Source organism: Spermophilus citellus (assembly GCF_964194105.1).
Source record: "Spermophilus citellus genome assembly, chromosome: 6".
NCBI lineage: Eukaryota > Metazoa > Chordata > Mammalia > Rodentia > Sciuridae > Spermophilus > Spermophilus citellus.
The window spans coordinates 18,013,697-18,085,785 of record NC_138187.1 but is presented as its reverse complement, the minus strand read 5'-3'; the positions used below and the strand labels follow the sequence as shown (position 1 = coordinate 18,085,785).

The 72,089-nt window shown below is 44.4% G+C and overlaps 2 protein-coding genes across 2 annotated transcripts; one reads left to right on the top strand and one right to left on the bottom strand.

The window, feature by feature from the left end:
- The first annotated feature begins 42,869 nt into the window (after nt 1-42,869).
- Nucleotides 42,870-56,879, top strand: ZKSCAN2 (zinc finger with KRAB and SCAN domains 2). Its single transcript, XM_081300336.1, has 7 exons — nt 42,870-43,961; nt 45,005-45,191; nt 47,262-47,353; nt 47,713-47,839; nt 51,953-52,636; nt 54,024-54,515; nt 55,824-56,879. The coding sequence occupies exons 1-7, from the start codon at nt 43,557-43,559 to the stop codon at nt 56,744-56,746; spliced, it is 2,910 nt and encodes a 969-aa protein (XP_081156462.1). The 5' UTR covers nt 42,870-43,556; the 3' UTR covers nt 56,747-56,879.
- Nucleotides 56,880-63,743: 6,864 nt separating this feature from the next.
- AQP8 (aquaporin 8) lies at nt 63,744-71,748 on the bottom strand. The gene is made up of 6 exons (XM_081297104.1): nt 71,647-71,748; nt 71,269-71,516; nt 68,542-68,668; nt 67,128-67,342; nt 65,630-65,764; nt 63,744-64,337 (listed from the first exon to the last, which is right to left on the bottom strand). Exons 1-6 carry the CDS (start codon nt 71,656-71,658, stop codon nt 64,289-64,291), a joined length of 786 nt encoding a protein of 261 aa, XP_081153230.1. The 5' UTR covers nt 71,659-71,748; the 3' UTR covers nt 63,744-64,288.
- Between the last annotated feature and the right edge of the window lie 341 nt (nt 71,749-72,089).

Genomic DNA, 72,089 nt, shown 5'->3' with positions numbered 1-72,089 from the left:
CTCAGGTTCAATCTCTAATTCCAAAAACATTCATAAATATATAATATTTATATTTATATTCATAAATTATATGTAAATTTATATTTATTTATTTATTTATTTATTTATTTATATAAATCCCCAGCACCTAATAGGTGCTGGGGATTGACATGTGACCAGGTTCTGTGTATGTGTATATATATATGTATATATATATATATATATATATATATATATATATATATATATGTATATGTATATATATGTATGTATATGTATGTATATGTATGTATGTATGTATATATATATATATATATATATATATATATATATATATATATCTCCATTATCAGAGCAGCTAGATAATAAAACAACTGTTGACAGAACCTGATCACATGGCCATCCCCAGCACCTAATATGTGTTCAATAAATACATGCTTGTTTGATGAATGCTGTGGAATTTATTAGAAGAAAAACAGAGAGCTAATGGGAATATGCCACTTGCCATTTCCCAGCTTGATCAGAAAGAAAACTTTATCCGTGAGAAGCTCTCCTTCTCAAAAGAAACAAAAGGGTCAGAGGAAGTGAGGGTAGGCATCACAGGCAGAGACAACAACATGGCTTAAGGCCCGTTTGCAAAAAGAATTATAACAAACACACCCTAGGGATAAGGTGGTTCATTTAAAGCACACAGAGAGAGCACTTCACTCATGTTCAGAATAATCCAGTCATCTTCCATCTCTCCGAGGGCAAAGGCCAAAGTCATTCCAATGGTCCACAAGATCCTGTGTGGTCTGCCCTGAGCAACTCCCTTTCCTCTCCCCACTCGGCTCCAGCCACACTAAGCCTTATTACTGAGCCTTGAAATAAACCTCAGGGACCTTGCACATTCTGTTCCCTTCTCTAGCTATTCATACGACTTGCCCCGCCACCCCACCCCACCCCCCCACCGCTCCACCTCCTTCGAGTCTGGATTGAAATCTCACCTGCTCAGTGAAGTATGGCCCTCTTTTAAATTGCAACCCCCCTCTTCTACTCCCTCCTCCTTCCTGAACCTCTTTGTTCCCATTGCACTTATGCCTTCTGAGATAGGCCGTCTCGCCAGCTAGAACGAAGCTCCGTGAGGTCAGGAATTTTGCTTCTGTCTACTAGTGCATTCCCAGTGCCAAGAAAGGACAGTCCTGGCCACCTGATAAATGTTTTACTGAGTGAATGAACGAATATAATCCCTCATGAAACAGTGGAAGCAAAAGAGGAACTGTCAAGAGACCAATTGCCAGGAGCCCTGAGTGTCAGCACCAGGAGATGGAACCTAACCTAGGCCCCTTCGGGAGCCACAGGTCTCGGCAGGCTCACGCTCTAGGAGGACCCTCTGGCTGAAGTGTGGAATTGAGACGGGCCACGCTACCTGGAAAGGGACAGCAAGACAGCTTCAGGGATGAAGGCCACGCTCCAGAGGAGAAGATAGGAAGGGCCTCAGTGAAGGTCATGACCTTGAGCTGGAGCAAAGGGGAGCAAAGGAACAGAGTGCTCAGTGTCTGGAGTGAGAACCGACAGGACACTTGTTGACAATAACGGAGGACTAGGAGAGGATGTGGATGCCCTGAGTGACGCCCTGGTTTCTGTCCAGGACAACTGGGTCAATAGACGATCAAATTAGAGAGGATACAAGGTGTCAGTTCGGGGAGGGGTGAGTTCAGTGTGACAATGAAGATGTCTGGACGTAGCTGGACGTAGAGATGTGATGTTCAGTGAAGATGTGGGCGGTGCCACCACATCTATGATAGTAGCCAGAGACAGTGCCAAATTGCATGAATTTGCAAAATTGCAGGGTTGCAAAATCCTGGAATTTTAATGGCGGCCTTGCTGCAGCATCCTGCAGTTGTGGATGATAAGAAGATATGGAGACGATAGGAAGTATTACCATTGATACGAGCATAGGTGAGAGACAGATCTCTCTATCTCCCCTTCCGCCCCCAGGGAGAACTTGGTATGAGTTACCCCCGTAAATTCCCATGGAGTGACTGATCCCATAGAATGATGAGGAGAGCACTAGTATTCACTAATGTTATGGCTGAATTTGGTCTTGTGGGCTAGCCTGGGAACCTAATCACCACCTACAGAACATCGTTTCCTTAGCAAGATGCATATTTCATTCATAAACTTTAGGTCTGCTGATCATGTCAGAAATCTCCCTACCATCCTACCTTGTGCAAAATTCCAGTTGTAGGTTTTAGACCCTTTTTTTAACTGTGTACTAAAATTTTTATGCACATGAAGAACAACTGTTTGAAGCATGTGAGTCGTCTTCTTCCAGTTCCCAACTACGTTGCTGATACTTAAGAGCACAGGTCACATACCTGCTAACTTTGTTGAAACTCTGGAAGGGATCCCTGAGGGGAAGAGTATAAAGAAAAGAGAACGAAGATCCCAAGACATAAGTGAACTTTTTATTTATTATTGTCCTGCACAATCTCCGCAGCTATTCAGCAAAATGATTGAGAAGGTAAAAAAGGAAAATCAAGTTCATCTTTCCCTGAGACTGAGGCATGCAGTGATTTGAATGATCATCTTCCCTCCAAAATTCACATCAAAACTTAACTCCCAGGGCAATCATATTAAAAGGTGGGGCCATTCGGAGTTGAGTAAGATATGGGAGCCCCACACTCATGGTTGAGATTAATACTTTCTAAAAGGGCTGGAAAGAACTCCGAAGCCATGTTTCCCTTCCACCTGGCTTTTGTGAAGACGCAGCACACATGGCCTCTGGAGGAAGCAGTGCTCAAGGCGCCATCTTGGAAGTGGAGACTGGGCCCTCACCAGACACTGAAACTGCTCATGTCTTGACCTTGGACTTCCCAGCCTCATAACTATGAGAAAATGAATTTCTTTTCTTTATAAATTACTCAGTCTAAGGCATTTTGTTATAGCAGCATGAAGTAAAGCAAGGTATAGTTTCATGATGGGAGTGGTAAACCCTTAAGTCATATTGTAAGAGAAAAAGAAATCGTGAGACTGCACACGGGAGACCTGGTAGGTCCCCTCCTGTGGCAGGGAAGGAGGGGATGAGTTGGGGCAACACAGAACTAGGATTAGACCCAACTCAAGACCCAACCAGTGATGGCAGCTCATTTAATACAGCAAGAACTAGAAGAGCAGTTACCGCTCAAACCACACAGGTCCCAGGAAGAATCTAGGATGACTGGTAATGTCCTAACTAAACCAAAATCTTTACTAGATACCAAGAGAAGGGTCAAAAAAAAAAAAAAACAGTAGTGCTAAATTCCCTGCATGAAGCAACATGGGATCCTGGGTCCAAATCTGGTTGTTTTAATACATCGTAGTGCTAAACCTTGGGGAGGAAGGGGTAAAACTCAGACTGCAGAGCCAACTCAAGCTCAAACACAAGAGGAATTAATAAGGAGAGAATGGACAATGACAGCCGCGTAGGTGAACAACTGGTCCAGATGATGCCCTTAGCTAACACAAGGGACTTCAGAGGCAAGAGCACCGTGCTTGGGCATTGCTTCATAAATCTGAAAAATGTAGCCTTCCAAGTTCCACTTCCAATATCAACCAATAATAAGTTCAAAACCCTTCCTAAGTCCTACTGCTCTGGGGCCAACTTTGTGACCAAAATGGTGTTTCTCAATGAACTCTTTTTTGGGGGAGAGAGGGATACCAGGGATTGAACTCAGGGGCACTCAACCACTGAGCCACATCACAGCCCTGTTTTGTATTTTATTTAGAGACAGGGTCTCACTGAGTTGCTTAATGCCTCGCCATTGCTGAGGCTGGCTTTGAACTCACGATCCTCCTGCCTCAGCCTCCCAAGCTGCTGGGATGACAGGCATGCGCCATCGCGCCGGGCTTCAATGAACTCTTGATTCAATTTGCTTCTTGACTTATGACCTGTCAACAAAAGTGAGCTACTATCTCCTAAAATATGAAACTGGGTTTTCTAAGGCCCCCCACCTTGATGGGGTACTGCTTCAGGTAAGGTGTCTCTTTTTGATGGAGATTATTTTTTTTCTGCTGAAATAGACCCTCTATTCTTCCCATCTGTGTCCTTGTCATACCTGAAGCATTTATGCGAATAGGACACATTTATTTATTTTATTGTATTTTTTCGCTACTGTCCTGACAACTGTGTAACAGAAAACAATATACGACTGGACGTCCCCAGGGGGAAACAGTGGATCTGATTGGAATAACTGATATGATGAAGCCCTTAGGGGGGAAAAAAAAGGTGTCTATATGAGGGGGAAAAAGCAGTACAAATAAAAAGGAAGAAAGAAGACAATAGTAAGCCAATTAGAAATTCTACGGAGTGGAGCACAGGCAATTTTTCAAGAAAACAAACAAAAATCACAATACACCTTTTGGGTCTATTTCTATCACAGTATTTGCTAGTGAGGTAAATCGTCAAAAAAACTTCATTATTTTGAAGGATGGGAGACGGGAAGCAAAAGAAAGTTAAATCCTCAACAGGATGCAAATAGATCATATCTAAAGTTGATCTATCGATGAATAGGTAAAGGAGATTTTTTATATGTTTAAAGAAAAATGCTCAAAGAGTTAAAAATGATGGTCTCCAGAAAGCAGAAATGATTGGAGCTTTTCATTACAAGCTCTTTGCTCTTGTTTACTTTTTTTTTTTTTAATTAGCATGGGACTTAGGGTTGGACAACGTCTTACTGAGCATCTGCACCATGCTATGTATTTTCTTTTCTTTTTTAATATTTATTTTTTAGTTTTAGGTGGACACAATATCTTTATTTTACATTTATGTGGTGCTGAGGTTCGAATCCAGGGCCTCATGCATGCTAGGCGAGCACTCTACCACTGAGCCACAATACCAGCCCTGCTATGTATTTTCTACATACTGTTTTGCTCAGATGTTGCAATGACAACAAAATCACTTCTCTAGTTCTCACTCTGTGCCCGTTACTACTCTAAGCACTTAACGTTTATTAACTCATTCAATCTCTGAAACAAGTTCATGAAGTAGTTGGTCTTATTCTGCCCACTTAGCAGATGAGAAAATCGAGGTACAAAGAGTAAATAACTTGCTCAAGATTGTGCACTCAAGAGTGGTGGTACGGGAACCTTGACCCAGGCAAACTGACGCCCAAGTCTGTGCTCCTAACCTCTGCTCTGCTCAATAACTTAAGCCAAGGTATAAATACAATTATCTAAACCTTGAAGTTGAGCAAATATGTTGGGAGATCTTTTCCAAGATCACAAAGACAGTATGTTATGGGATCTGGTTTGACCCAGGGTTAGATTTATTTTGACACACATTGTCAATTTTCCTATTGCATCATGTAAATTTGTGTTTAAAAACATGAGCTGACGAGAATCAAGAGGAGAATGTCCCCATCCACACATCGGCTACTCAACTTAATGTTGAACATTCTAGCCAGTGCAATAAGGTAAGAAAAGGAAATAAAAGGTGCACCAACCAGAAAGGAAGAAACAGAACAGTCCATACTTACATGTGATATGATGACGTGAAAATCCTAAGGTATCTACAAAAATAAAAAATAAACTAGAACTAATAAATGAGCTCAGCAAGATCAAAATAAACATACAAAAAATCAATTGCATTATTATGTTTCTTTAAGCACCTATACATAATTATAACACATAATTCTTCCATGAGCACATGGAAACTGCAATTTAAAAGCTAGGAATGGAACCACCATTAGACCCAGTTACCCCACTCCTCAGCATATATCCAAAGGATTTAAAATCAGCATACTACAGTGACACAGCCACAGCAATGTTTATAGTAGTACAATTCACAATAGCTAAGCTGTGGAAACAACTTAGGTGCCCCTCAAGAGATGAATGAATAAAGAAATTGTAGCATATGTACACCATGGAATATTACTCAACCATAAAAAAGAATGACTTGGTGACATTTGCTAGTAAATGGATGTATGAGAATATCACACTAAGTGAAATAAGCCAATCCCAAAAAAATCAAAGGTTAAATGTTTCCACTGATGTGTGGAAGCTGACCCACAACAAATAGGGGAAGGGAAAGAAGAGAAGCGTAGTAGATTGGACAAAGGTGGACAAAAGGAAAGGGGAGAGGATAAGAAAAACAGTAGAATAAATCTACCAAAATTTTCCTGTATACACATACAAAAATACCTAAGTGCATCCCACTATTGTGCCCACCCACAAAAATAGGATCCTAAAAAAAAAATAGGATCCTAATCAGAATAAGATATATCCCATGCTTGTATAATTTTTTCAAAATGAATTCTACTGTCATGTATAACTAAGAAGAACCAATAAAATATAAGATAAACTAGTTGCAAAAGCTATATTAGAGGGGCTGGGGTTGTGGCTCAGTGGTAGAGCGCTTGCCCAGCACATGCAAGGCCCTGGGTTCAATCCTCAGCACCACATAAAAATAAATGAATAAAGATATAGTGTTCAACTAAAAAATAAATATTTTTTTAAAAAAGCTATGTTAGAAGCAGTTAATAGAGAAATGTCTTCCAAATATATATATATAAAACCTTATAATTGCTCGGTAAAATGAAACATTGAAGTGTAAATATGACTCAATATGTACAGCAATTATATGTTGAAGACAATGAAGTGAAAGAGTTAAATAACCAGACCGATGGTGTTTGTGAGTAGAACGCTTAGCATAGTAAAGATCTTGAGTCTCCCCCAAATTTATATATAGACTTTTAACATGATTTCTATCCAAAGCCCAGCAGGTCTTTTTGTAGATAAAAACAACATTATTCTAAAATGCATATGGAAAGGCAAAGGAGCCATTGAGAAGACACTGGTAAACCAAGAGGAACGTGTGTGTGTGTGTGTGTGTGTGTGTGTGTGTGTGTGTAAAATACCAAATCTACGTGGTAATGACTAAAGGAGAGACAAGAGATTGACAGCATACAATATAAAACCCAGAAGTGGTGGCTCACAAAACAACCAACTAATTTTTGACAAAGATCCAAAAGCAATTTAATGGAGGAAATGTAATCTCATCAAATGCTACAGAAGCACACACACAAAAAAAAAAAAAAAAATTAAAGTATCTTGACCAAAATCTCATATCCAATATTAAAACTAACTCAAAACGGATCATAGATTTCAATGTAAAATATAAAACTACAAATAGTTTAGAAGAAAATCTTTGGGATGTACAGTTTGGTGAAGAACTCTTAAATATGACACCAAAGCCATAAATCATAAAAGAATAGATCAATAAATTGGACTTGGGAATGGAAAACTTTTATTCTAAAAAAATACCTCATTAAGAGGATGAAAAGATGAGCTAGAAGAGAGTCACCACAAACCATAGAGCCAACAAAGGCATCATAGCCAGAATAAAGAAATCTTAAAACCCAACCGTGGAAAACAACTCACAAGTCAATGAAAAAAAAAAAAATATATATATATATATATATATATATATATATATATATGTATGTATGTTAGTGATGTCTAACCACTAGAAAGATGTAAATCAAGACCACAATGAGATATTACTATTAAACCAACTAAAATAGAAAATAGTGATAATAACAAATGCTGGTGAGGATGATGGATAAACTAGATTCTTTTATGCTTTTTGAATGTAAAAGTAGATTGAAACTTTCTTTAAAAATGAAATATATAATCTGTGACCCAGCAATTGTACTCCTGGGCATTTATTCCCAAAGAAATGTAAACTCGTGTGCACATAAAAACTGTATATGACTATTCCTGGCAACTTTATGTATAACAACCCAAAACCAGAAACTATGCAAAGGTTCCTCAATAAGGGACGTGGTTAAACAGTGGTACACTCAGACCATGGGATGCTCCACAGTAAAAATCAATGAACTGTTGATACACACAACTTTAATAGATCTCAGGGGCATTATGTTGAATGGGGGAGAAGCTATTTTCAAAAGATCATATACTTTATGATTCTCAAAAATAAAAAAATGATAAATGAAGTAGATTAGTGATTGCTCGGGATTAGGGATAGTGGAGAGAAGAGGGGTGAGTGACTGTAAAGATGGTCAGGAAAAGATGTCAAAGGCTCTGTTTCTAGCTCTGAGGCTTACTCTGAATTCATTTATTCAGCACATTAATATTTCTTAATCATCTACTATCTGCCTGACCAGGCACTTTAAAGGACGATCAGTTAAATTTGTAGTTCAGGGGTAGTATAAACAAATTATGTGTAAGTACATCCCATGCAATATTTGGGACATACTTATACTCAACATTCTTTTGTTGTTTATCTTAACTTCAAATTTAACTGGATGCCCTGGACTTTTGTTTATTTAGTTTCTGGTGATCTTTGGGTTTATGTTGTTTATTTCGTTAAATCTGGTAGCACAGCCAGAGTTCCTGCCCTGGTGGAGTTCATAATCTACTCAATTGAACAGGGAAAACGTTTTCAAGCAACAACTAAATTAACAAATAAAGGACATACCAAATTCTGTAATAAAGATAATGGAGGATGGTGTTAGCCAAGGGAAGTCAGGGAATGCATCTCTAGTAAGATGATATTTGACTTGCTGAGACCTAAAGGGTCAACAGTCTATGGAGACTGGAGTAAGAACGATCAAATGAAAGGGAACTTATGTAGGAAAGGGAGGAAGACAAGGAGGAGGGAGAGGAGGAGGAGGAGGAGGAGGAGGGGGAGGAGAAGGGGGAGGAGAAGAAGGAGGGAGAGGAGGGGGAGGAGGGGAAAGGGGGAGGAGGGGTGGGGGAGGAAGGGAGGGGGGTGGGGAGGGGGAGGAGGGGGAGGAGGGAGGGGTAGGGGAGGAGGGAAGGGGAAGGAGGGGAAGAGGGAGGGGGAGGAGGGGAGGGGGAGGAGGGAAGGGAGGAGGGGAGGGGGAGGAGGGAGGGGAGGAGGGAGGGGAGGAGGGGAGGGGGAGGAGGGAGGGGAGGAGGGGTGGGAGGAGGGGGAGGGGGAAGAGGGGGAGGGGGAAGAGGGGGCGAGGAGGAAGGGGGAGGAGGGGAGAAGGGAGAGGAGGAAGGGGGAGGAGGGAAGGGGGAGGAGGGGAAGAGGGAGGGGAGGAGGGGGAGGAGGGAGGGGAGGGGGAGGAGGGAAGGGGGAGGAGGGGAAGAGGGAGGGGGAGGGGGGAGGAGGGAAGGGGGAGAAGGGGAAGAGGGAGGGGGAGGAGGGGAGGAGGGAGGGGGAGGGGAGGAGGGAAGGGGGAGGAGGGGAGGGGCGAGGGGAGGAGGGGAGGGGGAGGAGGGAGGGGAGGAGGGGAGAAGGGAGAGGAGGAAGGGGGAGGAGGGGAGGAGGGGGAGGAGGAGGGAGGGGGAGGAGGGGTGGGGGAGGAGGGGGAGGAGGGGTGGGGGAGGAGGGAGGGGAAGAGGGGGAGGAGGGGTGGGGGAAGAAGGAGGGGAGGAGGGTGGGGGAGGAGGGAGGGGAGGAGGGGGAAGAGGGGGAGGGGGAGGGGAAGGAGGAGGAGGAGGGGGAGGAGGAAGCCAAGGGAGTTGGAGCCATTGAGCAAGACAGAAGAGCCCAGAGAGAAGCAGGGACCAAATCCCACAAGCCACCAACGAGGCACAAGAAGGTAATTCATGCTTGAGAAACAGCCCAGGTGGATGAGATTATCTCTGTTGCCATTTAGGAAGCTCAGGCCATTCGTAGAGAACACCTTGGAGAGCAGGGAGGATAAAGGCAAGAAAACCGGGTGAGACAGTCTGGGTGGGACACGGTTATAATCAATGATACAGGTGGTGATTTTGGCTGAAGCAGCGGCAAGAGGATGGAAAGGCACAGAGGAATTTTGGAAGGAGGGTCAGCTGGACCTGCAGATGGACCAAAAGAAGGGGACAAGGATAAGGGAAGGGTCAAAGGCGACTCCTGGGTCTTGGACTTGAGCAGCTGGAAGAATCACCATGCTGTGGGCTAGGATGATGAGGATGATGGAGGAGATGGGTGTTGTCGGCAGCTTGTTTGTGGCGGTGACCAAGGAAACCAACAAGACGACAGAGGAGGGAGAGTTTATTCTGGTGGCTTCAGAGGTTCGGTCCATTGTCCTTAGCCCAAGGGGAGGCAGAATATCATGGTGGAAGGGTGTGACAGAGTAAAGCAGCTCAAGACACAGCAACCAGGAAGCAGAGAGAGAGAGAGCTGTGCTCACCAGGGACAAAATCTACACCCCAAGACACTCTCCCACTGATTCCTCCAGCCACACCCTACCTGCCGACAGTTACCACTCAGATGGTCCACATCAGTGAATTAACCCATTGATGGCATGCAACTCTCAGAGTCTGATCATCTCACCTCTGAACATTCTTGCACCGTCTCACTCGTGGACTTTGGGATGATGGCACCACATGTCCAAACCATGGGTTAATAGAGGACAAGAGTTGGGATGTCAAGCTCTCCATGTTGGACATACTGAGATGGAAATTCCCAAGAGACAGCCAAACAAAATATCAAGTAATCTCTCTGAAGCTCAACAGAGGGGACTTGGACAGAGGTCAAAATTGGGGAGTTACAAAAAACTTAGCACCAAAAACAAAAATAACCTAATCAATAAATGGGCTAAGGAACTGAAAAGACACTTCTCAATAGAAGAAATGCAATCAATCAACAAACATATGAAAAAAATATTCATCCTCTCTAGCAATTAGAGAAATGCAAATCAAAACTACCCTAAGATTTCATCTCACTCCAGTCAGAATGGCAGCTATTAAGAATACAAACAACAGTAAATGTTGGCGAGGATGGGAAAGTGGGGGAGGCGCACTCATACTTTGCTGGTGGGACTGCAACCCAATCTGAAAAGCAGTATGAAGATTCCTCAGAAAACTTGGAATGGAACCACCATTTAACCCAGTTATCCCTCTCCTCGGTTTATACTCAAAGAACTTAAAATCAGCATACTACAGGGACACAGCTACATCAATATTCATAGCAGCTCAATTCAGAAAAGCTAAACTATGGAACCAACCTAGGTGCCCTACAACAGATGAATGGATAAAGAAACTGTGGTATATATCCACAATGGGATATTATTCAGCATTAAAAGAGAATAAAATGATGGCATTTGCAGGTAAATAGATGGAGCTGGAGAATATCATGCTAAGTGAAGTCAGACAATCCCCAAAAAAAATCAAAGGCCAAATGTTCTCTCTGATAAGTGGATGCTGATCCATGGTGGGGAGGGTGCGTTACATGGGAAGAATGGAGGAACTTTGATTGGGCAAAGGGGAGGGGAGGGAGGAGAGTGGGCATGGGGACAGGAAAGATGGTGGAATGAGATGGACGTCCTTACCCTAGGTACATGTATGACTGCACATATGGTACAAAGCTACATTGTATACAACCAGAGAAATGAGAAGTTGTGCTCCATTTGTGTACAATGAATCAAAACACATTCTGCTGTCATGTAAAACTAATTAGAAAAAAAATTCTTAAATGTGTTTCACCATTTTAAAAAACATGGGACATTACTAGCACATAGATAACTGGTTCTTGACTCTGGCTGCTCAGTGAATTACCTAAAGAGCTTTTTAAAAGAGGTGCTGCCGAGGTCCGACCTCCAAACCAACTGAATCAGACTCTCTCAGGGAGCCACTTAGGCATCAGACCTTCTAAGGAACTTACACTTGGAGACTGGGGGAAGGAGGAGGATCCATCAAAAGATGATCCAAGTGGCCAGGGAGGCAGGAAGGAGGCCAGGAGACGTGGCTCCTAGCAGCTGAAAGGTGTTGCCTTGAAGAGGAGAAAAGATACTACTGTGCAGATGGCGTGAGAACCCAGAGAATGAACACAGGTGCAGACACTTTCTAGGCTGTTGGTGAACAAAGACCCAATGAACTCCTACCACCCTCCAAAGAGAAAAGTCACTCCCCTCCTCGTACAGCCCTGGTAAGCTGTGCCCACGGGGAAGGAGCTTCGAGAGATGTTGGAGGGAAGTCTCGCCCCAGAACCTCCTGCACTTGGGAGAGTCAAGCAAAAATCCTTGGTTTCAAGGGTCAAACCCATGCATGGCCACTCTGCTTAGCCCAGGGCCTACCGTTTCCCCCTCCTCGCCTTCACCACGATCATGGGTGTGGACACCACCCCTAGAGCCTCCGGGGTGCCAGCCAGAGTTCTCAGGGCTTTATGTCTATGTATCCATTAGCATTTGTTATGGTTTAGGTATGAAGAGTCCCCGAAAGCTCATGTGTGAGACAATGCAAGAATCTCCAGAGCTGAAATGGTTGTGAGATTTGTAACCTGATCATTAGATTAATCCACTGAGAGACTAATTAGGTGGTCACTACAGGCAGGTAGGGTGTGGCTGGAGGAGATGGGTCACTGGGGGTGTGACTTTGGGGTTCATATTTTGTCCCTGATGAGCAGACAGAACTCTCTCTCTCTCTCTCTCTCTCTCTCTCTCTCTCTCTCACACACACACACACACACACACACACACACACACACACACCTTTCTGACCACAAGTCCTGAGCTGCTTTCCTCTACCATCCTATTCCACCATGATGTTCTGTGTCACCTGGGGCCCAGAGCTATGGAGTTGGCCCTCTAGGGAGTGAGACCTCTGAAACCATGAGCCAAAATCAACTTCTCTTCTTCTGTTGTTCTTGTTGGGTCCTTTGGTCACAGCAATGCCCAAGGGAACTAAAACAGCCTTCAAGACAAGTTAACTACGGTTGTTTATTTTGTTATTAATTCCAAATGGTTTGACTTCCCTCATGGGCATCTGAGGAAGGTGTAGGGGCCATTTTTTTTTGGTCACTCCAGAGCCACTGTTCTGACAGGAGATTCACAATGTCCCATAGATCTTCTCCGGAAGAAGCAAAGGAGGGGTGTAAGGGGAGCCCCAGAGCACTCATGGGCCTCCAGACCCACGTGCCAGCACTAAGGCCACTGGGCAGACACATGACTGTCGTAGACACAGATTGGGACCCATGTTGATATCTGAATCCTTCATAGAGACTGTGCCACAGGCTGCTTCTGAGCTATTCAGAAGGCGTCTGGACAGAGAGAGCCTCCCTGGGTCCTTCAGTTCCACAAACTCTTATTTACTGAGCGCTCACAGCGACCTGAACATGGAAGCCTCTCCCTGACCTTGGGAAATAGAGAGTGTTCTCCCATTCCTCGGGTGGGGAAGCTGAGGCTTAGGGAGGTTAAACAACTCGCCCAAATCCACACAGACAGTCACCACCAGGGTCGGGACTTGAACTTTAAGTCCCTAACTCCAGGTTCAGATTCTTTCTTCTAAAACACTTGTTGCCTTTTTATAAAAAATTTTTTTTAATTTTTTTTAAAAGGTAGGGCTATGGTTAATAAAAGAATCCAAAAACAAGATCTAGGAAGACTTTGCCCTCCCTACATTAGGGGCTGGGGAAATGGGCAAAGAATATGAATAGGGGATTGGCAGAAGAGGCCCACGAATGCGAAAAGTGAAAATAAAACACACTTTTAAAAATACACATACATTATTTTTACATCCACTGGATTTTTTTTTTTTTAATGTAAAAGTCAGGGCCTGGGGATGCAGCTCAGTAGTGAAGCCCTTGCCAAGCATGCATAAGGCCCTGGGTTCAGTCCCCAGAACCACATAAAAAAATGAAGAAAACAAAAAAAAATAAGATTTTTTTTAAATGTCAAAGTCAGAAAATAATCAGCACTAGAAAGCCTGTGGGAATGGGAGCTGGGGGTGGCTGCAGTGGCTCCACAGTGCGGGTGATGGCATCTAGGGATGCTTAAAATCCTCCTGCCCTCAGTGGAGCTCGAGATCATCACACTGAGCAAAATAAGCTGAACTGAGAAAAACAGGGGGCAACATAAAGTAAAAGGGGAATTTTAGGGACAGGAACTAGAGTGGGGAGGAGAAAGTAAGAGCAGTGAGCAGGTGCATACCTCCAGCATATTGCCAACGTCACCAGGAAACCCATTGATCTGTATAATCAACAGGCACCAAGGACTAAATATTTTTTTGAAATAAAAAGAAAAGAAACAAATTGATATGTGGGGGAGTAAATATACTTCTGCCCAACAGCCTAGCAATTTCTCTTTGAAGTTCAGTCCACAGAGAAACTTCTCTCACTTGCATATGAAGAAACACATATGAGAATATTTTCCATCCCTAACAAGGGAAACAAGGAAATCACTGAAATGTCCATTATCATGGATTGGGTGCACAAAATGTGGTAAATTCATCCTACTAACGACTACCCAGGGGCTGGGGTTGTGGCTCAGTGGCAGAGCACTTGCCCTGTACATGTGAGGCACTGGGTTCGATCCTCAGCACCATATAAAAATGAATAAACAAAATAGATATTTTTTTTAAAAAAGACTGTTCAGAAGTTAAAGCGAGTGATTCGATGACTATTTAGCGTCATGAAGAGGCCTCAAAGAGAGGCAAGTTTGAAGAGTGATGCACAAAGTAGGGTTCCATTGTTGGAGAGAGGTAAGTTTCAGGATAGGGTTAGGTTCTGGAACTTGGGCAAAGAGGGGACATGTTTGGGATCAGAGGAATCTTGGTTCAAACTCCACAACATGCCTGTTTCTAAACTTTGTGACTCGCTCCTGACCACTGTCTTCCCCTCTTCCTACTCTGTAAGTCCATTTTCTGGTACTAGAACAAAATACCTAAAGCTGAGTCCTAATAAAGAAAAGAGGTTTATTCTGCTTGCAATTTTGGAGGTGGAGAGCCCAAGAGCAGGTGGGGTCACCTTGTGGCAGATGGTATCACAATGTCAGGAGCATGTGCAAGAGGGAGAGATTACATGGGAGACCAGGCTGGGATTCAGAGGCCAGGCTTGCTGTGTGACAATTCGCTGGTACCAAAACCAACTAGTTCCTCGAGAGTGGCATTAATCCCTTCCAAGAGTGATGCCCCCAGTGACCTATAGCCACCATCCACTAGAGCTTCCTCGTAAGGGTTCGTGACCTCAGAATACCACCCAAGTGACCACCAGGTGTCTATCACATGAGCTCCTGGGGGACACTCTGTAATCACAGCCCTTCTGCCTTCCCACCTCTCGAGCTCCCTCCCTCCCTCCCTCCCTCCCTCCCTTAGGATCAATCTAGGTTCCTGAACCGGTTTCAGAGAAACTCCGAATTCCCTGACATTGTAAGTATCATTTTATATTTATGAGTGTTTTGCTGGGTCTGTGTCTTTCATGAGGTTCTCAGAGAAGTCGACGTCCCAGAAGAAGATCTCAATTCAAGGGGAAAAAAATATATATTTTTTTCAGAGAATACATGTAGCTTTGATACAGTTTGCTTGGTCTATCATGCCTTGGGAGTAGGAGTTATTTCTTACCAGAAGAAAACACACACACACACACACACACACACACACACACACACACAAAAGAGAGAGTAAATGTAAAGTGATTTGTTCTGACCCTGTTTCCACGAGCCCCGTGCCCTGGGAGGAAATGCCCTGCTTTAGGAAACAAACATCTTCATCCTGCCCAGCCGCCAGGCCTCCCATCCATCATGTGAGGCAGGCTCCGGGCAGCCACCGCCTCCTCTGTCATTCCTGACCCTCTCCATCACCTGTCAGGGTCTGGCCGGGGCCAGCTTGTTGGCGATTATGAAGATTTTCCTATCCAGCCAAGGTGTCCAGCTGGGGAAAATACACGGGATCACGTTCTGCAGAGGTCACCCGCGCAGAGGGCCACACGCAGGTCTAGGCACAGCTGCAGGGGACCCTGGGATCGAATTAAGCTCCTCTGCCATCCAGGGTTGTGGGACCCCATGGATCTGCTGGGGAGACCAGTGAGATGGGCACACTCCTCACACCTGGGGTTGGCGAGGGTCAGCCAGGCAGCTCTGCTGATTCTGGGCAATCTGCCCTTTTTTTTTATTTTTTTTTCTGGGCATCAGCTGGCCTCTCCACTCCCGTGGACTGGCCTCTGCTGGGTGACTGGGGTGTGGAGACTGTGCTCCAAGCACACTAAGCAGGATGTGTTCTCACGCTGACAGCAGAAGTACCCAAGAGAGCAAGCACCAGACTGCAAGTCTGTTTGAAGCCTCCCGCTGCACCTCTCCTGCTATGCACCACTAGTTAAAGCCCCAGATCCAGGACGGGGGTCAACACCCTGCCCACAGCGAGAAGAGATAGGGAGCCAAGTGAGAGCCTGCATTCTGAGGTCAGGATCTGCCTTTTAGCAGTTACCCAACTTTGGGGAAGGGGCGTCTTTTAAACTCTCCACTTCTCACCTAGCGCTCTGAGAGTGAAGCCTTGTTGTTTTTAATGTAGAAAAACAGCTCATAGCATGGTGAAGGCCTAGGCACCTGCTAGGACTTGGATATGGTCTGGGTGTCCCCTGAGGGTCCACGTGTGGGTGGCTTGGACTCAGGAGGGAAGTTGGGAGTTGCTATGGAGTCTTTAAGAGGTAAGGCAGAGTGGGAGGTCCTTGGAGGACTGGCCCTCCAGAGGGATTGAGGTATGTCTCCTGCAACCCCTGAGTTCTCAGGAGAGGGTTGTTTTAAAAGGAGCAAGCCTGTCACAGCCCCACACTTCTTGTCATATGTCACAGCGGCCCAATCTTGAGCTTTGAACTGACAAGCCTGCGAGCTCCATAAACCTTTTTTCTTCATAAGTTAGTTCTCCCAGACATTGTGTTATAGGAACACAACAAAAATTCAGCACCTTAATATGCTCTCGGTGGAATTTTATTATCTTCTCTTTTAATGTTTCGATGAGTGCATGATAGCTACACATAATAGTGGGGTTCATTTTGATATATTCATACGTGCATGGAATAGAATTTGCTTCATTTCCATCCCTAGTACTTCTGCTCTCCCTCTCCTTCTTCCGCTCCCTACTCCAGTGGGACCCAGGCAGCTTTGATGCACTTGGACTTTGGGAATCATCCCTCTCGCTGTGCGTGGAAGCCGGAGACCACTATGTGAAGGAGTCTAAGCCAGACTCCTAGAGGATGAGAGGCCCGTGAAGGGGAACTAAGGATCCTCGGTCAACCTAGCAGCTGACCACAGTGAAGATGCCACCCTGGTTCCACCAGGTGACCGTCGGGGCTTAATGATTGTTGAATGAAGTCACAGCACCACTTATGAAAGGCACTGACCTTAGGACGCAGTGGGTGGGCACCTGCTATTGCCTATGGTCTTGGGAGTTGACCATCCGGGCAGGGCTCTGCTGGGTTTTCTGGCCACTACAAGGGGTCTCTTATAGATTCTTGTACAGTTCTATTTTTGTGTGTGTGTGTGGTGCTGGGGATTGAACCCAGGGCCTGGTGCCTGCGAGGTAAGCACTCTACCAACTGAGCCATAGCCCCAGCCCCCAGTTCTAATTTTTTAACCACATGCACGCACACATGCACACGCACGCACGTGTGTTCTTTCAAAACAACCATTTAAAGTAAAATATATAGATTAAAAACAAACAGCGCTCCTGAGCTGCACGCCTGGAGCCCCATGTTAATGAGCAGCACATGCACCACATGCATTTTTTGGTGATTGCTGGCAGCTGTCCCCAGAAGCTTGCTGGAGACGGCAGGAGGGTGCTGCCATTTCTGGGCACAGGCTGCCCTCTGCTGTCAGTTTTTGGATTAGCACCCACCGGACTCCACTGAAGAAGCCGGTCCCCATCAGATGGTCAATTAAGAGAACATCTTCCTTGCCTGTAAGCCTCACTCTCTCAGGAAGCCCTAGAAGCCCAAGATAAAAGGAAAAAACATGTCCCCCACCTTCACACCCCCATTTCCATTTGTCTATTACCCTTTGACATTTTGTAAAAGACTTTGTGTTTTAGAGCAGTTTTAGGTTCATGGTAAATGGAGAGCATGCACAACTTCCCCATGACCCGCATCCCAAGCCAGAGTGATAGCGACCAGGAAGCAGACAGAGCTCTGTGCAACAGGGACAAAATACAAACCCCAAAGGCACACACCCCCGTGGCCTACTTCCTCCAACCACACCCGACGTGCCCATGGTTATGGCCCAGTTAATCCGTATCAGGGAATTAATCCATCGATATGGTACAACTCTCACAATCTAATCATTCTGTCTGGATAGTTTTGCATTGTCTCACACATGAGCCTCTGGGGACACCGCATATCTAAACCATAGCAGTGTTGCACAGTCTATGGGTTTGGACAAATATACAACGTCATATATCCACCCTTCGAGTATCACAGGGTAGTTCCACTGGCATAAAAATCCTCTATGTTCCACCTGTCTGTCCTTACATATACCTACCCACACCCCCAATCCCTGGCAAACACTCTTTGTTTTTTTTTAACTGTCCATTGTTTGACCCGGAAATCTGAAAAGGAATCTTTGTATGATTCCAACTCGGTGACATTCAGGAAAAGGCACAACCATATTGCACTGTTGAAAAGTCTCAAATATTCATCCCCTTGCTCATTTGGCTCTCCATGGGGTGTATGGGCATTGTTAGCCCATCTTGCTGGTCTGAGAATTGAGACTTTGTAAAACTTGCCTTGGTCTCATTGTCAAGCATCACGGTAAAACTTGGAGAGGAGTAAGGATTTTCCAGACTCGACTCACGGATGACTCAAGTGCAAAGAAGAGAGATGACTCATTCAAAGTCGCACTGATTTTTAAGTGGAAAATCCAGGAATTTAAAAAAAAAATCCATGAATTGTCATCTGCCTTATCAAGATTCTTCCTCAGAGTCCTGTCACCAGAGGAATCCAAGGAGTTCCCAGGGAGGAGGACCCTCAACCCAGGACTATTGGGTTCGTGACAAATGTCTCAGAAATGAATTTGAGAATGTGTCAGTTAGAGGCCCAGAGATTTCTTTAGGAAGTGAAGACATCTCGAGAGTGAGCAACATTTTGAAGTTCTCAGGCTCTTCTTTTAAAGATTTGGTGAGGCAGGCATTGGAATGTCTGTGGCCATGACAGCAGTCCGGGGACCACGGAAGGTTGATGGTGGCCTAAAAGTTCTCAGGATCCTTAGGCTGCCACTGTCTCCATCATCTGATCAGTCGATAGCATCGGAAAGTACCTTAAGTTATAGGTTTCTAAAAGACCCTCGCTCTCTTTTCTTCATCTGTTTATTATGTCCCCATTTATTATCACTCCCCATCACAGCCCATATGTGACCCTCTGGTATGAGATCTGAAGGGAGCGTGGCCTTTTGTGGAGAGGTGGAGAGATGGGGAGAGGCCAGGAGGACCCCAGACAGCAGGTGCATGTGGCACTCAACGGGTCGGGTAATATATATTTTTTTTCATTTTAATTCATCCTTCTCTCCTCAGTGCCCCCTGCTCCCCCTCCACTTCCCCATTTTGGAAGTAGCAAGCACTCCCTAGCCCCCACCGCCCTCTGTGAAAGCAGAAATGCGAGGAGGAAGAAGAGCTTCCATGCTTTTGAAACTTGCAGAGAGAATCACGTGAGAGAAAAGGTGTCTGGAATCTCCAAATACCTCCGAGCTGGATACTAACAGCCCAGATCCTGGAAACCCAGGGCCTCTGGTGTAGGCCACGGACCCCAGGGTTAGAGGGTGAGGCATCATGAGGAGGGCAGAGATTCCAAGAGAAATCCAGGGTTAGTGGCTATTCTTGTCCGTCACCTGTCACCTGCCCTTCCTGTTCCACCAGCCCCAGGCTGTTTTAAGGGAAAGGGAGACGGAAGACAGAGCTACCGGCTCAACTTGGGAAACCAAAGGTAGGTGGGACCTGCGTCTGAGCTTTGTGGGTGAAGTTTTGGAAGTTGAGCCTCACAGTGACCCCGCTCCCAAGTCTGTCACCACCCACCACCAATAACCTCAGACAGCAACAGTGGAATAGAAATGGCCGGTGGTCACCGACACCAAGAAGGCCAGGGCCTCTCAACCCCCAGTGTGTTCAGGGGACCATGTGACATTCTCCTTCTCTTCCCCTTTGTCCAAGAAGGAACCCAGGTGAGCCCAGGAAAGGCTCGTGGATCCAAGGGGACCCTGCAGCAGCCTGGGATGGCATGAAGTCAGCTTGGAACCATAAACACAGCCATCTTGGTGGATGACGGAAGGGACAGGGATCCCCAACACAGGGGAGCCGAGAGAAGGGGAGAGAGCCCAGGTGGAATCGATGGAGATGAATCTGAACAGACCAAGAAAACCTGGAGGGAGTTCGGCTCAGGTTGACCAGGAGTCCCTCCTCACCCTCAGCCCAGTGGGATCCAAAACAGAGGCAGGTGGAGTGGTAAAAACATAAGGAGGCAACAAGAGAACATGGGGGTTTTGTAGCCTGAAAAATGTAGTCCCACTGAGAAGAAGAGAAACAGAACTTGAACTTGAAGACCTGGGTTCAAACGGTGCCGTCCCACAGACTTGGAGGTGGTTTGAGACAAATCCCTTAACCTAGTTGGTTTGGGTTTGGTTTTTTGTTTGTTTGTTGAGATTAATACCTCCTTGAACCAGGGCATGTGACTTCTCTTGTAAACAGTGTAGACACTGACACGTCACCAGAGGGATGGATGTGACCCTCACTCAAGAAAAGTCATGGTAATCCCCACCCCACTCTAAAGGAGGTGATAATAACAGGACTGGGTATAAAAGCCAGGAGATGGGACAAGAGGAAATTGTCAGAGAAGATAGGGGACGGGAGGTACTGCAACCCACCACACCAGAAGCTTTAGTCAAGGAGACGCCTTGCAGAAATATCTGCAAATCAAAAGACAGAGCATGAACTGCATGATTACTGTGAGGTCAGGTTAAGCTAAGAGAAGGTGAAAAACTAAGCACAGAGGAGAGGGTTCTGATTGTGATGACAGGTCCAGCCTGCATGAGGGTCGACACACCACAAGTGTGCCCAGACCAAAGCCAGGTCCTCAGATTGCCACAGGGAGAACAAAGAGGGGGGAGGGAAGGGAGAAGGGGCTGGGGGAGGGAAGGGAAGAGAGAGAAGAGAAAATAGAAACCACACGGAGAACTAGACAAAAACACAGCAGCAGTCATTGTTCATCTAATTTCTCAGCCCATCAGCTGCAAATGGATGGAGCTGGAGACCATCATGCTAAGTGAAATAAGCCAAGCCCAAAACACCAAAGGCCGAATGTTCTGATATTCAGAGGCTGACACACCATGGCGGTGGTGGGGGCGGAATAGAAGTTCATTGGATTAGACAAAAATGGAATGAGGGGAAGGGAGAGGGATGGGAATAGCAAAGACAGTCGAATGAACGGGACATCACTTTCCTATGTTCGTATATGAACACATCATCAGTGTAACGCCACATCATGTACAACCACAAGAACGGGCAGCTATACTCCATGTACGTATAATATGTCGAAATACAGTCTACTGTCATGTATAGCCAAAAAGAACAAATGAATTCTCTTGGTCTCAGCCCTTGACATATCAAGTGTACAAAGGATCTAAATAACATAGTAAATGAAGTTGATATTATGAGTATGCATATTCAGTCCAAAAAGCATTTGCTGAGCACCTACTACGTGCCTAACGTTGTTCTAAGATGCTGAAGCAATAGGCATGAAATAAACTGAAATAATGAATGTGAGCTTGTGGGGCTCGCCTTGTGGCACAGAAAGGAAGACGTGATTGCCAGGCTCAGACGAGGCCTGCTGGGTCTCTTCACGGTAAAGTTGCTATATTTGCTCTTGTAAATAATAAATTTCCTCTTGGGAGATGCTCTGAGATTATGTCAACATTCTGTTTCTTATCATCTATTTACTTACAGGCGTTAGCATTCATTGAAGCCTCTTGCCTGAAACAATTGTTGCTATGGTGACTGCCATGTGGTGGTTTCCTAATTCCTTCACAGCGCCTGCATGTACTAATTGGAATTCTACCACAAGCACGATGCATCCCTTTCTCCCCATTTATTTAGCCATATATTTACTTAAGTCTGAAGGGACTCGTGGGTTTTTATTTTACTCTAATTTATCACCCAATACTATCATTATTTATTTTTAGGCCCGAATGGCCTCAGATCTGGCTGTCGGGTAGGCCTTAAAAACTGATCCTTCTGGATCATTCTGACATGTCCCATGGTTTGAGCACTGCCTTTCTTTCAAGTACAAGATATTCTAGACTCAAAATGTGCTCCCCTACCCTTGCTCTGGGGTTAACCATCTCTCCTACAATCCCTGGTTCTCCTTTTTGGAGGATGGTATTTAGACACCAAGATACAGGTACTAGGTGTGTCCATTGTTACTGGGATGTCATTGCTTATAGGTCCTTTCAGAGAACAGAAAGAGAGAAGAGCAAGAAACAGATCTAGATATTTAGACACATATACATATATTTATTTTTACATATCCCTACTTAAGTTTAAAACCAAAAGCTCATGCTGATAGCTACAGTGTCAATTCGACATCACTGAGTTTATGCTACCCTCTCCGCATATATATATATATATATATATATATATATATATATACACATATATATATATATCTTCCTCCTTTCTAGGAATGAGAAACGTGTCTCTCCTTATCACGATATATTTCCCTATTAGGATGCATACAAAGTAGTTTCAGATTATTTTTTAAAACCAGATATTTTGAGGAGTTAAGTCTCTAAAATGTAAAAAGGCTTTGCCCAAAGAGGACAGAACAGTGCAGACCAAAATAGGCATTGAAGAAGGCTCTCACAGGTATCAAAGCAGATCTTTCCAACAAACCAGCAAGAAACCTCAAGTTCAAGAACAGAATATAAAAAAAAAAAAAGAAGAAGAAAAGAAAAAAAAAACTAGATGAGAACCTGTCATTTGGATGTTAGTTGAGCCAAACATAAAATCCTAAGCTCAAAGTTGTTTTGCGTCACAAATTTGAAAATACTGATTAAATTGTCTTTCGGGGCTTCTAGACTTCATGTTTATTAACTTTTCCCTCACGATTCCTTTTCTCTCCATTGTGTGACCTTTTTATACTTCATGCTGGGCCAAACCAGCACGGGTTTTATTTTCAATGCCTTAATCATCTTGAGTTTTTAATACCAGTGTGTGTGTTTTAAGACCTTTAACGATTCTCTTTCATACCAGCCTGTAAAAATGTCTTGTGAATGCGACTTCTCGTCTAAGAACTATTAAAACATGATTTATGCCTATTTAAAAGTCTTTCTTTTCATATTTCCTCTTTTCCTTGTGTTTTGGTTTTTGAGGGTACTCCAACTATTACCTGCCCTTTAATAATGTTATTTCCCAAATTATTTGTTCATTTCTAACGGTGTATTTATCTTTCCACTGACAAAAAAAGAAAACCCAGAAGAGCTAAGAAATAAACAGTGTAAAATCAGTCATCCGTAGGGGGGGAAAAATAACTACATCATCAGATTTCTTAACAACACTGAATTTCAGAAGACAGATAGAAGCAATGTCTACAGAGATCTCAGGGGAAATTATGTGAGATCTAGAGTTCTAGCTCTAGTCCGACCTTTGAAGAATACCAGTGCCATCAAAGGTAAGCACCAAAGCTCGGGAAGGAGAAAATCAATCCCTAAAAAAAATAAATAAAAATAAATACAATTAATTGAGCAGAAGAAAATGTCACAATTGTGCAATTCCACATTTTGGGGTATTCCATAGGAAATCATGTGCATAAAAATAAGGTTAATAAAAATAATTACTTGGAATTTTTAAAAACATGTTCACTATGATTTAATAGACATCTCATTACATGGATAGTATAGTATAATTGAAGCCTGGGTTTATTATCTGAAAGATTACGCTGAAGAGATTCCCAGAATGAATCATAAAAGGACAAAAAGATGAAAAGTCTCAGGCAAAGTTCAGAGAAATAGAGAATAAATACAAAGTTCCACCCTGTGCCTATTAGTACTTCCAGAAGGATGAAACAGAAATGATGGAGGAGATAAAAGAGAAGAAATAATGGAGGAAAATTTCCCCCAAGATAAACACATATAAATCTATAAACAGCCTAACTCTGTGTAAAATGTAATATTTCTTTTCAGGGATTCATCAAATTGACCTCACATACTCCTGATCTTGAAAAAAGTCTTGAAAAGAGGAAAACACAGGTTGTAAGATACAATGGAGGTAACCTCAGGAATATAAGGAAGGGAGACCCCAGGACCCTTGCACAGCAGGTCCCAGAAGTAACTAGCTTATATCTAAGCACAAATCAGAGAGCTCTGGGTCAGATGTCTTTAAACATAAAGAAGACATTCAGCAGAGAATAAAGCAAAATTTGGGGCACTCCCGTGTTTACTGCAGAACTATTCACGATAAGTAAGATGTGGGATCAACCTACACAACCATCAATGGATGAATGGATAAAGAGAACGTGATTAGATAGATAGATAGAGAGGGATACACACACTGCAATATTATTCATCCATAAAGAAGAATGAAATCTTGTCATTTGCAGCAAAATGCATAGAACTGGAAGGTATTTTGTTAAGAGAAGTCAGCCAGACACAAAAAGACAAACCCTGAATGCTCTCATTCATACTTAGAAGCTAAAGAACACAGATCTGACCTAACTTTCCTATGTACATCTATGAATATACCACGGAGAGTTTCAACATCATGTACATCCACAAGACAGGGATCCTAATTAGAATAAGATGTAGTCCATGTTTGTTTAAACATGTCAAATAAACTTTATTACCATGTATAACTAAAAAGAACAAATGAAATGTTTTTTTGAAAACATAGATTTGAATGAATAATCATAATGATTAGAGGTTGGGAGGTGGAGGAGAGTCTATAAAGGAAGATTGGATCATGGGTACCAAGACCAGTTCCAAATTAGTCCTGGTGTTCCGCAGCACAAGATAACTCTAGTTCACAAGAATTTATCAAATATTTTATTGAAGAGAGGAACCCGTAAGCTCCCAACATAAGAAAACTCATGAGGAGAAGAAAATGCTAATTACTAGCGAATGTTGTATGTGTGTGTTGAAATATCACCCAGAGCCCCATTAATATGCACAACTAGTGCATGTTCATCAGAAGATAAATAAAGGAAAAGAGAAATATGACTAATTTTAGGTAAGTCATGAAGACAGGTTTCTTGAGATAAGGGCAAAAAAAAAGAAGTAGAAGAAAGAAAAGGTAATGTGACATTGACCAGCTGAAAAGAAAATTCTATAAGAAACTCAGGCTCCAAATAGGAAGTTAACTAAAAAAAGTGTTTTTGAGCAATTGAAAGACTGAGAAAAAAATCCACTTTACTTTGATGCCCTGAAATACTTTCCTTACAGCACAAAGATTTAGCAGCACAGGTCAGATTTTATTCTTGATATATCCCACGACTCCACAATGAAAGATGTGACTACGATCATGATATTGCCTGTGGTAATGGTTCTCTGTTTTAAACCTGTTAACAAAATGTCAGCCGGGTGTGGTGGCGCACATCTGTGATACCAGCAACTCCAGACGCTGAGGCAGGAGGATCACAAGTTTGAGGCCAGCCTGGGCAACTTAGAGAGATCCAGTCTGGGGATGTCCCTCAGTGAGAAAGAACTCCAGGGTTCAAACCTCAGTACTAGAAAAAATATATCTATATTGTAAACCTTGCAATGTATAGAAGCTGAGACTGGAAGACGCAGGAAACATGAAGAAAATCATAGGAGTCCTAATTTCCCCTTGTTTGAAAGTATCAAGAGAGGCTGGGGCTGGGGCTCAGTGGTAGCATGCTCCCCTAGCACACATGAGGCACTGGGTTCAATCCTCAGCACCACATAAAAATGAAATAAAGGTTGTGTGTCCACCTACAACTAAAAAATAAATATTAATAAAAAAGAAGGTATGAAGAGATGGTGTCTAAAGCTAATGGCACAAGAAATAAAAGCTTAAAGATCAGAGTTAATGTGTAGGAGTCATTACTGGGAAAAACTACCAATAATCAAATAGCTGGCTAAATTTGGAAGAAGGATTTTAAGACCATTCCTAACTTTCAGAATAGAGCTTCAGCAAAAAAAAAAAACAGTCTACAGGGTGATAGGTTAAAAAGGAAAATTGGTCTGAGGTTGTGGCTCAGTGGTAGAGCACTTGACTAGCTCTAGTGTGTGAGGCACTGGGTTTGATTCTCAGCACCACATATAAATATAAATAAATAAATAAATATCCATCAACAACTAAAAAATACTTTTTAAAAAAAAAAAAGTAAAAGTTGCTGGGCGCAGTGGCTCACGCCTGTCATCGCAGAGACTCGGGAGGCTGAGGCACGAGGATCTTGATTTCAAAGCCAGCCTCAGCAAAAGTGAGGCGCTAAACAACTCAGTGAGACCCTGTCTCTAAATAAAATACAAAATAGGGCTGGTCGAGTGCCCCTGAGTTCAATACCTAGTACCCTCACACACAAAAAAAAAAAAATATTAAGTTAAATAGTTTATATACAATGATATGTAAAACTTTCAAAATGTTGTTTAAGTTGTGGACGTCACAACCAGAATCACTGAGAAGAGAAATGGTTCAAAAGTGGATTATTCTGAGGAGTGGAATGAGGAGAGGGAACACTTTGCTTTCCACGCTAGGTCTTTCTATGTTGCTTAGTTTTATTGTTTTATATATATATATATATTTGTGCTCTAATTTAGTAATGATTTTTTAATGTGTTAAAATATTAGAGCAACCACTGAAGAATGGAATAGGATCTATAACTTCCAAAACCCAATATGGAAAAAAAAAATGAACCAAAGAAATTCAATCAATGGAACAACATACAGGAGAATGTGGGGGTGCAAAAAAAAATCAGGAAGAGCAGAAAACAAAATATCATGGCAAGAGGAAAACTCACAAAACTCTTTGATGGGAAGGTAAACTACTGCATTAAAGGAGGGAAATGTATTAAGGAATAGATTTACAAAGGACTTCGTAAAGGGTTTGGGTATCGTGTCTGTGTTATCAGCAGGAAAATGAAGTTGTGAATTCAGAAAGAAACTTAAAAGAGTCGGAAAGAAGAAGAAGAAAGAAGTGGGCTGTCTATTCTGGGACCAAAGCCAGAAGTGAGCCAAACCCAGAACTGGAGTCCAGCCAGGTACCCTGGGGAGTCCAGTTGGGACCTAATGGGGTCAGGGACATTTCTAGCCTCTCCATTACAAGGTATTGTAGGCTAAATTGTGTCCCCCATTCCAGATTCTAATCCTTAGTACCTCAGAACATTTCTGTACTTGGAGGTAAGGTCTTTAAAGAGGTAATTAAGTTCAAATGGGGTCATTAGGGTTGGCCCTTATCCAGTAACCCAGAGGCACTGTACCACTGAGCCCCATCCCCAGCCCTGTTGATTTTTTATTTTGAGACAAGATCTCACTAAGTTGCTGAGGCTAGCCTTGAACTTGTAATTCTCCTGCCTCAGCCTCCCGAGTCTCTGGGATTACAGGAATGTGCCACCACACACAGCTAGCTGGTTTCCGTCTAAGAACAAGAAATTTAGACAAAGATATGGGGGGGGGGGGCATGTGTGTTAATCAGCTTTCCGATGCTGTGACAAAACTCTTGAGATAATCAAAAGGAGGAAAAATTATTTCAGCTCAGTTTCAGAAATTTCAGTTCATGGTCACTTGACTGCATTATGTTGGGGCCCATGGCAAGGTAGAACATCATGGCAGAGGGTGGCTGGTGGATCAAAGCTGTTCACTTCTCAGTGGCCAGGAAGCAGAAAGAGAAAAAGGGGCCAGGGCCTGATATCCCCTTTGAGGCCACGCCCCCAATAACCTAACTTCCTTCCACTAGGCTCCACCTCCCAGCAGCACCGCAGGCTGGTGTCTGAGCCTTTAGCCTAGGAGCCCCTAGAGGACACTTAGTAATACCCAAGCCATAATACCATGTGGAGACCCAGAGCAGATGGCCCTCTACAATCAAGGAGAGACACCTCAGAGGAAATCAACCCTGCCAACACCTTGATCTTGGGCTTCCAGCTTCCAGAACCATAAGAAAATCTATCTCTGTGGTAAAGCTAGCTAGTCTGTAGTCGTTTGTTGTGGATTCCCTAGCAGACCAGTACAGAGGGTCTTGGTCATTAGAAAAGCCAACAAAGTGAGCAGATAAAACAGTAACATCAGGCAGAACGAGGTATGGCCGTACCAGCTCTTGGAGGTGTGGGGAGTAGTTCTGGAAGTTTCTGAACAGTCGACCAAGTCAGAGAGGGAGCAGCGGATCCGGGGTACAGATCCAAGGCCCTGGGATGCACTGGAGTTGAGGGAAACCCCGACTAGGGCAGCTCTATTTTGTCTTTCCCTGCATCTTAGGCAGAAAATGTTGACCAAGTCCACGTTCCCTCGCTCTGTGAGCATTGATGGGGGAAGGAAAAGCTGCACATGGGGCAGCAGGGCTTGTTCTTCTGGTGGCTTGTGAACTGGCTCTCTGGTTGTGTGGCCGCCTTGCTTGCTTGTCTTATCCCTGGCTGTCACTGAGCCCATTTAAAGGAATCAGGATGTATAGAGTCAACAGAGTCCGCCAATAAACTCCAGTTAAGTGACACAGACTCAAAGAGACCAATGAACAGAAGAGAGTACAAGATTCAATCCTACACACAAATCCAATCCTCCCATCTTCAACAAAGGTACCAAGTCAATGCAATGGAGAAAGAAAAGACCTTTTAAAAAAAATGATCCTGGAATTATTTGATATCCACAGAGGAAAGGAATCTCCATCTCTAGTAATTACAGAAATGCAAATCAAAACTACTCTAAATTTTATCTCACTCCAGTCAGAATGGCAGCTATCAAGAATATAAACAATAAGTGTTGGTGAGGATATGAGGGAAAAGTTACACTCATACATTGCTGGCCGGACTGTAAATTGGTGCAGCCAATCTGGAAAGCAGTATGGAGATTTCTTGGAAAACTTGGAAAGGAACCACCATTTGACCCAGCTATCCCTCTCCTTGGTTTATGCCCATAGGACTTAAAATCAGCATACTACAGGGACACAGCCACATCAATGTTGATAGTAGCACAATTCACAATAGCTAAACTGTGGGACCAACCTAAATGTCCTTTAGTAGATGAATGGATAGGCAAACTTTGGTATAGATATAGATATAGATATAGATAGATAGATAGATAGATACACACAAGGGAACATTACTCAGCATTAAAAGAGAATAAAATCATGACATTTGCAGGTAAATGAATGAAGTTGGAGAATAGAATGCTAAGTGAAGTAATCCCAAAAAACCAAAGGCTGAATATTTTCTTTGATATGAGGATGCTGATTCATAATGGTGATGGCGGGAGGGTGGGTAGAGCACGGGAGGAATGGAGGAACTTTAGATAGGGCAAAGGGGAGGGAGGGGAGGGGAAGGGCAAGGGGTTTGGGATGACGGTGGAAAGAGTTAGACATCATCACCCTAAGTCCATGTATGAAGACATAGATGGTGTGAAAATACTTTGTGTACAATCAGTGACTTGAAAAATCGTGCTCTATACGTGTAATATGAAATGAATTGCATTCTGCTATTATGTATAACAAATTAGAATAAATAATGTAATAAAAATTAAAAAATAAAATTAATCACCGAACATTAAAAAAAAATGATGCTGGAACTATTTGATATCCACAGAGGAAAAGAATCCCCACCTCTCATCCCATGCACAAAAAAATGAATCATAAGCCAAATACAAAAGGTATCAAGTTCCATTTTTTAAAGGAACAAAACACTTGGACAGAGACTTCATTTGCCAACAAGCACATGAAAAGGAGCTGAACACTGCTTGTTGTCAAGGAAATGCAAATGACAGAGATTCGCTGTTTGTCTATTTGCTTGTTTTTAATTCTGGGCTATAAAAGACATACCAAAAACAAAAAGACCCCCTCAGAGAGGTGGGAGGTAAAAGGAACAGAAAACAAGCACTCTCATTCATCGTTGTTAAAAACATAAATTGGCACAGATTTTTTTTTTTTTGGAGAGCAATTAGAATTTAGTGCCATTTTATATGCAATAACATTTGATGCTGAGATATCGATGTTAGGAGAAAATAAAGAAAAACTCACTGGTATGCACAAAGATGTAAGCACAAAAGTGTTCACTCAAATTTGGAAGAGCGAAAATTTGGAAACTCTCTACAACACCCACTAATATGGGGAGGAATTAAATAAATTATGATGCATCCATTATTCAGATAGCAAATGGAATTGTTAAAAGGAGAAGCTATGCTTGTATTTACTGACATGCAGAGATCTCCAAGATATGTAGACCTATTAGGAGGTAAAAAGAAAGAACGCACTACAGAATGCAAACGATCTTATTTAAATTATTAAAGATTTAAGTGAATCTTTACACTTACATAAATAAAGGTGAGGAAAATTTCCAGAAGGATTCACATGCATCTCTTTCACACTATTTTTTTTCCTCTATTTCTATATTATTTGAATTGTTGATCATTAGGATTAATTTACTTGACGCCTATGTAATTCAAAGAAAATAAAACTACTTTTACAAGGTCACATCACATACCCTGTGCTGAAAGCTTTTTGTCCATTATTTCATTAAATTCCATGAGATGGGCACAGATACTCATTACATGGAAAGCTGAAGCTTAGAAAACTTAGTTAGTGGGTCTCAATGGCATGCTAAAATAATTTAGGGAGATTTAAAAAAAAAGTCTAATGTGTGGCCCTCATCTCAAATCTACACAATCACAATCTCTGTGTTTTCCAGGAATACGTATTTTGTAAAAAGCTCCCAATGGTGTTTTTAATGTATAGCCAGGGCTGCAAATGAAGGGTTTACATGGGTTTTCCTTGCTAGGTCACATTGATAGCCCATGGTAGAGCAGGCTCTGGAATTCAGGGCCATAGTGCCACTTTATACACAGAAGATGATACCAATATATGTCTCCGGCCATAGTCTGTAGCTATAACAAAATACCTGAGATTGAGTAATTTATAAAGAATAGAGGTTTATTCCGCTCATTGGTCTGGAGACTTGGAAACCCAAGGGCATGGTGCTGATATCTGCTTGACATCTGCTCAGAGCCTTCTTGCTGCATTATAACATAGTAAAGGGTATCATGTGGTGAAACAGAGCAAGTGTTCTAGCTTGGGTCTCTCTATTCTTATAGAACCACCCTCATGACCTCATCTAATTTCAATAACTCCAAAGGCCCCTCCTCCAAATATCATTAGCATGTGAATTTGGGGATTAAATTTCCAACAGATAAAACACTTGGGAGATACATATAAACCATAGCAATATAGAGATAAACACAAATATGGATGATACAACTACATCTTCTATATATTGATTTGGTGGGGGGGGGGGGTACTGGGGATTGAACTCAGGGGCACTCCACCACTAAGCCCCATCCCCAGCCCTATTTTGTATTTTATTTAGAGACAGGGTCTCACTGAGTTGCTTAGTGTTTCACTTTTGCTGAGGCTGGCTTTGAACTCATGATCCTCCTGCCTCAGCCTCCCAAGCCACTGGAATGACAGGCATGTGCCACCATGCCCAGCCCCCTTTTTTAATTGTTAATGAAGAAGTCTCAAGTATAAAGTGACCAATAAACTGTTTCTTCCGGCTCCTTCCAGAATGCCCACCCTCATTTTCCAGCTTTCCACAATGGTCCCTGAAACTCCTGAGGGTCAACATTCCAAATGTTTAACAATCAGCACAGGCACTAGGCAATCAGAATGGACACTGGACTGAGCACTGGAGCAGGACTGAGATTTTAACATTTGGACCACTGGACCCTGAAGATCTCAAAGATTTCAAGGGAAGGTGGCCATGGAGCATCATTCAGAGGACTCAAGATGGCAGCTGTTTATGAACTACTATGGAAACAATTTGATATTTAAACAACCAGTATGATCGCATCAGTGTTGCCTGTGTCTGGACTAAGATCCGAGTTTTTCTTTTTTTTGGTTTTGATTTTGTTTGTTGGGGTGGGGGGGGGCGGAGGTGAGGCAGGTATCCAGGATTAAACCCAGGGGCCCTTAACCACAGAGCCACGTCCCCAGCCCTTTTATATTTTTTTAAGAAGCATCTTGCTAAGTTGCTTAGGGCCTCAATATGTTGCTGAGGCTGGCCTTGAACTTGTGATCCTCCTGCCTCAGTACCCCGCCCAGGTCGCTGGGATTATAGGTATATACCACCATGCCCAGTGAGATCTGAGTATTTTTTTAAAAAAGGTAGTTCTAAAATAGTACGTCAGGCAACTATTTCACGTCTCTACCCAGAGACTGCCTCTGGAGTATTGTTAGAGGCTGGAAAGTCGTCTGTATCCACACCAAGTGGCCTCCACCAGCTGCTGTGTGCCCGGCAGCCCCTACTCATTCCCAGCTCCACGGGGTTTGTCATTTTGCTGCTTCTTGCCATATTTCCACCCTGAAGTGGCAGCTCCAGTTGCGTTTCCCAGATAATTCCCAAGGAGCTAATTGCCACCTGCTGATTTCCTGCAAACACTCTACTTCACACATGTGATTAATCAGAGAGCTCTGGACTGTTGCGAAGAGGCGAGTGCGTGTGTGTGTGTGTGTGTGTGTGTGTGTGTGTATGTGTGTGTGTGTTTCATTAGTGTGGTGGATGGAAATCACGGGCAACGTTTGCTCACAGAGCTCCATTAGCAAGATGGCAGGGAAAACAAAATCACAAAACACCATCAACTTCGAGTCCTCAGATGGTATACAAACGACAAGGGAAGTTGGCCGACGATTCACTGACTGCATTCTGCAACCAAGCAGCAGAGAGATGGCTGTTTGGTGTTTGGGTTTCTTGGAGAAACCAAACTTCAAAACAGTTTTGTGAGTTTTTGGTAAAGTATCCTCTTCTTTGGACTCGGGAAGAACCTTGTGCCCCGTGCTAGCTCTCTCATGGATTCCCTGGGAGCTCTCTGCAAACGACTCAAGCCTCCGGTTTCTTGGCTGTAAAATTTGAGGTGATAATTTCTAAGTCACCAGAGATAATATGCAAAGTGCTCATTTAATACCTTAGAATCACCTGGGTTGCAAGGGGCAGAAATTCAGCTCCAGGTTACTTAAGCAAAACAATTTAATGACTCAAAAAAAGGACCAGGGACTGGGGATGTGGCTCAAGTGCCTGGCATGCGTGCGGCCGGGGTTCGATCCTCAGCACCACATACAAACAAAGATGTTGTGCCCACCGAAAACTAGAAAATAAATAGTAAAAAATTCTCTCTCTCTCTCTCTCTCTCTCTCTCTCTCTCTCTCTCTCTCTCTCTCACTCTCTCTTTAAAAAAATAAAATAAATAAATAAATAAAAGGACCAGGTTTCTGGCTCCAGGTGCAGGTGGATCTAGGGGCTCCACTGACTTCAGAACTCTATGGAACCCTCTCCACTTTTTGGCCCTGCTCTCCTCTGTGTGGACCTCATTCTCAGGCAGACTCTTGGCAAACTGAGAGTCAAGTCAGCAGCTCTAGGAATAACTTCATCTGCTGAGCCGCCACAGAGGACAGGTGTGGATCTCACCTCCCTCGAGAGATGACCGCTGCCAATTCTGAGACCACCGAGCTTGGGCAGGGTAACATGCCTGCTCACTGAGACCCAAACTCCAGAGATAAGCACATAATCAGTCACACAGCTGGACCCCAGACACCCAAACCAAGCAAGAGAGTATTAAGGGCAACCTGGCCCCACCTGACAGTGTTCATAAGTGGGAAAACTGGAGTTCCAACATCAGGATTTGAATTCCAACGCGGATATTCAACCTCCCTGATATGCTGAGCGACAAGAGAAAGAGCAGTTTGACCCCAGAAGGGGCTGGTTAGCCCTTCCTAACATGTTCCTTTCAGTCTCCCACCAACAGTGAAAAGCAGGTGGTTCACAGACTCAAACCCAGGCACATCTGGCCAAGGTGGTCACTTGCCATTTTCTGTTTCCAAGAATCTCTGAAAGCTTGTGGGATTTCCTAAGGACAGTCTCATACTACCCCAGACTGAGATTCTGATCTCAGAGGCATGGAATCTTAATTGGCATTTCACTCCTTAATCAGGCAGCCCCCTTACCCCATCCCAGCTGAGGAAGGTCCTGTTCTGTCTCTTCCAGTGTCTCTCCTGCTCAACTTCTCTGGGGATGTGAAGAACGCCTTTTAGTGTGACACTGTAACAGGGTTATCCTGTGACAGCTGATCAATATTAGCCACAGAGATTGGAGGGTCTTTAAGTGACTTCCTCTTAAAAAAAAAAAAAAAGTAAATCCAGTGCAAATGGGTCTTATCAGGACAGATAAAAGGGGCAGGTACAGAAGAAGGCTGGAGCCCTTGTTAGAAAATGATGAAAGGGGTGCCCTTGAACAGATGAACAGATAAAGAAAATGCGGTACATATACACGACGGAATATTACTCAGCCTTAATGAAGAATGAGATGATGACATTTGCTGGTGAACGCTTGGAACTGAAGACTATCACCTTAAGTGAAATAAGCCAATCCCAAAAAAAACGAAAGGCCAAATGTTCTCTCTGATATGCAGATGCTGACTCACAATAGCTTGGGGGAGGGAGGAGTGGAGGTTCACCAGATTGGACAGAGGGGAGTGAGGGGAACAGAGGAGGGATGGGAATGGGAGAGACAGTAGAATGAATGGGACATCACTTTCCTATGTTCATATATGAACACACGACCAGCTTTAACACCACATCATGTACAACCACAAGAATGGGAAGTTATCCTCCATGTATGTATAATATGCCAAAATACATCCTACTGTCATGTATAACTAAAAAGAATAAATAAAAAATAAAAATAAAATGATGCAGGGATGGAGGTCCAGATAGAGGAGACAGACTTCCTGGTTTTTATGAAAGGCAGCTTCAGCCTAACTGAAAAATAATGCACATAAAAACCGAAAATGAAGGTGAGCAGCAGCTTCTGGATCAAATCTGTTCCCGCCTAGCTCTGAGGAGCATTGAATCCTTTCAGATAATGAACGGAGCCTGTTCACCTCAGCAGTCACCGTCGTTGAAAGAACAGGGTTAGATGCAGCACAAACTCTGGAGTCTGAGCACTTGGCCTTGATTCCAAGACCCTTGACTTGGTAGGCTAAAACACTCTGAGCATGGTACTTCTCTTGTTAGAGTCTGTAAACAAGTCAGGATGGTGCCTGGCATTTTGCCAAAGGGAGTGGTTTGTGAAGTGGCACCAGCGAGCCATTAAGTGTGGAGATTCCTGATTGGTTGACTGCTGTATCTAGTTTATGTTAATTAGAAAAGCTGTGTGGGATGTATATATACCCCTCCTGTCCTACAATAAACGGCTCCCACTCCTGCTGTATCAATCTACACAAGTTGCTCATCACCCCCTCCACCCCCCCACCCCCACCCCCGGTTATTTTGCTGCAGCCAGACTGCAGCAGATGGTGGCCCGTATGGGGAGCCCCGGGACACTCAGGGGTAAGTGACGAAAAAAAAAAGCTGCCCGTCCATAGATAGGACGGGAGCAAATCTGCTCGTCCCTAGGCAGGGCGAGAGGAAAAATGGCCATTTCGAGAAAATGGAGAGGATTGATGCAGTATGTTTGTGTCTTGTTTTGTCTCAGTGTATTGTATTGTCTTTGTGATGAAAACATGGAAGGGGTGAGAAGTAAATTGATAAGGAAAGGAGGCACCCCAGTGGAACCAAGAGCAGTTAGGGCATGTGTTGATGGAAGCCCAGGAACTCTAGTCAGAAAGAAAAAGAAAGATCAGAAAAAGAAGGATTATCAGGAAAAAAGTTGCAGCAAAAGGCTATTACTGAATACTTTTCACTACCAGAGGGTGCCACATGTGCGAGCCGGTCCTGGCGCAGCAAGGACTTTCCAAGTGGTGGCAGCCGGCTCTTCCCCGCCCCCCACCGGAGAAGCAGGATGCCACTGTGAGAGCCCACATCCAGACCTGACCTGGAGGCACAGTCTCGCAGGCTCTTGCTCCCTGTGCCCAGTGGCAGTTTGAGTCCGGAACACTCCCGGACTCTCCCTGGGGCCATCTGGGGCTGCCCCAGACGCTGCAGGTGGAAGACGGCCTGCATCCCTGAAGTTTGCTCATTTCCAAGGCCAGTAACTACAATGGTTCTCCCACACCTGGAAGCTAATGAGTAATGAGCACTATTAAGGTTTATTTCAAATGTAAAAAACCTTGAGATAATGTACTAAATTGCTCAGAAGGTTGTTTTTCTTAGTGGAATGCTACAGGATTTTCTTTAGCATCTTTGCCGGAGTTCCTGCCTTCATCCCAGTTTCGGTGAGGACGAGGGTGGAAGAATTTCCAGTGTTGCTGAAAAACGGACGAGACTTCGGAGCTGTTGCTGTTTCTGCTGCTACAGCTTAGGCTAGCTGCCTGCAGAACTTACCTGGACTGTGATTTAAGCTAGCTGCCTGCAGAACTTACCTGGACTGTGATTTACCTGGACTGTGAGTTAATCTATTGAGACACTGCTTTACCTGAACTGAGACAACAAACTGTAATCTACAACAAATTGTAACTCGGTATCTTTGCAAATGGTGTCATTGCTGGTATAATTTTTCCAAGGGCTTCTTGCATGGAGCCATCAATTGGCTTGGTACTGTGGCATTTTGTATCCTCCCCTTCTGCTTGTAGCAGATTATTTATGGTGTTTGTGTAAAAATCACTATGGTCGTTTTTTAAATTAAACAAAAGGGGGAAATGTTAGAGTCTGTAAACAAGTCAGGATGGCGCCTGGCATTTTGCCAGAGGGAGTGGTTTGTGAAGTGGTGCCATCGAGCCATTAAGTGTGGAGATTCCTGATTGGTTGACTGCTGTATCTATTTTATGTTAATTAAGATAAGCTGTGTGGAATGTATATATACCCCTCCTGCTCCTACTCCTGCTGTATCAATCTACACAAGTTCCTCGTCACCCCCCGGTTATTTTGCTGCAGCCAGACTACGGCACTATTTGCTCCCATTTCCTTGTGCGTAGAGGGGGACAATCACAGCCTCTCCACCCTCCCCCTGCCCAGTGATGGCATGAGAAGGAAATTAGTTAATACACGTGAGATAGTTAAAACCGAGCCTGGCTCATAATAAGCACTGACACACGTTAACACATGCATCAACATGGACCCCCTTCACAGGAAGCCCTGGGCTGCATGTATGTGGCTGATTGGGTGAGTGCCCAGAGGAGCATGAGGGACACAATCCAACCCACAACCTTTTCCCTTCTCTTCCGTCTGATCAATGATGTGGTGCTCTAGGGTGTGGGCCTGCCTCCTCCTCCTCCTCCTCCTCCTCCCCATTTTCTCCCTGTTCTCATCAAGTCTGGTGACCTCACATAGATGCCAATGGCCTCCAGACCTGTATCTGCATTCCTGACCTCTCCATTGCGGTCGACCCACTGTCTGCTTGACACTTATATAGCTAATAGAGACCCAGAAATTATTGTGCCCAAAACAAGATTAGTGATTTTTCCCCTGCACCGCTCCACCCCAAACCCACAAACAGGCCCTTACTGCCTCTCCCCCAATCAACACACTGTAGTAATGTCAACCCAGTTGTTCAAATCGAAACACCAGCAGCCAACTCTCGATTCCTCCCTTTCTCTTATGCTTCATCGCCAAACCTTTACAAACCCTGACAGTTCTGCATCCAAAATACAGGGAACACATCCACCTTTCTCCCACTCTACAACCAAGCCATCATCATGTTTTGCCATAACTAAATTAATAGGCCTAGGTCAACTCGCCTTACCTTAACTTGTCCCCCTCCAACCCAATCTCAACATCATCACTATGGTTCTGCCACATTAAAAAAAGAAAAAAAAAGCCAATCATTCCACTCCTAGCTGAAAACCTTTATGTGCCCATTTTTTGGAATCAACTCCAAGCCTTTCCACATGGACTACAAGGCTCCTTCTACGTGGTCTGGCCCCTGCCCAGCCTTGTAATCGACCCTGGCCTCATGTCTCACAGCTGCTCATGATGCCCCAGCCATGGTGGACTCCTTCCAGTTGATCGAACAGCTCACAGTTTCCCTCCCCGAGATCTCTGTGAACATTTATCACTCTCCCTTCCAGGGATGCTTTTCCATAAACTCTGTATTCATATGGCTCTTTACCACCCTTCAGAGCTCAGCCCAAATATCAAACCACAAAAAAGGCCTTTTTTCTTGATCAAATTTTCTAAAGTGACTACTGCCCCATTACTCTGTGCCTATCATCCTATTTTCCTCTTAGCATTTACAATAGCTGGAAATTCTCCTGCTTCTGAGCGTGTCTGCTTGGCACACTGTCGGCCGCCTCCTCCTCCCATCTCCACTAGAGTGGAGTCTCCTGAAGGGCAGGAATCAGGTCTGTCTCATCACTGTTCAGTACTCAGTACTTGGCCTGAAAATAACTGGCTTCTAAATATGGGTGGGATGTACAGGTGAAGAAAGAAACTAATAGACCCTAGGAGTCATTTTGTTCAAATATCCCCATATTTGAATAAATATACCCATAACTGAATATTTGAATAAAATATACATATATAATATCTATTCATACATACGCACACACACACATACACATCGGTGTACTATTTCCATAGCACATCTATGGGTATACCAAGAGTATACCCCAAGAATATACCCCAAGAGTATCCCAGAGCAGAGGTGGCCCTGCCTTCCCATAGCAATGAATATACTTTCCATTGCTCTCATTAGAAGCCAAAATTTCCTCTAACCTGAGTGCACAATGTCATCTTCTATCACTTCACTCACCAATGCTAGGCTCGGTACACTCAACTACATACCATCACCTGAAATGCCACTGAGGTCATGATGTTCTCTCTGGAACACCTTTCTCTTCCCCCCTCCTGCTTAGCATCCTTTGAGACTCCAAGACCCTGTTGGTAGCTTGAGGGGCTGTGACTCTGCGCTACCTGGAAGTAGGCTTTCACAGATACCTCTACCACATTTACTCTAATGAATGACAGTTCTAACTGTCTCCATTTTACTGTTAACATTTTGAGGAAAGGGGTTTTGCCTTATGTTATCTATCTCCCTAGTGCCTAGCATACTGCCTTACAAAGAAGTATACAGCCAAGAAAAATTGTTGGGTACCATATATGCATATCAAGAAATAGTTGAGGCTGTAGAGTATTGCCTAGCATGCACGAGGTCTTAGATTCAGTCCCTATACACACACTCATTGGAGTATATTTCATTATTGTGTTCCTTGATTGAGTCAAAAGAACCGGAATATTTTAATATTTATTCTGACAGTCCTCTGGCCAGTGGGAAAGGCAATTTTTAATTTGTGAAATGAAAAACTATGTCAATTACACCTTGGTCAACTTGAAAATATTAATACTATGTCTGAAATAGACACTTCAATACATACCTATCTAACCTTTTCACTCTGGGAAAACTTTTCAATTTTTAAAGAAATGGATTGGATTTTCAGAGCATGAAAGAAATGAGAACTAGTTATTACTAGAAATTTTTCCAAGCTCGGAGTCTGGGGTCCTTTTTAAATTTACCTTAACAAGGTATAGATAGCACTTCTTCAAACTAGTGCACATTTAATGTCCAACTTTATGGTAACCCTACATTAAATTCCACTGGTTAAAAACAAGTAGTTCTTTGGGTTTGTGGCCAAAGTGCTGGCGGATCAGCACCATGGACAGAGCAATGCCGCCTGCACAGTCCCTCTTAAGCTGTTTGTGAAATGACAGCTGTGGTAACAGATGTTTTACCCAGGAAACACTGATGTGAGTGCTCTTCTTGGGAATCACAGGAAGACAGTGCCTCTGGGTTTGAATAAACGTGGAGGATACAGGTCTTGAAAATACAACCACTCCTCCAAGAGGTCTCCGAGTACAGTGTACCCTGCTTCACTTATTGACCTATATTGATTCACTACTTTTTCAACAATCTGCTTTTCTGTTCCCAAGGCACAAACTTTCATGCTGAACCAAATGTAAATACCTAATTAGCACATGTGGAGGGCTCCTGTTCTTTTTAACCTGCACAGAGTCAATGATTCTTTTTTTCTTTTGCAAACCATTCTTCAAACAAATAGGCTGGTGTTTTATTTTGAATGGCATAAAGGGATTATTGACACAATTAGGGAAGATTTGTGGCATAAAAGTTCCATGTTTCAAAACAGAGTTCCTATCTTTCAGCAATAGATTCTGATAGTTACAAGGAAGATACTGTTTCAGAATTTGTTTTAAAATAATCTGGGTTCAGGGGAGTGGGTAGACGTATAGGGAAGACAAGATTGCCCATGAGTTGATATTTGTTAAAGTTAGAGGACAAAAACACGAGTTAATGTTATTTTTTGGGGGGGTGTTGGTAACCAAGGATTGAATTTGGGGGCACTGGACAGCTGAGCCACACCCCCAGCCTTATTTTGTACTTTATTTAGAGACAGGGTCTCACTGAGTTGCTTAGCAAGCCACACTGTTGCTCGAGCTGGCTTTGAACTTGCAATCCTCCTGCCTCTGCCTCCTGAGTCGCTTTATTTTATGTTTGAAATTTCCCATTAAAAATATACGTAGGCATGGGTATGTGCTGAGAGGCCATCAAAACATAACAGTAATTCCCAAGGATCCAGTGATCCAGCCCCTAAGAGATAATGAGGCAGAGATTTTTGTCTTGCTAAAGTCCATGAGATAGAGCAGGAAGTTTGATGCTCGGGGATCTTCACTTTCCCCTGGAGCAAGATGTCTCAGGAAAGCAATTCCATGACAGAAATAAAAACTTCTTATGCACCTCCTTGACAAAATGCAGCAGGGAGCAGCCTGGAGTTGCAGGGACTGGGGCTCAGCATAAGGCTGGGATGCCTGGTCGTGGTGAGGGGTCCGAGGCCAATGCACTGAAGATTTAGGTCAGAATCCAAACAACAAAATAAAACAACAGTAAAAACTGACAAGGTGAAAATAATACAGCAGGAAGACACATCCAAAAACTTCCTGCGGGGAATCTCCTGTGGGCTTTTCATGCAGCAGCCATATCCAAAGCAAGTAAGTAGAGAGATTAGTGGCAAAATGAGTATGAAAGTGCTTTTAAAAAACATGAAACCATGCAGGCCTGGGAAACACTGCTCAGACCACATGGACAGAGGAGGAGGTTAGCTAAGTGCCTCTAGGAGTGAAACACTGTTTGAAACTCCTGGCACAAAGTAGCTCTAAAAAAATAACAGCAGAGCCAGGTACGGTGGTGCCCACCTGTAATACCAGCAGGGAGGCTGAGGGAGGAGTTCAAAGCCAGCCTCAGCAACTTAATGAAGCCCTAAGCAACTTACTGAGACCCTATCTCAAAAAATAAAAAGGGCTGGGGATGTGGCTCAGTGGTTAAGCGCGCAGAGTTCAGTCACCGGTACCAAAAAAAGGAAAAAAAATACAATCTAGTGAGGAAGACAGGTATTTTTTCCAGTTTTTTAAAGTTGTGAGGATTTCATTATAAGGACTGTTTGCCAACTTTTTTTAAAATCGTGACATGTGACAAGGCTTCAGTCTATACCCCTGCATGGCAACAAGAGGTTAAAATTAATGGCTGCTTCCTTCAGCAAGACTAGTGGCCTCTGATTTACTACAGCCTGCATCATTCCCTAACGTCACAGGTTGTCTACTTCACTGTCATCTACCTGAGTCTTGCAGACTTTTGAGTTAGTGACCCCTGTTCCTAAGCTGCCAGGATACTTGCCTCTCCTAAAACCACCAAATGCCCCAAGGAGCATTTAAAAGACCCTATTCTTATCTGAACCTGAATTCTGGGTTACCGCTTCACCTGAAGTAACCTTGGGAAATCACGTCATCTTGCTGAGGTCTTCATACCCTCTAAAATGGAGGTGATCGTGTCTGCTTCATAGGATTTTTGTGGGGACCGAGCTTTGCCTAATTGGCTCTTAAACCCTTACCTTTGAATCTCATCCCTAGCAATGCTTCTTCAAAGAAACCTTCCCAGACCTGACTAGCTCAAATCCCTCTCATTTTCTCTTCTTGGTAGCACCCACCAGTTACAACTGTGCATTAACTTAAGGTTTATTTTGGCTAATGCTTGTGTCCCACCAGACTGAAAATTATGACCAAGTTTTGCTTACCACCTATTAAGACGCTAGGCACAAAACAGGTGCTCAATAAATATAATTTTTAATAAAGTCACATGAAAGTTTAGTGTATTATCCTACAAGAAAAATAACCAGAAGGAAAGCTGTGTAATGACTGAAACAACCCCTGGGACATACTAGATAGATTCCCTCTAACACCCGTTATCTATATGGTACTCTGAGCCTTTAGACTGCGAGAATTTGCACCTCAAATTCTAACTAAAGCTGTGAGGCACGAAGGTCATTAAGATATGTTTTCCAAGGAGCTACCTACCCCTACAACAAGGATTTCTGTTTTGTCCACCGATGCATGCCAAATGCCTAAAACACTGCCTGGCGTGAGTAGATGCTCAGTTAATACATAAGGATGAAAGAATATGCACGGTTCCGGGAAAGCCAGCTACTGGTCTTACAGCACCTCCCGAAGGCACTGGTAAAGTGAAGCTGGAGCCCATACAGACTTTGTCCCAGAAGTCCCCTCTGATCACACTTAGCCACGCCGACTTCCCCAGACCCCAGGGCAGTAAGAATCCCCATAACCGGAGGGCGACACCTCCAGCGGCCCCGGGGTGGTGAAGACGGCGCAATCATCCCGCAGGGGGCGCTGTTCCCCCACAGCGTGCGCCCCACGCTCCAGCCGTCCCTCCGAGGTTCCCTCCACGGGACTCGCAGCCACACGGGCCACGATCCCTCCGCCACGAGACCGGTGACCCTCGCCGGACAAAGGAGTCCCCGCTCCACGGGGCCTCCTTGCGCGGCAGCGCCCCCTCCCCACTGGTGCCGCTCCCACTGCCTAGAGGCAAGACTCTGGCTCCCCTTCCCTGTTCTGTTTCGCCGTCTCTGTCTCACTGACAGCTCAAGCCCCGCTGTGTCCCTCCGCGGCAGCCCGAGCATCCCTCCTCTCTTCTAAGTCCCTCGACCGCCAGACACCGCGCTGCGCGCTCTCGCGAGAGTACACCACGCAGCCCCTTCCCCCAGCCCCTCGCCGCGAGGAAGCCCCTGCGGCGCGCGGTCGCGGGCGGCGCATGCGCGGCGACGGCTCCCAGCGCCCCCCGCGCTCTCCGCGGGCCGAGCGGACGAGGCCGAGCGCCGGGAGCCGGCAGCCACCCCCCGCGAGGCCTGACTTGGCCCCGCCACTTTTTATTCCTTCGGGGCGGAACCGCGTTGCGGCCTTTTCTCGACGTGCCGATTTTTCCCGAGGACGGCCGGGGCTGGTCTCGGACACCGCTGCTCCCCGCGGGCCACCTGCGGCCTGGGCGCGCCGCCGGACCCGAGTCCAGCTGGAACCTGGGGCCGGGCGGGGCCCGCACATCCGGCCCCACCCACGCGGGCCTCGCCTCCCAGAGCAGGACCCCGGGGCGGCTGACACACCCCCTCCAGGCCGGCCGCCTCCGCCCATCCTTTCCTCAGTCGGCTTGATTTCCTCCCAGTCCTTGAGCCTCGCTCCCTGTCCTCGACATTGCACTGAAAGGAATGCATCCTGGAAACCACATTGCGGGCGGGGTCATTTCTTATTTGGTGAAGGGGCCGAGTTTGGGGACTTTTCAAGGGCCTAGGACTGCCCTGTTCTGCTGACACTGCCAGGGGGGTTGGTTTGGTTTGGTTTGGTTTTTTAACCTGCCTCCCATCCCACACTTTAGAACATTAGGCAGGGAGCTCAGGGAGGCTTCTTGGGGCCCCCTCTTGGAGCTAGACTTGACATTGACACCACCCCGCGACACCCCCTCCCCCCGTTGGAGCATGGCTACGGCCCTGGATTCGGAGATTGACGTGCCCCTGGAGGTTGAAGGGTGCCTCATCATGAAGGTGGAAAAGGACCCCGAGTGGGCGTCGGAACCCATTCTGGGAGGATCAGAGAGCATTGAGTGTGAGACCTTTCGCAAATGCTTCAGGCAGTTCTCATATGAGGATGTGACTGGGCCCCATGAAGCTTTCAGTAAACTCTGGGAACTTTGCTGCCGGTGGTTGAAGCCAGAAACACGTTCCAAAGAGCAGATCCTAGAGCTGCTGGTGATTGAGCAGTTTCTCACTATTTTGCCGGAGAAGATTCAGGTCTGGGCACAGAAGCAATACCCGGAAAGTGGAGAAGAGGCGGTGGCCCTGGTCGTCCATTTGGAAAAAGAGACTGGGAGACTGAGACAGCAGGTGAGCAAGGATCTTGCAAATGTTTGTGTTTTAGAAAGAAAGGGGTGGGAAAGACAGGATTGCATTGCAAGAAGTACTTATTATGGAAAGTTCAGTGCTACTAATAAGAGAGCCTTAAAGGGAATGCACTTAAAAGAAGATCAGAATTTCATATTAAATAGAAAGGGGAAAAGTTTTGAACAAAAAAATATTATCTTCCAAATGAAACTAAGCGTTGCACTTAAATATGTTTTAATCCTTGGCATAATGTTTCCAGCAAAAGTATGAGAGAACACTACAGTTAATGCTTCATAGGGTTTGACTTTTGCAGTTTGATCCTAAACAATGCTATTTTTGCACCTCTCCCAAAAAAGAGAAAAAAAGAGTTATCCCAGAATATTTTCTAATCCTTTAATATGCCAGCTAGTGTCTTCTGAAGCACTGAGTGCTTTCAGTACCATGATCCCATCACTCATCTCCAATCTTACTCCTAGATCTTCATTTCTTGTGGCTCTGCGTGCTCTTCTGGTTGTTTTTCAACAACCTTTCATTGACCTCATGAAATCCTGCATCATTTGCCAGGTTTGCGGTTTCACCTTGCACAGTATTTCCGTTGTGTAAAGATCTGAGTATCAGCAAGTTGCTGTGTTGACCTGGAATAGACAAATTGATGTGGGTAATGCAAAAGATTTCTGTTCACTAGTGAATACGTTCATGTTCTGAACCTAATAGACATGAGGGGGTTCAAATAATGTTTATTCTAGAAACTAAGTTGCTCTGTATTTTATTCCTGACAGATTTTCCCCCTCTTTGTAGCAATAAGGAGTACACTTCCTTCTACCCAAACTCCTGTACAGTGTGGTGAGACCAACACTCTCAGAGACTCCACCGGGAAAGGAATGAAATTTTCATTGTTTCTCATATCTTTTGTCCTTTATTTAAAATATATATACATATGTGTGTGTGTGTGTGTGTGTGTGTGTGTGTGTGTGTGTATGAATTGGGCCCCAATTTGGACCTCTTTCCCTTCCCTTTTCCATTATGGTATTGACTTTATTTCTCAGGTCAGCAGTCCTATCCACTCTGAGAAGGAAGCCCCACTTGGAACAGTGTGGGAGGTAGCAGACTTTCAGCCAGCGCAGGTGGAGACCCAATCCAGGGCAGTGTCTCGGGAGGAAGCTGGAAGCCTCCACTCAGGACACCAGGAACAGCTGAACCAAAAGAGAGCACATCGGCCCTTACCCAAGAATGGTAAGAAGGAAAACAAAAACAAAAAAAAAGAAGAAGAATAGTAAGAAGGACTCAGAGCATGCCTAAAGCAAATATATATGTACTGCATCCCTGACACTGTAACTTGCTCAGAGTCATATTTGACTTGCTCAATACATGATTTCAGGGTGAATTGAATATTTGGGAAGAAAGATTTCATTAGCTTCAAGAGTTGGGCCCTTAGACAACCTCATTAAAGAGAGATCTTAAAGGTGAAAACTGGGGAACCTTAGCATTGCCCAGCCAGCCTTGAGTCTTGTGAAATCTCCATTCTGCAGTCAGCTTGTGTTTTCAGTCCTCCTGTGTGTGTATTTGCTCTTGGCTGACCATAAATAACTTGCAAATCTCTGTGGAAAGGGAAACAAGTCCAGTATTTCAAAACTGACTTGCATAATGGCAATGAGAGGGATAACAGTAGGATGTCACAAAGAAGGGACACTGGTGTTCATAGCCACCCTAGACATGAATGAATCAAGTCAGATACAAGGAGGTGTACCACCCTGGCCTTCCCAGTTCTCTCCACGTCTCCTGAAGTATGGCTTCGTATCAGGCTAAAAATAAATAAATAAATAGAAAGAATGGAAAGGTCCCTGGACTTACAATCAAAAGTCTTCTGTTTTTATTTGACTCTGCCCCCTTTTTGTGTGAGATCTTGAGCAAGTGATATGAAAAGGAGCATTAATACTAAGAGGATAAGACCTGGGACTTGAGAGACAGACCTGACTCCCATTTTTTATCTGTGTGGCCTTGGTCAGGTCACTTCTCAAACTTTCCTTTCTCTCCTATGTAAAAGGGAAATAACAAGGGTGTTAGCACAGATTTAATGTGAGGCAGTGTAAAATGGCTAGTGCATAATAATGCCTGATACACGTTAGCTTCCTTTCTCATAATGGCAAAATTTTTCTTAGACTTCAACTCTGTTGGACCTACACAACCTTTCATCAAGAGGTTAGATTCACTACTACCATACCTGGGGTAGTACCACTCTCCAAGTTCATATTACCCATGATAGAATGCATTGCAAAGATTGGATGTTCTGAATTATCCAGAGTGTTCATTAGCATTCATGGTCACATGGATTAGATGGTCCCAGGGACTTTATCTACCTATTTATGGTATTTCTGGATTTTACCATCCCAAGGTGATGAGGAATTTCTGAAGGGAATTAGCTTGTTCTTTTGAAGTACTAACTCTGGGATATAGGAGGACAGAAGTCTTGAGAGATGGGGCTGGGGTTGTGGCTTAGCAGCAGAGTGCTCGTCTAGCCTGTGCGAGGCCCTGGGTTCGATCCTCAGCACCACTTAAAAATAAATAAAGGTGTCCAAGTATACCTAAAAAATAAATATTAAAAAAAAAGGAAACCTTGAGGGATGGATATCTCAGAAAGGTTAATTCATTCTAAAGGAAGATCTATGGTTTCAGCCATGTGGATTTCAGGGAATAGAATGTTTTCAATGAAATTATTTAATTTGCTTCTGTAGAAGAGGAGCAAGCTTTTGAGTTCTTATAACAATATTCATACTTTGAGGAAAATATGGCAATATTAATTCTTAGGTGCTTAAATTATGCTAATGGTCACAAATCAGTAACTTGCACACCGAGTCAGACTTGTTTTGTTTCACCTACAAAGAGTTTTTGTTTGGGGATTTTGTTGTTTGCTTTAAGGTTTAAAATTTGAGATTTCATGAAAGTACAGATTTCCGGCTTCTCAAAAAATTAGAGGTTCTAGCTCTACTAGAGTCATGGTCTCCTTGCAGCAGCAGCTGGTACTGGGCATTGACTATGTCCTTTCAGCAGGGCGTGTGCTCTCCAGTTCCACATGCATGGCTCCAACCTGGCCCCTTTACTTTACCTGCTTACTTCTTGAAAGCACTTGAGTTTGAGATCCCAGCTTTAGGATAATATAGTTTCAGGCATCGCTCTGAACTCATTGAAAAAATTACCGATTTGTATCTTGTTGGTTTTAAATCATTCTCATTTCTTGAAAGGAGAAGCATCAAGAATTAAATGGCCAGAGCCCAGAATACTAAATGTTTCTTTTAATTTTTATAGCTCGGTCTTCTCCCTGGGTTCCTACCCCTGCTGATGAATGGAACACCATAGATCAGGAGGTAACAGCTACACATCTATCTGCTGGGTCCCAGGTAAATTGTAATTGTCCTCTTTGGCCTTTCTCCTTCCTAGGGTGTTTAGTCACAATGATTTCCTATGCTTCAGTATCCTCAGATTTTTATACTCTCTCCAAGAGACTTCTTTTCCAGAAAATATTGGACTCAGCCTTCTGAGTAATGGGACTCCTTGCTGGATCATCTTTCTTACCTTCTCTCATTTTCTGATTCTTTTCATAGCTTTCATAGTTATGCTTCACTGGACACACAGTACACACTTGGCTCCTTAATTTTAGTTCTTCTTTAGGGCCCTTCTCTGCTTCATCCATGATCATTTCATCCTTTGAAGACCCGTGCAGTTATCTTGGTAGTCACTAGTATTAGTGTTGTTACAGGAACCAATGAAAGATGTCCAGATGACAAGAGGCTTTTCCTATAAAAAGAGTGTGCATCAGATTCCTGCTCACAGACATCTCTACAGGGATATCAGGAAAGAGAGTGTTGGAACCTTGGTCTCCCTAGGTAAGGATTCTTTCCTTTCATAGATTTAAAAAAAAAAAAATCCTTGGGGATTTCTTATGTATTCATTCCAACTGGTGATAAAATGTATTAATCCTTAAAGATTCTCCATGGGTTCTCTGGTGTAATCACTTAGCTGCGTTCTCTTATCTCACCCTTTTCTTCCTACCAATAGTAGTAATAATAATATAAGTTAGTAATTAAATTATAGAAGAATTATATATTACTGTCACATTCAGAGTATAGAAAATGTAAACTTGCATCCACTAGACTAAAAGATTGATGAAGTCAGAAAGACTCTTTTGCTCTTCTGTTAATTTATGTTTGATTGATTTTTTTTATGTTATCCTATCCCTCTCTCCCCCTTTTCTTTATTTTACTCTAGCTTCCTGCATATTAGAGAAAACTTTCGACCTTTTCAATTTCTGAGTTTGGCTAATTTCACTTAGCACAATATTCTTCATTTTCATTCATTTACCAGCAAATGCCATAATTTCATTATTTTTTATGACTGAGTAGAACTCCATTTTGTGTGTGTGTGTGTATGTGTGTGTAGAGACATCACAATTTCTTAATCCATTCATCTGTTCATGGGCATCTGGGTTGATTTCGTAATTTAGCTATTGTGAATTGCCACACCGTGTTTTCATTTAGAATTAGATTATAAAAATGGTTGTCCAGTGCGTCTTGGAAACTCAAACATCAGACATCACAGGCCCTCTTTCCTGCACAGTAACAGTTGGCCAAATCCGAGGAAAGGGCTCCTACTCACCTGCCACAGTTCCCATTCCAGCCTCGAAGTCATTGCCTAATCAAATGCTGATGTTGTCCCATACCTACTTCTCTAGTGTGAAAAATAAAGAGCAGATCTCCATCTGCAGGGTTCCTTCAGAAGGGCTTGATTTGATGTTGCATCTGTAGGAGAATTCCAGCTGGGCATGGTGGTACATGCCTATAATCCCAGTGAATCAGGAAGCTGAGGCAGGAGGATCCCAAGTTAGAGGCCAACTTCAGAAATTTAGCAAGACTATCTCAAAAGAAAAAAAAAAGTGAGGGATTTGGGTTCAGTGGTAAAGCACCCCTAGGTTCAAACCCCAGTACCAAAATCTCTAGAAGTATTCTGTAAAGCTTCTATGCAGGTTGTATGGAAAATAACTAAATTTTACATACCTCTTGGGGGCATTAGATACTTTTTAGGAAGCTAGCACCTCTTTGAATAGGAAACTGAGACTTAGAGGATTAAAAATAACCCCTAATAAAAAGTAAGTAAGCACTGTGACTAGGATTCAAATTTAAGACATGTTGATCTCTTCGATATTATAGGGCAGTAAACTCAATTTGCTTCCTAATCTTCCTAGTCTTTCCTATTAGCCCTACCAGAGTGTCTCCAAAAGTAATGAAATATTTTGTTTTCAGTAAATATTGGTGAAAAATATACTTTTACCAATAATTTTAAAATGTGAAGTAATAGAAAGTAGATTTTTGTCTCTTTTGAAGAAACATGTATGTACTTTGTCTCAGACCATGAAGCTTAATTACAAGATCTTTCTAGAACAAGATCTCTAGAACTTACTCATGTTACAACTGAAGTTAGTACCTTTTGACCAACATCTCATTTCCCCCACTCCAAATCCCCTGTCAACTACCATTTTATTCTGAGTCCAAAGTTTTTAGATGCCCATATGAGATCATATGATGTTTGTCTTTGCTTATTTCTTTTATTATAATGCCCTACAGGTCCCTTCAACATATCACAGATGACAGGATTTCTTTCTTTTTGTGACTAAATAACACTTTACTTGATTGATTGATTGATTGATTGATTGATCGATCTTTTTTCCCTTTATTCTCACATTTTCTTCATCCATCGAAAGACATTAGGTTGCCTCTGTGTCTTGACTGTGGTGAATAACGCTACAGTGAACATGAGACTACAAATACCTCAAGATATGAATTTTATTTCCATCAGATACATACCTAGAATTAGGATTGTTGACTCACTTGATAATTCAGTTTTTAATTTTTTGAGGAATCTCGGTACTGTTTCCTGTGACAGTGACACCAGTTCACATTCCCACCAATAGTGCATGGAATTCCATTCTCTCCACATCCTGTCCAGCACTTATTATCTTTTCTTTTTATGCTTTATTTTTGTTGGTGCATAATAATTATGCAGAATTCTGGGTTTCTATATAGAATATTTGTATATACATAAAAACATATTTGATCAGTTTCACTCCCAATATCTCTCCCATCCCCCAACTCCACCCTAATGGTGGTCTCTCTTCTACATTCATGACATCCTTTTTCTTTTTTTCCCTGTTTTTTTTCCCCCTCTAGCTTCCACATATGAGAGAAAACACACAAGACTTTCTTTACTCTGAGTCTGATTTATTTTGCTCAAAATTATGTCCTCTGGTTCTATTCCTTTTCCTGCAAATGGTGTAATTTTATACTATATGGCTGGATAAAACCACATTCTGTATATATACCACATTTTCTTTGTCCTTCTATCTGTTGATAGACACAAGTCTGATTCCATAACTTGGCTATTATAAATTGTGCTGCAGTTAATATAGGTATGCATATATCTCTTATGTATGCTAACTTTCAGTTCTTTTGAGTAAATACCAAAGAGTGGTAAGAGCTGGATCATACAGTAGTTCTATTGTTAGACTTCTTTTGAGGAGCAGGGGGGAAGTTCCAGGGATTGAACCCACAGCCTTGCATGCACTAGGCAAACATTTTACCTCTGAGCTACATCCCCAGCCCTATTTTTAGCTTTTTTAGGAACCTTTATACTGATTTCCATGGTGGAGGTTCCAGTTTTCATTCCTACCAACAGTTGAAGGAGTTCCTTTTCCCTGCATCCTCAGCAGCGTTTATTGTTATTGCGTTATTGATGATTGTCACTCTAACTGGAGTGAAACGAAATCTCAGTATACTTTTGATTTGCATTTCCCTGATAGCTAAAGATATTGAACATTTTTTTCATATAATTGTTGGCCATTGGTTTGATGTTAGCCATTCTAACAGGTATGAGGTGATATCTCATTGTCGTTTTTTAAATTTTCTTTTCTTTTGTGAACTATTGGCCATTTGTATTTCTTTGGGAAAAATATCTAATCAGATTTTCGGGTCTTTTGTCCATGATTTTCATTGGATTTTTTTGCTATTGAGTTTTATGATTTCTAGTATATTTTAGATTTTAACCCCTTATCAGATGGATGGTTTGCTTGTAGTTTCTTATCTCTTCACTTTGTCGACTGTTTCCTCTTGCTGTACAAAAGCTTTTTAGTTTAACATCTGGCTTATTTTTGCTTTTGTTGTCTGTTCTTTCAGTGTCATATCCAAAAGTCATTGCCAAGACCAGTGTCGAGTTGCTTTTTCCCTATGCTTGCTTTGAGGAGTTTTATGGTTTCAAGTCTTACATTCAAGTTTTTAATACATTTTGAGTTAATTGTTGTGTGTAGTGTAAAATAGGTGTACAGTTTCAGTCTTTGGCAATTGGATATTCAGTTTTTTCAACACCGTTTATTGAACAGATTATCCTTTCCCAGTGGTGGGTTCTTGACACCCTTGTCAAAGGTTAAAATACCATGCATGAATGAATTTATTGTTGGGCTCTATTCTATTGCACTCTCTGTTTTTGTCAGTATCATACTATCAGTAAGTAGCTTTTTAATGTAGTTTGACAAAACATCTTTACTTCTAATCTCTCATAGCTATTTGTTGAGGTGCCCAGAGAGACAGTGTAGGGTGCAGATGCTAGCACAGTTGATTTGTGAGTAACAAATACCTATTAGGAGCTTAATCTGAACCTTACACAATGCTAACTACTGAGGGAATCGAAGGTAGTAAAATATGTTTCTTAACCTTAAATGTATTCCTTCAAGAACTAGATAGGAGAAGTGGTACATATGGAAGAAGTAAAATGAGATGACTAGGAGATGATTATGCCAGAGAAGTCTTATAAGAATAACCACAGCATGCATTGGCCCCATTGAGCAAGGCTTTGGCCTAAGCACATGGTCCAGGAGGGCATGTCATAGCAGAAGATTGAGGCATGCAGTAATGACATCTGTGCCTAGCATGAAATGTGTTTTCTTACCACAGGAAGTACAGTGTCTACATCTAACAAGATAAGCCAATTGGAACAAAGAAAGGAGCCATGGACCATAGGTCTCCATTCCTCTAATAAAAGGAATATACTACGAAGCAACTGCATCAAGGAAAAGTCAGTTCATGCTATTCAGATTCCTGCCAGGAATGCAGGGAAAACATGGAGAGAGCAGCAACAGTGGGGTTTAGAAGATGAAAAGATAGCAGGTGTGCACTGGAGCTATGAGGAAACGAAGACTTTCCTTGCAATTCTCAAGGAGTCTCGCTTTTATGAAACACTTCAGGCTTGTCCCCGAAATAGCCAGGTATATGGTGCTGTGGCTGAATGGCTGCGAGAATGTGGCTTCCTCCGAACACCAGAACAGTGCCGGACCAAGTTTAAAAGTCTTCAGAAAAGCTATCGAAAAGTGAGAAATGGCCACCTTCTAGAACCGTGTGCCTTCTTTGAGGACATGGATGCTTTATTGAATCCTGCTGCCCATGCTTCATCCACCGATAAGCCAAAGGAGGTGATACCTCTCCCAAGGCTAAAGAGAATTGGTATCACTGCTAGAGAACAGATTAGTCTGGTAGAGGAGGAGGAAGCTGCAGAAGATTCTGACGGTGATGAAATAGGCATTGAATTTATCCGAAAGTCTGAGATTCGGGGTGCTCCTGTCTTGTTTCAAAACCTGAGTGGTAAGAATTGTATTTCGTTTCCCTGTTATGAAAACAGAAGTGTGGTCTGTAGAAAAGGGAATAGATGTGAAGCCACTAAACCTGGAGAGTGCTATCACACATCCTGCTGCTTTCACTGTGATGTGAATCCCATAAAAATCCCATGAAAATACCTCAGTGTCTATTGCTGCCCCCAGCACAGCTTAATGACAGCACTGAGCAGCCCTGGGGTTTAAAGCATAGCATGAATGCTGAGTGTCTGAGGCCTTGTGGCAGGAAGACAGATGAAGTTAAAGGGGTCCAAGGATCTAGTATTATCCAAGAATTGGATTCTAATAAGTCAAGAATACATTATTATACCACCTAGGATGACCAGTAAAATAATATGTAACTAACAAGAGTGAAAAAACATGTGAATTTTTTGCTTAATGTAAAAGAAGACAAGAAAGATAAAAAGAATACAAAATAGATAAGTCAAACAAAAAATTATATATATATTATATATTATTATATATATATATATATTATATATATATTTAAATGTATCATTAATTACAAACTTACAGGATTAAGATTATCACACATTAAAAAAACAGCTTATATGTTGTTTACAAGAGATGCATCTTAAATACAAGAACTCAGAGATATTAAAATTGAAAAAATAAAAAAGAGGCTCCATGCAAAAGAAAGCTAGTGTTGACTATTTGGGGACAGAGACATACATAATTAAGCTGTCAGTTAACAGCTGTTTGATGGTAGATGAATCATGTAACCACACTGGGCTTCAGTTGCCTCATCTATACTATATAAGTAAGACTACCTCACAGCATTGTTATCAGGGTTCTATGGAATATAGAGAGGAAAGCATTCTGAAAATGCTAAAATACAGTGTAACTGATAACCACTGTTCCTGGTACTATCTTCTCTACCCCACTAATCAGAGAAGTTCCTATTGAGTGTTTCTGATCCCCTGTTCTTAATCACATGGGAAAGATATTTCCAGACAGCTAAATTCTTGAGTCTCAAGAGCAGTGGCAGATTTGGGACACTATACCTTTATTCTTCCAAATTTGATAAACTTTAAGATCAGTTTATCAATTTCATTGAAAAAAAACTCTGTTGGGATTTTTACTTCATAGATTCATTTAAGACCTGATATCTATATAACTTGAGTCCACTTGTTCAGAAATATTCTCTTATTTTTTTCTAGTTCTTTCATGTCTTTCAATAAAATATTATACATTTTTTTATATAGACATCCTTATTTCTGCAAAGTATATTCCTCTGCGTATCACATTTCCTGTTGCTACTACAAATAGCATTTCTTTTTTAACCCTTAAATTTTGTAATGTATATGAAATAGAGAGCCTACAGACTCCTTATCTCTGAACTTTATCTTGAATGGCAGGTGTGCATTGGGGCTACGAAGAAACCAAGACTTTTCTTGATATTCTTCGTGAGACTCGGTTTTATGAAGCACTTCAAGCCTGTCATCGGAAGAGCAAGTTGTATGGGGCTGTAGCTGAACAACTTCGAGAGTGTGGCTTCCTGCGGACACCAGAACAGTGTCGAACCAAATTCAAAAGCCTGCAGAAGAGTTACCGCAAAGTGAAGAATGGCCACGTGCTGGAGTCCTGTGCGTTCTACAAGGAGATGGATGCCCTCATTAATTCTCGAGCATCTGTGCCTTCCACAAACCCCCCAGAAGAAGTCCCATCACCCTCAAGGCAACAAAGAGGGCATGTTGAAATGGAACCCCAAGGACCTATAGACTGGGAACCTGAGGACACCTCACAGGAGGCAGTAATAGAAGATTCTGGCAGTGAGAGGATGAGTGAGGAAGAAATTATACCAGAGCCAGAATTCCAGAGACCTCCAGGTCTGCTGCAAAGCCCAAATGGTAAGGATCTCCTAAGGTTCTAGTCTAAAAAAGGAGAAGGTGCAACTTACTGAAAAATCAGATCTGGCACAGGCTCATGTACACTTATTCATTCAACATATATTTGAGTGCCATGTGCTGTTTCAGGAAATAGCAATGAATGAAACAGGTCCTGTATTCATGGTGCTTCCATTCAAAGGAGGTACTCACCTACTCAGTCTAGTCACTCATTCTAGTGACTCAGTCTTTAGGATCTCAGGTTTGTTTTTGTCTGTATGGGTCAGATGGTGTTTTATAATTCCTGGAAATGCTGTGGGGAAGAACTTGGAATTATGCATGAGAGAAAATGGGTGAAGGAGGTGTATCAGTAAGTTCAAATCAGAAACATCTCAGTCATGTGTGGTGTACATGAGAAAAAAGAGGCAGAAACAAAATGAGAGAGAAATAAATCATTTTAGTCCTGAACTCCATCACTGTATTTCTTGCTGACTGCTAAATTTTAGTCAAACTAAAATCACCATCTTCCTTCCCACACCAATGCAGATGAAGTAAGAAGTAAGAGATTCATGGGAGTTCATTATACATACTGTTCTTTATTTTTCTGTATTTTCTGTTCAAATTTATCAAAATAAGAAATTAATACAAAAATCACATGTTTGGTACATGACCAAGAAGGAATCAGAACCAGAGTTATATGATTCTAAAGCTTGTGTCACTTCACCATGTTGTACACTCTGTCCAGAAAACATCATAGAAAAGCTGGATCCAAGGTATGCCTTGTACTAAAGTAGGTTGTAAATGAAAAAGTAAGGAAAAAATAATTCCAACTTTATAAACTGAGAATTAAGATTTGGTTAGTGTGGTCAGGGGGATAGACAGAAAAACAAAATTACAAGACCATCTAAGAAAAAAGAATACTCTTGAGTAGGACATGATTAGCTGATGTTGAATTCAGAACTTCCTTGAAGAAGTCTACTTTAGTATTGATTTGAAATAATGAAAACAGGATGAATCAGAACAGAACTTCAGGGAGATAAGCCAAGTTGCTTCCATGTTAATCAGAACATGCATGGGGAATAATGGTTTGGATTATAATTCAATTGAATTATATTCAATTCAGAAAACATTTCTGAAGACCTACTCTGTACCAGATGTTTGTTACTGGCCTATTTATGGAACTGAAGGAGAATCCAGGATAAGGAAATCCGGGAAGAGTCCCAGGATCTGAGACCCACAAAATGTACAGGAATCATAAACACCAAACCTTGCAAGCCAGGTTGTTTGTGTTAACATAGGATTTGTGTGAAATTTATATTGTCTTTTTTTCAGATTTTGAAATTGGAAATAGTATCAAGGAGGACCTAACACAGGTAATCTATAAGGACACAGAACCTCACAGAGCATTAATAGAAAAGTCTAAAAGAGTCATTTCCCAGAACATTGATTCCAGTAAGTATCGTAAAAGGGAGTGCATCTCAGGAAGACAATGGGAAAGCCTTCAAGGAATTAGACAGGGAAAGCTGATGCCTCAGCCTAGAGATCTAGGGAAAGCTGTGGTGCCTCAGAGGCCTTTCATGGGGAGGAGACCTTACAGACTGCTCAAGTATGGAGAAAGCTTTGGCAGGAGTGCTCGTCTTATGTGCCGGATGCCCCACCAGAAGGAGAATCCATACAAGTGTAGTGTCTGTGGCAAGTGCTTTGGTAGAAGCAGAAGCCTCATCCGACATCAAAGAATCCACACAGGAGAAAAACCTTTTAAGTGTCTTGACTGTGGCAAAAGCTTTAATGACTCCTCGAATTTTGGAGCCCACCAGAGAATCCACACAGGGGAGAAGCCGTACAGATGCACAGAGTGTGGGAAGTGCTTCAGTCAGAGCTCTAGCCTTATCATCCATCAGCGGACCCACACCGGGGAGAAGCCCTATCAGTGTGGAGAGTGTGGGAAAAGCTTCACCAACAGTTCCCACTTCAGTGCCCACCGCAGGGTACACACTGGGGAGAATCCCTACAAGTGTGTGGACTGCGAGAAAAGCTTCAATAACTGCACAAGATTTCGAGAACACCGGAGAATACACACTGGAGAGAAGCCCTACGGATGTGCCCAGTGTGGAAAACGTTTCAGTAAGAGTTCTGTTCTCACCAAACACCGGGAAGTTCACATGAGAGAAAAGCTTCTGCCACACCCGACCTCTGTGTATTTGCCGGAGAACCCCCTGAAGGGGAAGGCCGAGGAGCTCAGGAGGACTCTTTGATGAGGAGCTTCTCTCTCATGCCACACCCCTTTAGCCAGCTCACCCTGATCTCACTCTTGAAGCAATCTTTTCTTAGCTCTAAAGTGTAATTCCCAAGATAAACTTGAGAGTATAAATAAACTAGACTTCCATCTTGTTCTCACCTCTGCCTCTAACTCGATGAGTCTGTCCCTTTCCTGTGTATCTCCACTTCTCCTTTAATAAAGTGGAGAAGATTTACTGTCTGAGTTTAGAATGAAATTCTCTTCAGTGTTGAGGCCACTGCTCTTGGATTGCTAAATTCAGCAACATTCAAGATCCTTCCATGTGGGTGAGAGTGGTTTTCAAGGGGATAACTGCTGAAAGGTTTTTGTTGTTGTCTACTACACAAGATCCTGGATGCAGCTTGATAACCGATTTTCACACACGGGTAGAGCTCTCAGGAGTCTGATCAGAACTCTATCAGATCCATCTCTGTGTGAAGATATTTACAAAAGGAGAGTGAAGATTTTATAGCTTCCTTCAGAAGCCTATTATGGTGTACCTTTTTTGTGTCAAGAAGTTGATCCAGGTAGCTAGGGGAGACTCCCTGTGTTGTCACTGAGATAGTTTTACTAATGCCTTGCCCTCCATCAAGAGGAGAGCAGTTGATCCCCATCATCTGTTTCTGTACCTGAAGACTTAACTCCCTGTGGCTGCTGCTCTTGCAGGCTGCAAGTAACCCCAGTTCCTTTTGCTGTTTCTCCTGAGTCTTACACTTACCTCTTAATTGTTCTGGGTGCTCTCTTCTGACTCTTCTGGACTACCATGCCTTCTGAAGATTGAAAGGATGCATGCTTACGGTGTGTCTCATCAAATTAGGGTTTCAGGCACATTCTAATTCTACCTGATAACTCCTCTTGCTTACCTAGAATGTGACTGGTGATATGTTGGCCTGTCTTATACCTCCCACCCCCACATGTCAGTGTAATATTAGACATTTAGTGTTTCTAAAATTCTAAGGGAATAGGGAAGAAGTGAGAGAGACCTGAAACATTTAATATTTCTAGGACCATTGGACCCATTAGGGCTGCTTTGGATCAGAGAGCCACCCCCATCCAGACCAGCACTTCCATGCTGGCTGTTAGACATGCCAAGTCTCTGCTCTGAGGCTTCTAATCCCTGTTCATAGGGTCATGAACCTATTTGTAGAGCCCTGAGTAAATATGCAGCTCCACAGCTCACTGAGCAAAAGTGGAAATATTTATAGAAACTTCCAATCCAGAACACTATGTGTGTTTTTTTTCATTTATCTGATTTGTCCAAAAAATATCTGATAATCTACCCCCCATACACACACACACACACACACACACACACACACACACCACTATCCCAGTAAATACTGGTAGAAAGGTTACATGGGGGACAGTAAATTCATATGTGGAATTACAGAAGAAATCCAAGAATCTGATCTTCCAAAACCAGTTGCTCCAGGACAAGGCCCATGGCATTTATACCTTTAGTATATAGGTAACTCATGGTGGCTTTGCTTGGGGGAGCAAGACGTCACAAGTTTAGTAGAAAGATAACCAGATTCAGGGCTGTGTGTAGATCATTAGTTTGCTTTAATTTTCCTCTGTTAAATGCTCTCTTATTTAAAGATATCTAGAAGTAATACTTTTTCCTTTGAGTACGTTTGAATCTTTTTAAACCTGTTCAGCAAAGTACCAAGGAGGGTAGACCATAGAAAGAAATTCAGTGTATGGTGCCAGAGTAGGGTATGGCCTGTTGGAAGACAGGTGACTCAGGTAAACATGGGTAAACGTTTCTGATATACATTGATTGGAAGTGTTATGGCTGTTCACCTCTCAGTAGTGGATCCCCCCGTGGTGTCTGGATTCTATAGACTTCTAAGGGTGTGTGTGGTTCCATGTTGGTATTGTGCCTGGCACAGTGAGAAGCGTGTGGTGCCAGTGGTTTGTGCTTCTGTTGTAGTGTAGACGTCCTGGAATTCAACTCTAGAAAATGCACATTAATATAAATCACCACTTAGTAATACATACACAGGATTGATGATTATAGGGAAGCATGATTCAGGAAAGTAGTGACTGACTCATAAGTATTTACTAAGCACTGTTATGTATAAGACTGTGTTCTAGATGCAGCGAGGGGTACAAAATGAAAAAGGGAAAGTGGTGCCTGTCCTCAAGGAGATTAGGATAGAGACAGTATCGCAGCAGAGGCAATGCCAGCTCTCCCGTGCTGATTACAAAAGGTCAGTAACTCGGAGGAAATCACTGTTGCTTACTGAGGAGTTTCTCTAAATTGCAAATCTAAGATCTAAAATTTGGTACCTCTGTCTCTCACACCTCCCCGGGGCAGAAAGGGTCAAGGCCTATTCCATCTGCAGTGGAGAAATGGCTGGCCTCAAGCTGAGGTGGAATTGGTTCCCTGCCTATGTTCTTAGTTGTAAATGGGCTGTGTGGCATGTGGTATCTTGTCGACCTTCTCCATTCTAAAGAAATAGAAGACCTCTCCCACCTTGTAGGTCAGTGCACCTTGTTTCCCTGCATTTTATCTTTTTTTCATGCTAAGGCATGAACTTTAAAATAGATGATCACGTTTTGAGAAATATGTTTTTCTGTATCACATCACATTGCCTTTCTAGAGATCCATAGGAAAAGGGTTTTTTAGGTCATAGTACCAGGAAATGCTCTGATCCTAAGCAAGAACAAAACAGGCTTTATCTTACGAACACTGTGATTTTATAACTTACTACCTTTCCGCTCTTTGTCCTGGGTGCTGGAAAGCTCAACAAAACTGTCCACTGAGCCAACTGCCTAAACCTGTATTTATTTAATTCTGTCCTGTTTCTTTGGAAATGGTCTCAATCCTATTTTTGGAAAGTGGTATAAACAAATAGAGATTTTATTCTCTGATATCTTATCTGAGATATTTAGAACCTGCACTCGTAATTCCTGCCTGGACTTGCATTGACTTCCACAAATACCTCTAATTCTTACTGTTGATTTCGTTACACTTTTGACCTAATTTGTTTATCTGGAGAGAAATACTAGTTTTTTGAAGAGGAAAACATCATACACACATATATAGCAGCTCAGGGCAGCCTATCATTATGGAATGAGCTTTAGACCAGAAACCAAAAGAGACAGGTTTGGTCTTGTCATTGTCATTACTGAGTGATATTTGATAAATCACAGCCTCTCTCTGCTCGAGAAGCTTAACTCAGTTGCCAGGATTGCTCAGGCCCTTGTGTTGGTGAGGCCGGGTGGCGTGTGGTAGAGATGCGGAAGAGGGCATCAGGCCAGGACCCCGCCTGGCTCCCCACTGCAGGGAGCCTCGGGCCATGCTGAATCTACTTCCTCTTCAGGGAAGGGGTGTTGTGACAGCAAAAGAGCTTGCCAATGGCAGGCAGCCCCCAGGCACCCTGATAGCCACCGGCAGGTAGCTCAGGTGAAAAAAGTCAGTTTTGTGAGGTCTGGTGCCCAGGGACAGACGAAACCAATGATGAGGGCCTGGGGAAGCCCCAAGTGGAAGGAGTGTCTGGGTCACGTGTGTAACTGTAAGCCTCGCCTCTGCCTGAATGTGTTCCAAAACCAAGTATAAATGTATGTCTGTCTGTTGTTTTGTATTAATGTTCACTTAGATGTCTTGAAAACTTATATGTGAAATAAATGCTACAATAAATGGCTCCCTTCGATTCCTGCCATAATTTGAAGGATCTTTTTCTATTTGAGAAAAGAAAATATAGGAAGTTATAAGCTCATTTTATAGATAATAAAAAGGGGGGGGGGTAATTTCAGTTTTATTCCAGTTCATGTCTGTCCCCCATGACTAACAGGAAGGGATCTTTTGTGAGTCCACAGCTGTTCCCACACAGCAGTCCTCTGGTAACTGTCACTGCCATTGCCCCAAATAGTGTTTGGCTCTAACACTAGGGTGGAGTTGGCACTGGCTGGGCATACTGCATGTATTTCTGAGGCGGCACACATCCCCAGCCCAGTGTGGAAGAAATCGTGACAGTTGCCCCCAAGATACAGTCATGGGGGAGGCAAAGTTTACGTCTGTACTCCTGTTCTGTGGCTGGACCTGAGGATGAAATTAACATAAACCAAACTAATGGCAGAAAAGCCCACAGATGTGTCTATGTATCTGGGAGTCTCCACAAGAAACAGAGACCTGGGAAGTAGCACAACACAAGCCATTCTGTACCAGACTGAGCAGAGAGGCAGTTGGGGAGGAGCTAGAATACCTGGGAAGCCTAGAGGACAAAAAGAGTTATTTTAGGGCTGGGATTGTGGCTCAGTGACAGAGTGCTTGCCTTGCATGTACAAGGCACTGGGTTTGATCCTCAGCACCACATAAAAAATTAATGAATTAATTGTATCCATTTACAACTAAAAGAAAATTTTTTAAAAGTTATTTTAACAAGATCTGTACAGAATTCTCTTGGCTCAACTCTCCATCTCTGGTGATAAGAATGTTTCCTCCTGGAGTGGAGAGGATATCTTTCACTTGGAGGCTGCATCTCCTGCTTTCAGAAAGAGGAGGAGTCAGGATGTCCCTCTTCTGCCTGCTGTTTTTCAAGTGCTTTGAGCTGAAAATATCCTTATGCCAAAAGGGGAACTATTTTGGTGCAGTATGGTCACCACAGTGTTCCTTTTGTCACTGTTTTGGCATAAAAGGAAGAGTTCCAATGGCTTTCACTCAGCCCTTACCATAATGGTCCCAACCCCAAGGACCATGGAGTCTCTGAAGAGATTTCTCCATTTGCTAAGGGTGTGCCTCCAGCTCAGCTAGGGAAGAAAACTGGAGAGAGGACCACAGGGTGGGCTCAGAGAGCCAGTTCACCTGAACATGAGGTAAATTCCAGACAAGGTGTTTCTATCTCATAGACTTGTCAGCCTCTGTGCAGCTCACTGCAATAGAACCCAAAGACCTCAAGAATTATGCCTGCTCGGGGTCACAGCCTGCAGACTCTTGAGAGCTAGGTGAGTCCTGTGGTCTTTACTTTCCTTGAGTAAATGGCCACACACCCTTTTGGATAAAGCCAAGATAAAGCTGGGAGTATTCATTTGCAGTGTCATGTCAGCACTCTTCCCAAGCCACCTGTCCTCACAGAACGTGAAGGCTGTGACCCAACTCAGATCTGGAAATTGAGGTGTCAGCAGGGACATGCTCCCTCCAAAGGCTCCAGAGAAAAAGTCTTCCTTGCTTCTTACAGCTCCTAGTGACTTCCTGATGAGGTCTCCTGACGGTATCACACCATCTCTGCCTCCACTTTCATGTGGACTTCACTGTACACAGTGTCTGTGTGTGTCATTTTCTGTGTCTCATAAGGACACTATTGTTGGACTTAGGCCATCCTAACCTAGTATGATTGCATCTTGATGTTTACCTTAGTTTTATCTACAAAGACCCCATTACCAGGAGAGGTCACAGTCTGAGGTTAGCATGGACATGAATTGCAAAGACACCATTCAGTCCTCTGCACTGCCTCATAGGACTGTGGCAGGGAGTGAAGGACACTATACAAGTCAAGCACTCGGTGCAGGCCCTGATACACAGCAAATGCTCAGTGAGTCCTGGAGAGGAGCATCGTGTGTGTGGGTGCCTGCATGTACATATCACTGTTTTATTATTTACTACATTAGTCAAAGGTTTCTTTCATTGTTTAGGTGAATGAAATAGTGACATTTCTTACTAAGTCTTCTAAATTTGCTCATTACTAACATTCTCAAATTATTTACTGCCTTTCTCTATCTTTTATGGTTGTTATTCTTCTGTTATTCTTCCTCTCAGAAATTTTGGGAGGAAGGGGAGATACCTAGATCATATAACATCCGTGTGTGATGTCTCTCTGCACATTCTAATCGATGTCTGTTATAGGACACAGCGGCACCAGCAACTCTACCAGCTCTGCTTCACAGTCCCTATAGGATTAGGCAGGTTTTCCCAGGGACCAGTTCTTCACTTCTACTCCAGTGAGTATGTTGCTCATCTTTTTTTAGAATTGGGTGAATGTTTTATTATTGATGATTTTTCCCTGACACTTCTTTATGGTGTCATAATGATTAACTTTCATAAATGACTCATTTCTTTTTATTGATGCATTATAATTACGTAATAGTGGGATTGAGTGTGACTTACCATACAAGCACATGATTTGGTCAGTTTCATTCCCCTGCACCTCCCCTTTCCTATCCTCCTTTCTCCCTGATATCCCCTCCCTCTACTCTGCTGGTCTCCCTTCTATTTTCATAACATGCTTTTCCTCCTTTTGACACATAGATTCTTTTATTCTTTTATTTTTGTTGTTGTTGTTGATGGATCTTTATTTTATTTTATTTATATGCAGTGCTGAGAATTGAACCCAGTGCCTCACACATGCTAGGCAAGTGTTCTACCCCTGAGCCCCAGCCCGACCCATGGGTTCTTAAGAGAAGATACACCCTGCACTTGAAAGGCATGAAGCTCAGGTTGTCTTTCTCTCCCTTCTTATGCTTTCTATTCGTGTCTCCCATTCAGATACCCCGTCTCTCCAGGCCTGTGCTCAGGCACTTGCTCAGGATTCTGCTTCCCCAGGAAACTCTTGCATCTCTGCCCCACCCCATCCCCCCCAACCCAGCTGGCATGCAGTGACAGGATTGATCTGTGTCCTGGCAGCACTGGGCCTTCAACCAAGTCTTGGGCTCTGCATTGGTCTTCCAGCAGGGTCCTGAGGGAGCTGCTTTGGAGTTGAGTCTGATTAGGGTCCAGGTGGGCTCTGAGCACCCAGATGGGTCTGGCTAAGTGAGACGGGCATTCCCAAGTACCTGCACTGGCACTGGAAGCTGGGCTCTGCTGGACTTAGCCAGACTGGACAGTCAGCACCCCACTTTGAAAGTTTACTTCGTCCCCAGCAGTACCCACTTCTCCAATGAAAGGCAAGCCAATGGACACAGGGAAGAAAAGACTAGACTCTTTATTGCAAAGTTAGATTAGCAGCTTGGGAAGCAAGGAAGTCGTCGGGCTCCAGAAGGCCCTTCTGTAACAGAGGAATCAAGGGACAATCCAGGAAAGAGAAAGGGGGTGTGAAGGGCTGAGAGTGTGGCCTGGAGCACTTGCCTAGCATGTGAGAGACCCTGGATTCTATCCTAACACTGAAAAACTAATAATAATAATGTAAAGGAAGGAAGGAGAGATGGAGGAAGGCAGACAGGAAGGAAAAGGCGGGGAAATGAGCTGATGTACATAAACGGCCACTTAACTGCTCTCCGGCTCCTGGGACTTGCCCTCTCAAGAAAAACATTGTGCTCTTTTCATCTCTCTGGGAAGTGCTGGCAACGCCTTCCCTAGGCTGAGGCCTCAGATGGCCACAGAGCAATTCCAAAACATAGAGCATCCTTGGGCCTTTGTGGTAGTTTGTCTGTCTGTCTGAGAAGCCAGGCCCAAGTCATTAGCAGCAGGTCATTTGCTCATCTGGTCCTCTGCCCTGGAAGGAAGTGCAGAAACTGTCTTGTCCTTAGCCCAGAATGGGGCAGCTGAAGGCATAGGGGCAGCAGTTCTAGCAGTTCTGCTTCATCGTCCCTTTAGGATTAGGCGGGTCTTCCCATCTCCAATGAGGAGCCTACAGAGAGAAAGATGGTACCATGAGCTCTCTGAGCCCTTGGAGGAAAGAACTTTCACCATGTCTCCAGCCCAGAATCGCAGGATCTCTTCCTGAGTCTCTCCAGCCTTAGCAGTAACCTCTTGGGGACAGGGACACACTGGAGGTGCTCACTGCCACCATTCTGAAAGCATCAGAAAAGAAGGGCAAATGATGCTTTTCACTTGAGCCACAGGAGGGTCTTGAGGTCTCTGGGCTGCCGAAAGCAATGGTGTGAGCATCAGCCCAGCCCACGCCTGTGCCCTCCCAGACAGTGCCATCCAGAGCAGAAGGAACAGGATGTAAGAAGAGAGCCAAAGGCTGGGGCTGGGACTCAGTGGTAGTGCACTTGCCTGGCATGTGTGAGGCACTGGGTTTGATTCTCAGCACCCCATATAAATAAATAAAGGTCTATCCGCAAATATATATATAATATATAATGTATATACAGAGAGAAGAAGAGATCAAGCAGGATGGAAGGGGACTCTAGCTCTTTCTGCCTGGAGTCCACTTATCCTTCTGACAATATCAACTTTATTAACCATTGCACAATTCTGGGGAGCACTGTCCACACTGTATTTTATGTGAATGGCATCTCCTGGCATAATGCCCTTGGGGACACCATTTACATGGAGGGGCCCTCTGAGGTTGTACAACAGCCGCATGGAGAACTGCTGCTCCCCTACTCTTGGCCCTACTAGCAGGTGGTCAGGTAATCAGGCTCTGCCCAACTCCAGGGAACACCCAGCTCAGCCTGCAGACACAATCACCAAGAGTTGCAATCCTCTTGGCTGCAGTGTTTGATTAAGGGGTGGACACCATGCTGGACAGACCACACCAGTGACCATCAGACACAGGGTTTTAGCTAGAGCTGTCCTCCTCCTCTGGAGTGGTCAAGCTGCTAGAACATAAAGGCCAAGTGGTCTGTGGGCAGCTGTGCCTCGATTGGAGAGCCTGTCTCAGCAAAGCCACACAGAGCAAAGTGGAGCCCATGAGAAAGCCCAGATCCTAAGGACTCTGTCTGAGCACCACTGAAGCCAGCTCCAGCTCTGACTTCTCAATCATGACAACCAATGGATCCCCTCTTAGGGAGTGGATTTCTGTGACTTGCAACTAAAGGTCCTGGGTGAATACAGGTTCTTTTTATATGAAGAAGGTTCCATCTTTCCTTCTCTAAGCCCAAGTGAGAGAGTCCAGTCCTCTAGCCTTGGGTCCTCTGGGAACTGTCCCCAAGGGGCCCATTGGACAGGCCCTGGCCCTGGGCCCCCTCCTACCTAATGAGCAGTCCTACGAGCAGGCCAGCCAGGAGTGGGCCCAGCCAGTAGATCCAGTGGAAGCTCCAGTGGTTGGCCATCACAGCAGGTCCAAAGGCACGAGCCGGGTTCATGCAGGCTCCAGAGATAGCACCCCTACAAACATAGCCATACGTCACCAGAGCCCCAGCCAGGCCCACTCTCCTCAGATCCCCAGATAGGCCCAAACAAAAGCCACCCAGAAATCTTTCTAACCTCCCATATCAGGAGCTCCCAGGCAGATTCCAGGGAAAGCAGAGGACTGTTCGCTCTAAGAAGCCCAAGACATGGCTCCTACCTGGACATACAGCCTGCCACTCCCCACTCACTCTTCTAGAAGAGTGACTGGCAAAGAATTCCTACTGCAGGATATAAAAACAGATCAAATTCCTCTCCAAGTCCATAAAGCAAAGCCAGTCTGTTGTCAACCTGTTTGGAGTCACGCTGCCCTGGACCTGCTAGGTCTAGCTGTGACCTCGGTTTAACCTCTCTGTGCTCCCAGCCCAGCTGGATGGAGAACTCTGTGTGTCTCCAGTGAAGTGGAAGGACCCTCCAAAGGTGGTCTGCAGGAGTAAGTAAGGAAATGCCCACAGAGCCCGTGCCTCAGCAGCCTTGTGCCAGTGGGGGCTGTAATCCAGCTGGCCGAGCTGAGGCCCTTTGCACCCATACCTGAGGCCCAGAATCCTGGGGGACCACGCCCCAGGAGCATCTCTCTAGCTCTGCTGTCTGCAGCTTTACCCTAGGCACTCAGGCTGGGATTCTGAAGCCCTCATCCCTCCTGTGCCCAGTAGCCAAGGTCAAGATCCAATAAGCTTGCAAGTGAAGTGAGTGCCACAAGGGGGCAGCAAAGTACCGCCACCGCTCGACACACACCATCCCAGTTAGCCCTAGACCACCCCTCCTGACCTGGAGAAAGGCTAGAGTTGGTTCTGTGTCCAAAAGAAAGGAAAAAGTTGGAAGTTAGGAAGGAACCTAACCCCTTCAGCAGATGTGAGCTCTTGTTCTCGATCTGTCACTTGACTTGCCATTGCCCAATGACATTAAATGTCACTTCTGTCCTCACTGAACCTCAGTTTGCCTCATCTTTAAAATGGGAGTAATCTCTGGCCCAGCGCTGTCTCTTAATGCCTTCCCACAATTTCTAAAAGGCCCAAAATAGAGACGTGGGTGTGGACACTCCTTATGTACCTGAGACTGCAGCCTGCGGGGATGTTATTCACCATACAAAACATTAGAGAACTTTTTTCTGACTTTCCTTGAATGCAACTGGAAGGGTCACCCCAGATCACCTTGTCCCAGAGCCTCCTAGTTACCACAGTCCACACCGCTCCCTATTGCTGCCCAAAGCCAACCCATTGTCCCCATCTGCAGCACCTTCCTAGTAGTCCCTACTGGCAATTAATGAGTGACCCTCAGGCCTGATCCCCTGAGGCGTGGCCCAGATCTGGGCTTGGTGGTGTCTGTGCTGAGGGACACTCACCCTGCCAGGATATCCACGGTGACAGAGAAGCCAATGCAGAATGGGGCCAGAGAGCCGCGCGTCTTCTCGTTGATGGCGCCCATGCACACGGCCAGTACCAGCAGTGCTGTCAGGATGATCTCCGCCCCCAGTGCCGCCCCCACCTGCCCCTGCTCCTGGACTGTCACAAAAGCCGCCCCAGAGGCATTCCAGAACCTCTCCTCAGGACTCACCACCTGCGGAGAGAAGCCACTCAGTCTCACAGGGGTCAAAGAGAAGCTGGGAGCCAAGCAGAGGGGGCTAGATGCAGGCCTGCCCACCCTGGGAGCAGGGAGGCCCAGAATGCCCTCTCTAGACAGAGAAATGGCCGCCGCCTCCTCTAGAGGCAGGCAGAGGCCAGGGCAGGGGAAGACAGCAAAACATGGGACTCAAACCCAAAGTCTGGACTGGGCTACGCTAAAAGGTCTCCCATCTTCCCCAGCACACCCACACACACACCACGCAAGTCCACACCTTTAAGACCCTCTGGCTGAACAGACTCAAGGGCAAAAGAAGGGAGAGGAGAGGAACCCACCCCGGAGCTCTATGTAGAGCTGTACAAGTCCTGGGGTTCAGGCTATGGGGTGGCTCATTGGTAGCACACTTGCGTGGCATGCCCAAGCCCCCGAACTCCATCCCCAGCACGAAAGAAAAGAGAAAAGAAAGAAAAGGAAGAGCTAGATTGATTGAATGGGAGGATTTTTTATTTTTTTATTTTTTTTAATTATTTTTTTGATACCAGGAATTAAACCTACGGTTATTTAATCAGAGAGCTCCATCCCCAGCCCTTTTTATTTTCTTATTTTGAGACAGGTTCTCACTAAGTTGCATAGAGTCTCACTAAGTTGCTAAGGCTAACCTCACCTTGGGATCCTCCTGCCTCAGCCTCTCCAGTTGCTGGGATTTCAGGCAGGCACTACTACACCCAGCTGGATGGGAGAGTTTAAAACATAAATTGAGTATTGATTCCTGAAGAACACAGAGGCATTCACTCAGGAATTTCTCCAGGAGGATAACCATATTTATCCTATGTCCTCATCCAGAGCTTTGTGAGAAATGTATAGAATTGAGAAGTGAATGAATTTAAAAAGCACTAGAACCATCCAAATCCATTCCATAGCCAGAAATAGGCTCAGAAAGAGAAATGTCAAGCCATGAATTTGCTTCCTGATCTGTCCAGGGAAGAGCTGTGTCCACATATGAATGGAAGAGGGTAGGTTTAGAGGGAGCCAAAGGTCCATGGAATGTCCCCTGCTCCAGTAGAAAAGGGCCACTCAATTCCACTGACAGACATAAACAGAGAATTGGACATTTCCCAACTCCCTCACCCCTGCACCCCTCCAGCAGCCCCACAGGAGTCATCCCAGCCAGCCCAGCCCCCTTGGGCATCACCCACCTTGGCCAAGGCGGCCCCAATCAGCCCCCCACACAGCTGAGATAGCCAGTAGGGAAGAAGCATGATCACGTTGAGGCCTCCAATCAGCATGGCCGCCAGCGACACCGCAGGGTTGAAGTGTCCACCGCTGTACCCCACAAAGGCAGAAGAAATCATGAGGCCAAGGTGCAGGGCTGACCACAGGCTGCCCCCCGAGAGATGTCCCAGCCAGTCCCTCAGGCTGGCTTCCCAGGGCCAGAGTCAGTCCAGGCCCTGACCCAAAGACAAGTACCCCAAATCTCTTCCCTTTCCCTGAGGTGCCAGATGCTAGGGCAAGGGGTCAGGGGAGGTGGGAAGGGAGGAGCTGCCCCTCAGCCAGCCCCAGGAGAACCTAGAGGAAAAACATGTAGGGATTCCTAGACTCCATCAGGGCCATTCCAACACGTGGCCACAGGTCAGACTGAGAGGCGACTCCAAATCAATAGCCCAAGAGAGGGACCCTGGCTTCCCCTTGTAAGTGGCCAGGGCCTGAATAAGAGCACATGGTTGACCTGTTCAGCCAAGATAAACCTTATGTTTGGTCTGCGAGTGTAATGAGCATAAAATCGAGATTAGTTCAGACTGGAAATGGCACTGAGGATTGGGGAGGGGTTAGAGGTTTACCATCAGGTTAGGAACAGGGAGTTTGGGATGTGAGTGAGAGATGGACAAGTCAGGGTCAAAGGGCAAGTCTGGTTGACTGCCCACTCTAAGAAGGAACTATTCCCAGAGTTTGACCCATTAAATCCCTCAGGTCCCCAGGAATGGAACCTCCCCTAAGAGGGAAAGTGGCCCTAAGACCCCACCCATGTCACACAAGAGTCAAAGTACCCCTCAAAAATTAAGAGCACCAGCAGGCCTGCCTACTCCCCAGTGGACCCAGGGCATTGAGCTGAGGCTGGACAAGGACGTTGGCTCTGGACAAAAGGACTCTGTCCAGCACCCTGGTGCCTCAACACCAGCTGCCCCCAACGTATCTCCCCAATGTGGCCCAGCCTGACCCCCAGGCCCCCAGGAGCTTCCAATGCAGAAGCACCAGCAGATGCTCAGATGTAAGTTGGGAAGAGGGGCCCCCCTGGCCCACTTGGCTTGAGACAGATGGGGGTGAAAGAGTCAGACCCCTCCCAGGCCATCAGCTCCCCTTCTATCTTGGCACCTGGTCCAAATGGCCGGAAGAGAAGCTGTCACTGAGAGCAAGGCTCCATCGGGACAGGCCTGGGCACCTGAGGGCCACACGGGCTCCCTGGACCAAGTTTATACTCCTTGACTGTAAACTAAGCAAGACACTTTCTTAGTTCTTTCAGTCATTGCTCACTTGGCAAATATTTATTGAACATTCACTACATGCCAAGTACCGTGCCGGGTGCTTTACACACCTTATCTTGGCTCCGGTCAACAACCTCAAAGTCCGTACCTGGTCCACAGGAACGGCTGAATAAATATTCTTTGAAAAACACCAGTGATTGAATAAAAGGTCAGTACTACAAATATGATCTGCTGTAGGGCCTAAGAGATGTTCCCAGCTGGCCTGGCCTGGGTTCACTCCCTAGCTCTGCTGAAGAGCTGTGTGGCCTTGAGCAAGTTACATAACCTCTCAGTGCCTCAATAATCTCTCCCTGATAAGGCTGTTGCAAAGACATAATGAATTCACATGTGTCTAGCACCCTGCACTGTCTATGGAGTTGGTGCTCAATGAACATCAGCTGTAATGATTATCCACACGTACAGCGCTGCACACAGAGAAGTTAGTGACTGGCCCTGGTCACCCAGCTAAGAAGTGACAGAAGTTCTATTCAACCCCAGGTGTACCTACTGAGAGATCAGGTGCTCTTTCACCTTCGGCTTCCCACGGACATTTACAAAGGTATTAAATTTCTCTTTCCTTTCTGGTCTCCCCAGAAACTATATTTCAATTTCCTCACTCAGATCTATTTCTTGAATGAAATTAAATACAGACCAGCCTGTCCCAAATCACCCTGCCAGGTGTCCTTTGGGAGATAGCTGTCACTACAGATGACTCCCCAGGGAACGCCCCACCCTCAGCCCTCCCCAGGGAGCCCCATCCAGATGAGAACTAGGCAACGGGGCACCTCCCTGCTCCCTGCCCTCCCCCCGGGACCCCCGCAGGCACCTGTGTACCCCAGTACTAGCCCACCTCCTAATAGTAACAGTGACACAGCAATCAGGGTTGACACAGCCCCAGGTATGACAAGCCCCTCATGTTCCCCTTAGGAAGGCCTGTGGATTTGGGCGCTGGAGCTGGACAGCTTAGCCTCGACTCCTGGCTCCACCGCTTTCCAGCCCTGCAGCCTTGGACAGGTTACGGGGCCTTTCTCTTGCCCAGATGTAAAATGGGGGACCTGTCCCACAAGGTCACCATGAGGATTAAATGATCAGTATCTGCAAAGTGCTTAGGATAGTGCCAGTACATGGTTAGCCATATATAATGTTGGCTTGAAAAATCATTTTAAAAGTATATTATTCCCATTTGATAGGTGGGGAACTTTGGTTTCAGAGACTTGCCTGAAGCCACGGGGTTTGTGGTCTGCACAGCCAAGATGGGCCAGGTGGTCTGACTCCGGCCTACACGTTCCGCAGCACCCTGAGCGTGTGCCACACGCCCAAGGGTCCCTGCCAAGAGCTTTGCTCCCCACCTTACCCCCAGCTCCCCAAGTCAGCCCCAAGCTGAAGGCTCAGCCTTGGTCTCACCTGATGTTCCCCAGTATAGCGATGATGAGCCCCAAGGCCAGCCCGTGGGCCAGGGCCGGCTGCAGCCGCCCGGTGTCTGGCCCATTCTCGATGACTGACAGGCACCCGATGAAGATGAAGAGGGCAGAGCCCAGCAGCTCCACCAGGCAGGGCTGCACAAACCTCTCGAACCAGGACGTGCGACACCTGACGCTCATGCTCAGCTGCTGAACCTTGCCACCACCAAGCTCAGTGTCACACATAGGTACCTGCCGTAGGGGAGAGGGGAGAGGAGGTACGGGTGGGAGGACAGCCAGAGGCCTCTGCCCCCAACCTGGAATGCCCTCTCAGCCACCCCTCACCCGCCGGGCTGGGGCAGAAGATGTGGCCTGTGCTCACCTCTCCAGACATCAGTGAGAAACAGCCCAGGGCCTGGGCCGTACCAGAGCTGCTGGAAGCCGCACCTGCTGTCCCCACACGCTTAGCTTGGGGACCAGGTCCTCTGATCCCGCTACAGGCTCTGCCTCTTTTAAAGGGTGGCAGAAGCTCACTGAAGGTGTCAAAAGAACAATAAAGCCTGGGTGGGAGGTGGCCCTGAGGCCCAGAGAGGAAACTTTTTTTTTATCTCCCCAGGACTGGGCGGGGTGGGGGGTCAAGGATTGCTAGGCTTCCTGCCAAGCAGGGCAAAGGTGCTGAGTGCCGGGCGCTGGCCTGCTTGCATCATCGGAGGCTCTGGATCCAGGCCCTGCTCTGTAGGAGATGGAGGGGCCCAGCACCCAGTCCCCCCCCTCCAAAGGCAACAAGCTTATGTAAATAGCACAAAGAGGCCCCACAGATCGGGA

Excerpts from the sequence above, each read along its gene's own strand:
- ZKSCAN2 (XM_081300336.1), top strand. The coding sequence starts at position 43,557 with ATGGCTACGGCCCTGGATTCGGAGATTGACGTGCCCCTGGAGGTTGAA. Across the intron at positions 43,962-45,004 it reads CTGGGAGACTGAGACAGCAG|GTCAGCAGTCCTATCCACTC; the intron begins GTGAGCAAGGAT and ends TTTATTTCTCAG. Across the intron at positions 47,354-47,712 it reads ATCTATCTGCTGGGTCCCAG|GAACCAATGAAAGATGTCCA; the intron begins GTAAATTGTAAT and ends GTGTTGTTACAG.
- AQP8 (XM_081297104.1), bottom strand. Across the intron at positions 67,343-68,541 it reads TTGGGGCCGCCTTGGCCAAG|GTGGTGAGTCCTGAGGAGAG; the intron begins GTGGGTGATGCC and ends TTCTCTCCGCAG. Across the intron at positions 65,765-67,127 it reads ACCGTGGATATCCTGGCAGG|GGGTGCTATCTCTGGAGCCT; the intron begins GTGAGTGTCCCT and ends CTATGTTTGTAG.